Consider the following 71,897-nt stretch of genomic DNA (forward strand, 5'->3'; position numbering starts at 1 on the left):
GGACCCCTGGTACCCACACTACTACGTGGACCTGTGGTAAGTCACGTGACATATTGTTTAAGGACAAAAACTCACTAGAGCTCAGTGGTCACACTACAAGTTGCTAATGTTCCCAGTTCTTTATGAACATGCACACATTCCTTTTGACTTGTATATGCTTGAGTAACGATAAAGCTTCAGTCAACTTCAGTGTATGCATGATTTGATCGTTTCATAAGAGACCATATATCTATTATATGGTCTCTGGTTTCACACATGTATAGGGGCGGTCGGGTAGCCTAGTGGTTAAAGCGTTCGCTCGTCATGCCGAAGACCCGAGTTCGATTCCCGACATGGGTACAATGTGTGAAGCCGTGATATTGCTGGAATATTGCTAAAAGCGGCATAAAACCATACTCACTCACTCACTCACTCATACATGTATCTAAACAGTTTTTGCCAGGGCTACAGTTTAACTATTCCCAATTAGACATGGTGTTCGTAACTCTTTGAGACCTACAGTTGGTACCCGGGTTGGGTCGGGTAATAGGGGGTTGGGTACCCAGGTAGTAAATTTGGACTCGTCCCAACCCTAGTTAGTACCATCATGGCCGCCTACAGAACTGTATGTCAGTAAATGCTTATATAAATATGTATAGGACAACCTATCTGGTACACTGGATAGAGCGTCTGCCCTGTAAAGGGGAAGGTCAGTGTTTTATCTGGTCGGCTCGGAGTCGACACGCTGTTGCTGGGTGGGGTGTTCATGTTGACCTGCAGTATGGTATCTCAGTAGGCTGGCACTATAGAACCTGCATAACTCCCGACTAGTACAAGCAGACACATGGATGCACATCACTATATAAGTGCAATAATCTTGAATGTGACATTAAGCCCCATTTCACAATAAACTATGAATACTCCACTTGGTCAATGACTCATGTGTTTACAGACACAAGACTTGACAAAAGATTATCGATTATTGAAAAAGAAGAACATTTGTTCTCAAAAAAAGAGAAAGCCCCCAAACTTTTAACGTCCGTTATCTCCCTTGCCTCGGGAAGATGACATAGGCTTACGATAATCTTAGTGCTAAGATCGCTTTGTGCAAGTGGGCCCTGGTTTGAACTGTTCCATGCAACATATGCTCATCAGACTCGGTGACTTGTTTTTTTGTTGTTTTTATGTTTTTTTTAATTGTTTTTATTCATTCCAGAGGGCACATAGTCATTGTTTCATAAGATGCATCAAATTACATGGTAAATATCATGAGACAAATGTACAGGAAGTGATATGACAGTACGTTCACCTTTGATACATTGTTATAATTGTCAGAGATATCGATTAAGTAAGCTTATCCGTCTGTGTTATGGTTTTTCCCATTAAAATCCGGGGCGGTCGGGTAGCCTAGTGGTTAAAGCGTTCGCTCGTCACGCCGAAGACCCGGGTTCGATTCCCGACATGGGTACAATGTGTGAAGCCCATTTCTGGTGTCCCCCGCCGTGATATTGCTGGAATATTGCTAAAAGCGGCGTAAAATCAAACTCACTCACTCACTCACCATTAAAATCCATATTTTAGTGACAGAAATTATTGTTCCATTTCTTTTTGCAAGGAACAACTCGACATGGTAAATATCTTTCAGTATATGTCTATATGATTTAAAACAGTTTTATTCCTTTAATATGTGTTACGTAAACATGGTAAATGTGTCTTTTGCTAATATCAATAAGTGATTTAATAAGAAGCTGTTTGTACCTCCAAAATAGATATCTTGTTTTGTAATAACATGACCGAAAATAACATTTATGAAAGCATTAAATTCGTCCCAGAATTAACATAAGAACATTCTAAATATACATGAGCAACGTTTTCACTGTCTGAATTGCAAAATGAACATAGCTTGTTGCTGACTCAGTGACATGGTTGATTTCCTGTCATCTTACACAGACAGCGTAGATCGTTGCTCATGATATTAATCACTGGATTGTCCAGACTCCATGATTTACAGACCGCTATCATATAGCTGGAATATTGTTGATAGTAGTGTGAAACCAACTGGAACTGGCAGTCATTTGTTCTGAGGTACGGATCCAACATGAGATTGTGTCATGTTTCCTCTGTGTACAAAATGATGAAAGTTAATTACACATTTTTCAGTTTTTATTGAAGTTACTGTCTCAGATCACAGCATGACAAAGAAATTCAAGTGTTTCCGTGTATGAAGGATTGTCTTGGGTGTAGCATGTTATCATATTAAGTTATTTAACAGATTAGATTTCTCTCATGTTTTAGAATTTAACATGGGTTGCTTGTATTATTTTACTCATGTTTCTATCTGATTATCAAATCATGTTGACAAAATGAAATCTGTACAAAAATGTTTAAAAAATCTTAATCATATGGTGACACATTGCAAGCAAGTTGGTTCCCTAATTATATACCAGATATTATATACTGGCATTTCTTTCATTTTATGTGCACCTCCATTTTCCCAAAGATGGTATCCCGGCTTGGGTATGTAGCATGCCAAAACAATGGGAATGTTGTGGTAGAGCTCAGGTGACTGTGTTTCACAAAGGTGTGATGCAAGTACAGTGTGGGTAATCTGGAATAACAGTTTGTCAATAATTCATCAGCTTGGAATGTACAGAGACCACCTCCTTGTCAAAATTGCGACTTCGGAGCTGGTTGAACACTTCTATGTCCACAAGTACTGTAAATTTGGAAAGTATTGCGAGCAGGAAAGTATTGCAAAAACTGCGATTGGCACATACTTGCAGTAGTTTCATGACAATTATTTTTGCAGTCCAACAATCAACAAAAAATACATATTTATTGAATTCACTTCCACATGTTGTCAAACCACCCAGTACATGATTCAACACATAATCCCTCACATCCCGTGTTTCCCTAATTACACACTGTCACTCAGTGTCAACAGTCCAATTAGTCGAAGTTCACTAACCTGCCACATCTCGGCAACACATGTATCTCTAGTTTAAGAATCACGGACTGACACTGAGTTACCATTTCAACATGCCTCTTCCTACTTATCAACTTAAACCATGTTAACACCTGCAAAAGTAGCTTTGATATTTGGTAATCTCAACAGGGTGTCACAAAGCTTTCCAGATTCAGTTACGGCTATTGTTACACATTCGTAGCCATTTCACGACGCAAAATTTTCCATATTTGAAGTAACTGATGTATTTCAACATCAGAACCTAGTGATCTCAGTCCCAGTCAGGATCATAATCCATGTTTTCTTTGTAATATTTTGATATTGGTAAATACTCATATTGTATGCTTGCAATGTTTGAATGTAACAGCATAACACTCACAGATTGTGTTTACAAGTGGTTTACCAAACAATGCAGGAGTTGTCTCCCTTGGTACTGCAGTTGTCTCCCTTGATAGATTATTGTCATGTTTGCAAGGTCTCATCATCATGTGTTGACTGTGTAGAGGTATTACATTCCAGTGTCCATTCCGGAATATTTTCACAGTTGTATATATATGTTACTATGGTTATTTAAAGTGAGTTACATGTTTCACTGATGTCACCTGTGCAGGAATTCCAGGGTAGAATATGTCCTGTTTTCCTGACAACTGATTGATGGTTGCTCATGTTGTCAAACACTTGTTTGCTCTGAATCGTTTTGGGTGGCCCAGTCGTTTCTGGCACTGCAATTTTCTGTGTAGAATTGCATCCCTTGGGCACACCAGGAACTTATGATCGAAGGTTTGCTTGCCCAAATTATGTTTCTAGGTTTGTCAGCACCATACACGTTCATGTGGGCTTCACAAAAGTGGTAAATGTCAGAGATTTCGGGAATTCTTCCCACATCAAGTTGACACACCGTGATGTAATTGGAATACTGTTCAAAGTTAATTTAAATCCAACCCACTCACTCACTCTGATTTGATTATTTACAGCTTGGAATATTGGCTGCAGTCTCTCACTATGATTGCTAATAGTTGACCATGTTTCATGAGGCAGTAATGACCCGCCCACCAATGTGTGTAATACTTTGTGCCATCATACAAGATTTGATACACCAGGGTAATATGACTTTCTCATTTGTGAAGCTAAATTTTGATTGAATAAATTTGGTGTATTTCTTTTTGCTGGATCTCATAGTCTGGTGTAAACATACACCATCATAACATAAAATTTTCAAGTGTGACATTGTGTATCATTGGTTTCAACATTTCTTGTTGAACTGAAATTGTCAGATGTCCTACAGTAAACATGGTTAGGACTGAAAGGATTCAGCGATGCACTTGTTTTTAATTCAAGGATATGTTACACAGTAACATACAAATTACCTTATCTGCACATTGGAAGGTCTACAAAGTGGTTCCACAGCATTGGGACTCTGATCAGATGAAGTCCATTAATGAGTCTCATCTTGGATTTCAGCATCATCAACATTTGACATCAAGAAGTTTATTTAGAAAAACAAATCAGCTTTGAGTTCCTCTCTTTTATAAATAATGATTACATCTACTCATACAAAGTAGACACAATTAATCATCATGGATAACAACTTCTTTAATACTGTAAAGGCGACGTTTATCCTTAGAGTCTTGCTTGACAACAGTATAAGGATCTGTACCGAAACATTGCCTTTGCAGTATTAAGGTTGTTATCCATAAATTGTGTCTACTTTGTCATTCGTCAACTTCAAAGTAATGCCTATCAAACAATACATTTATTCATATATAGTGTATGGTGATGCTTATCTTGGACAAGGTTTCATTACATGTGTCAGCTCTACCAGCAGCAGCATCTGAGACTGATAACTGTATTGTGAAACAATAGACAAGTGTATCAGGACAGCTCTAAAGAAGCATGAAAACTGTCTGATTATCCAGGAGAAATCCAACCAGTTCAGTGTTTGAAATGGCTGTGTATAAATGGTTGTTATTATTATCACTCAAGGTCTTGCTATTTGACCAGTACTGACCATTTGGTGGGTCAAGGAACAGACTGTCGAATGTAGACCATACATGGAATATAGGTCAGTGGTCAAAGGGACTGCAATACTTTATGCAGAGTTGTTCCTTTTGTCAAGCAACAGCCGCGAATAGCTGCAAAATTGCTGCAAATATTCACTCACTCCTTTTGTCAAGTCCCAATATTTACTATATATTCCGTTAAATGTGGCATAAACTTGACTCACATAACTACAATAAATGGATACCCAATTACTGCTTTATCAAGCAACTGCTTTCTTCACAGATTTAATAATGATATTAGATGGTCAGGTCTTCTTGTCAAGACTTCGTCCAGAAAACTTGTTTGTCAATGTCATTGCATGGAATGAGTGCCCCTTTTTGAAATTGGTCCCTGTGGACACAGATCTCTTGCTTCATTCCTGTGGTCAGCGAGATCCTATTGGCCATTTTTCTGGCTCTTGTTAGTCATTTCCGTGCTGGTCTTGAAGTGGTATGGTTTGTTGGACCCGTAGAAAGGGTTTATTTATTATGTACATAATAAACTTTAGAATGGATAATGTTGGTTTGTTGTCTTTATTACAATACGACCTTAAGACTTTTCATGTCAGCTGACAGATCCTTTTACAGTTGTTATCCTTAAAGTGGAAGCATATTCAGAAACATGGTGGAGTCAGTATGATTATTTGAGCTTACTCCACAGAACTGTTTATGCTGTATTTTTTTCTGGCTGAGCTACGACTTGCTATCATTTTACTTGGATAATGTTCATAAAACACAACAAACAGACTGGTTATTTCAAGAATTTATTCACAGTGGATACACCTGACTAATAGGAAAACTGATCATTGAATACTCAGAACATTTCCAACTTCACTTTACAATGGTAAAAGAAAAGAAAATATTTGGAACAATGAAAAGAATAATTAGGTTTTTTTTGTAGGGCACCAAGCACGCTTTTCTTTGTCTCGATGACATTTTTTTCAAAAATATATTGCAAAAATATATTTATCATATTAATAAGTAATACAATATCATTGATAAATGGAATTGTAATGCAAATGCAATATAGATTTTCTCCCAGCAAAATTAACTATAATTTACACTAAAATATATGAATGGTAAACTTCTACAATATGAAAACAAGGTCAGTGTTTAGATCCCATGGCGACAATGCTGTGATAAAACATGGTACAGTGAAGTACATGACAATTGCCCATTTCTTGAACAGTAGCTCGGTATCTAGAATATGTTTATCCTTGTCCTGTAGCATGGCATGTTACTGTGGGAACAGACCGAGATGCATTACACACCTACGTTCTATTTCCATGATATGTGAGACAAAAGTAGATATGTTGAAGCAACAAAACTTTTTCGAAGTCCTTCAATTCTATACCTGCTTGTGAACTGAAAAGTAACATCAAAAAAGGAAACTGACAGATTTTTGAAAATATTCACAGAGTCCTATGCTTGCACTAGGATAATGCAAAAGTGTTTTGCATGAGTCCACTGCTTTCTGTGAGCCATGTGATTCACTGTACCACATTTTGTCTTGTTTCACGTGATTCACTGGACCACGTTTTATCTTGTTTCATGTGATTCACTGTACCACGTTTTGCCTTGTTTTATGATTCACTGTACCATGTTTTATCTTGTTTTATGTACCACGTGCCTTGTTTCTTGTTACTGTACCATATTTTGCCTTGTATCATGTGATTAACTGAACTGTGTATCCTACTAGGTGGTTAACTGTTAGAGGTCTGCGAGAGGTGAGACACTGATATAAGTAGACTGAAAAGAAACTGGAGGGATTGTACTATGATTTACCTGTCAAGGCCACAAATACAAGACAAAAAGGTCTAGAAAAATGCAGAAACTAAAGAAAGTAAAGAAAAATAGTAAGATGAAGAGTGTTCCAGCTGACCAATGGATGGAGTTCAGTCAAGGAGTTGACTGAGAAGGGCTTGCTTCCTCGCTCTAGAGTCTGTGGCAAGTCTAAAATTGGCACCCTGCATAAAAATTCATATATTGTCCCTGTCAAAGTGAGACAAGGCAAACATTTTCTTTCTTTTTTTTTAATCATAAACTCATCCAGGTGGGGCATTACAGTTGGAGGCGGGCTTTTTTTTAATTGGACACCAAAGCTGCAGTTAACTTTTAGACATTCTTATTTACTAGATATGAAATGCAGTATGGATACTAATTTCGTCCTTTTTTGTCGACCATTAATGAGATTGTCGCTCAGCAGAAAGTAACATTCTTTTTTTTCCACTTTTCAAAAGTTAGAGCAGGTTGAACCATGATTTAAACAATTAAATAAAGCTGGTCTAAGCAGTTTGTGACTGAAGTAGATTAGGCCTTTCAATTTTTATCAGTTGGTTTACAAATTTTTGGGCTTAAATTCAATGCAGGTGGTTGAAAAAAATATTTTTTATAATTTGAACTTTCAGATTAGTACTGCTACTAATGAATGAAAAACATGTAGGTCCTACCATCAAAGAAGAACAGTTGTGAAACGATACTGAAAGATAATTGACTGGGTATTTTTTTGTTAGAATAAAGATTTGTATACATATTATTCACTATTTCTTACAAACAGTGGTGATAAAATCTCACATTATTTTCATTTCACCTAATTGTAAACAGAACCCCCCTCCCCTACACCAAAAAAAAAAGAAAATAAAATTGGCAAAAGTCATTTTATTCTATTTCTTATTTCAGTGGAAAATGTCACTAAATTTTGTTAAGGCCTTATCAAGCTGGATTTTGCAGACTGTATTGTGTCAATTGTTGAAACAAGCCCATCTTTTTGCATGTAAAGGGTTGACTGGTCTAAAATAACATTAAAAAAATTGTTTTCCCTTTTAAGTGATTTTTTGTTTTTAAAGGTGTTTGTACAAACAAGATGTTATTAAAACTGTTACAGTCACCTATCACATCAAAATTAGAGCTTTTACTCTGATATGGTACCCCTCTGTGTGAAGATGAGAGGACACCTCCATAGAAGGAACCCTGAACTTGGACCACCCAATCTAAATGAGCGAGTGAGTATATGATTATGGTTTTACGCCGCTTTTAGCAATATTCCAGCAATATCATGCTGGGGGACACCAGGAAAGGGCTTCACACAGTGTACCCATGTCGGCAATCAAACCCGGGTCATTGGCGTGACAAGCAAACGTTTTAACCACAAGGCTCCCCCACCGCCCCTCCCATGTAAAGGAAGGATGCATGGGTTCTTGAGCCTATCAACTTTCTAAAATGATAAGGCTTCATTTCTTGACCACCTTGATTTAGAAATTTAGCCACAGAACACAAATATACTCTCGACGGTACACCCTATTGGGTGACAGTGCCAAGGCACTGAGAAGCAACGGATGAATAGATTATCCTAACAATTCATTATTGTGCAATTAGAACTCCACGATTATATTCCTTTTCGAGATACAGGGATCAGATAGCTTCACTGATTGTACAGATAATTTAGAAGCCTCGAAGCTGATTTCACCTTATGTGAAGTGAGTGAGTTTGCTTTTAGCAATATTCCAGCAATATCACGGTGGGGGACACAAGAAATGGGCTTCACACATTGTACCCATGTCGGGAATCGAACCCAGGTCTTCGGCGTGACAAGCGAACGCTTTAACCACTAGGCTACCCGACAGCCCCTCCTAAAGTGAAGAATGGCATTGGATCGCAGTAAAATATCTGAATTTAATGCAATTGTGAACTGTAGCTGTTATATGCAGTGATAATACATTCTTGTCAGTAACATAATATAGACAAAAATACTGTCAAAACAGCAGATGAACTAGTGGCCTAATATTTGTTTATGTAACTTAAATAAGACGGGGGGAAAGATGGCATTGGACCTAGTGGAACCTCGCAATGCCTAAGGGAAGTAAATGATAGACAACATGGAACACATGATAAAAGCACTCCAAAATAAACATACTGAATGCTAGATATGAACACAAAACATTCAACTAAGCACACTAAAAGATATGTTGAATTCATTGACAAAAGAAGCTCGAATTAAGTTCTGGTAAACAAAACTGTTAACCTCATACTTCACACCAACTATGCATGTCATCTCTGTTGATTAAGACTAAGGAATATGCCCTTATATATTTTCATAGGTGTTCTCCATTTTTAGCAGCATTTAGACAAGCAATATGTTATATGGTAAAATATGGAAATAAAATAATGATAAGCTGGTATCGAGAGCATTTGATTTGCAAAATTAAGTTTTTTTATTTTCAAAATAAACTATTTCAATTAGATATTAACAAAAACATTAAATTTAAGTGGCAAGGTGTGGGAAATTAGGGCCACCTATCACATTGCTAATACGCAGACATATGTTTTCAGGAACTGTCATGGCATGCTTTCACAAAAATATAATACCTCTCTGGAATCTCAATATAAAAGATGAACTTGAAAATTTTGATCCCAGTTTATCTGATGTGGAAAACAAGTTGTCTAGGATATGAAACCAAATGATCAATGTTGCTTTGGTAATCAGAAAATTGACATAAATCAAACTCAAATTAAAAGTTTTCACACAAATTCCTCAAAGGGAATGAATGAGTGCAGTCATCTTTCAACACCAATCATCTGTCAGGTCAGTTTGGTACTGGCTGATAGCTAATCTATGAAGACATACAGGAAACTGGCGCAAAGTTCACCGATGGATCCAGGACTTCCCAAAGGAGGGGCTAAAATTATGAATTCATAACTTCAATGGCGGTGTGCGTTCAAATTATGAAATCTTGAGAAAATCTGGGTCAAAATTTATAACATATTTAAATAATCAAAGGTATCATACATTTCATGTCCCTGGGGTCCATGTGATCTTTTTCAAAACACAATCCACAACTGGAACCCTATGCCCTCCTCCCACCCTGGATCCCCCACACAAACCAGCTTGCATTTAAAGTGCTAGACCAGCAGGTCCCAGTTTCACAAAGCCAATAGTTTAACATAGACAGTTGTAGAAACGATGATCACTCTGTGAAACAGGGCTGTGTGTCTATGGTACTTTAAGTCACTATCATAGATACACAAACTCGGAAGATATAAATCTACATAGCTTAACATAAAGACAAAGAAAGGCATTAAGTGATGACAGTCATGCCAGGATAGAAGTATTTGTATATCTAACTGAATCAATGATTATCCAGGGTATAATATCTCCATTCTCTCATAAATACTCTCGACCCATTCTATCATACCTTCTTTTTGAGTCCAATTCAAATAACACAACAGTAACGATACCAATCAAATTGAATTACACTCGTGCAAGGACAATTCTGTGGAAAGTTATTGAAAAGAGATATCAAGATGGTGAAATCACTTCCAATACAAAGCTAAGGTGGTGAACGAGTCAAGGGTATTTATCATAACAGAATGGACCATATTTCCCTTGACAATCAAGGATGGGTCTAACCTACCAGTCTCCCTGAACGTCCAGTTATAGCCTGGAGGTACAGTGTTGCATCTGATGTGATTCTTGTTTGATACCTCTTGGTAAACATTGGCTCCTTAATCTTCCTTTTCAACTTGAACAAATTCCAGTAGAGTGAGTGAGTATGGTTTTATGCCACTCTTGGCAATATTCCACCAATATCACTGCAGGGGACACACATTGTACCCATTTGGGGAATCGAACACAGGTCTTCGGCGTGACGAGCGAACGCTTCAACCCCTAGGCTACCCACCACCCCAATTCAAATAAAAGTTCAAGAAGCATCCTTATAACCAAAAATCGGGAGGTGTATTTATGAGCACATGCAGACTGTTAACACCACCATTGGAATTGCTGGTGCTAAACAGTGACTAAATTTTAAAGAAGCTCCAAAGATAAATACTGCAGGTTTTTGTTGTTAATTGGAAGGTGGACCAATTAAGTCACAAATGTGGTCGTAAATAGGGGTAAAAGGGCATTGACAAATCCTTTCTCTTTCAGTCTTGTTTTATCAATATGTCCTTCATGACACCCTAGCCATTGATCTCACAGTTTCTTCTTGACCAGTAAAGCAAATATTTTTCTTGAAAGGTCTTAGATAATTTTGAGCATTCTCATCTCTGAACCTTGCACAATCAATGAAAATATTCATCACAAAGGAAACGCCATTGTTTTTACCAAGTTTGTGTTTTTTCACAATTCAAACCTAACTTACTGCATATATTATCCCACCTGATTAAAATTTTGCATGATTTAGTTCATTTTTGCATTGCCGGTGGTTCTCCAATGTTATTAAATGACACTGCACAAAGTCTTGATAAATAAGCATCAACTTCACCACAAAGGTCTCCAGATGCAACACTGGCGACGTCTCCAAGGCTCCAGGGATGCCAGCAATGTTAGCATGTCAATGTCAATGTCAATGTCCTGTCTATCTAAGTGCAAAAATTTTGACCCATCAACCAAGAATTGTATAATATAAAAAGCAAGAATCAACTATTATTGAATATGTATATCTATTTTGAAAAATGTTTCTACTATCTACTATGCACTACGTGTCAAATTGAGAACTGAGAATATTTCAAACATACTGCCATATCTAACAGTGAATAACTATCCTAGCTATGCTTGCTGATGTTGCATCTTCTGAATGAAGTATTCAGTGAGCTCCAACCTCAGGTCGTATTTTGCTCATTTTTCGTTTACAAAAAGCTTTCCAACATTAAAATGTAAGCGTTGTCATCAGAATATATGCAGGAATAATTTGTGATGGGTCATAATCTTAAATAGGTATGAAGCTACTATGATTCAAATTCGAACACAAGTTGTGTCAATCTAATAGTAACCATGGATATACAATCACCACGGTAACCATATAAAATTAAATAATCAACCAACAGGTAAAAATGCATCTAACATTTCTTAAATAAATTTTCTCACAAAAAACAACAACTAACTCCCAAACATATTCACTCATCAACTGTAGATCACCCATATGTACACACCATTATCTGTACCTTGTAACAGGTAGAAACTTCAAAACAACAACTATTATTATACTGAAGCATTGTACACAACTGCTGGCACAAGACACACATGTGTGATTATGTGGTGGTCAAGCACACTTCACTCAAGCTGTGGAAACATGACCGTGTTCTAGATGCGACCTGATCACTACAAATAACGGCATCCAGGAATGGCCATCCAGATCTCACCTGCTCATAATACTGATAACAAAATGTTTACCAGGTTAGAAAAATGAATTTATTTTTTTTGGCCTCAAAAAGGATCTGCTACTGTTGCTACATAATGGTAACAGAGGTACTCCTCACAGAAATTTTCTTTCTTAATTTTACCAGTTTTAGACAATCATGTTATTTTTGAAGCCTGTTTCCTTTATGTCTTTGGTCCTAGGAGACTGAACTTGACATCACCTTAGTAAAATCTCCATTGAGGACAAGAATAGGAGGTTTCATGCACTGTACCCATGTTTGGATGCAACCACTTGGCTATATCTCTGAGAATGACGTCCCTAGGCCCCAATAATCATGGCATTAACTCCTGTTCGCATAAGTTATCCTTATATAAACATACCCTGCAACCAGCTTGTTGCCATGGTTAAAAGTTCAGATAATTCACATTAGGTGACATGTTTTAGAAAAACTGTCACAAATTGATTACCAATGCCGAGGATGCCAACAATGTCACTCACAGCAGCAGGAATATCAGTAACTTGAACTCTTCTTTGAAAAGAAGACACTTTACTGTCATAAATTCCTTGCTCATAACAGCAATAGTACGAGACCAAAAGTTTTCATGATGAAAACAACCCTCTTCCTTGACTTCTATTTCTATTGATAAGGGTGAGAGAGTATGGTTTTACACTGCTTTTGGCAATACTACAGCAGTAACACAGTTTGAAAAGAAAACATTTTACTGTTCAGGAAATCTTCCTTGCTCATAACTGCAATGGTACGAGACCAATAGTTTTCATTATGAAAAAAACCCTCTGCCCTGACTTCTATGTCTATTGATAAAAGTGAGTGAGTACGGTTTTACACTACTTTTGGCAATACTACAGCAGCAAGACAGTTGGGGACAGCAGAAAATGTACCCATGTGGGAATCAAACCCAGGCCTTTGGTACGGTGAACGTATGCTTTATAACCACTAGGCTACCCCACCACCCCATACTGACAACAACAAATCTGTATTCAATATGTGCATATGACTATGACAGTCCCCAGCTTCAAAGAGCTACCAAAACACGGCCATGCTTCCATTCTAACTCAATGTGTAATACCTCACCTCAGCACAAAAGTGACAGTTTGCTTGTAAATTCATTACACATCATTACCATGGCAAAGTAAAACACTATTGTGCTGATATTTAACGCTCACATGTTAGAAATACACCCATTATATTATTTCATGAAATGGTAATGTTACAAAAAGATTGCTATCATATTCTCATCCTAGCTGTTCCTTATGTACATGTTTCTCTGCGGACCGTGGCCCCTCCACATGCTTATGATATGGAAAAGTTGTCAAGCATTGCATGAAGATACTGACCACAATGCAGCCAAGCATACATACACACATGGAAATATACAGATACAAATGTCAGTAAACACTCACACTTGCAAACACACACCCTGTACACACCTGCAATTACCCACAAGCATACACTTATTTCACCTAACCGACTGATAAGTTTCTTCCATTAATCTCTTATCAAAGCAGAGGCACTTGGCAAAAAAATTAGTAAAACACTTTCAAAGTTTCTGATCAGGGATGCAACTTGACATAACACACTAACTAGCTCTAATAGTAATAATATATAAGGACACCCCTAAAAGCCTGAATCTCTACTTTTGGATCCCTTTAGCATCAGACAAAAAGACTTGGCTAGTAAACTTGTATCACTGCTTGTGCTAAGATTGGCCTCTAGTGATATACTTTTACCAGGACGCTGTTGCACAAAATCATTGTAAATATTGTAACTCCTATGCTTCAACACTGATTTAGAATATTGCAACAACCTTGCACAATCTGCCCTTGAAGTCATCTAAATTCTTTAAGAATATGGAATTTCTTATCTAGTCCAATTAACATTTAAGTCCACATGTCTGAACTTTAATCATATTTTGTTAGTACATTATAATGTTACGGTATCATATGGCTTTTTATTAGCTGATCTTAGAAGACAGAACAGAATTTTACTAGACTCGGCTTCGGACTATTGGCTCAAGTCGCAGACTGTAGCATATGTGTGCAATTGCAACAACTTGCTTAGATGTAATGTGCCTGTATCTATCAGCTTTGTGAGTCCCATACAGAATCTAAGATGTGTTTACTGGTTCAATTAGACTTGAAGTAGAATGAGCACTGTTGGTGCCATCAATGTATTACCGGTATATATCTCAAACAATTCAACTGAGTTGCATTGTGAGTTACAGTTAATAACTTGCTTTGAAAAGAGGGTATTATATACAGAGTTATATTTCATGAGAAGAATCACATTTTGAAAATAATAACCTGACATGCCTACAACAATTTGTATTAATGAAATTTCATCAACCATTACACGTCAGTTCAAGTCCTAAGTAAATTATTTCACTGCTATATGACATTCTCTGATCGATATGACTGTGATAGTAACGCAGTGGGAATGTCTTACAAAGTGACACAGTCTCTTCTCATGCAAACACTCACACTCTCTCTATGCTACAAGATTATTTGTACAAAAACATCACAGCAAACCACCCTAGGTGTCTTTCTTTTCCTCAGACCTGAAACACAAAGAGACACAGTTGAGGCAGGAACATACACAGACACCAGTCTTACAGATACTGTTTCAAATAGTTTCCTGGCTGTTGGGACATGATAAGGGTGTACTGATCGATCAAACTATCCATACATTGCAACTGACCGACAGAAGACCATTATTGTCAATTCATAACATCCACAGTTAACAGATTTGTATTTAACGCCGCACTCAGCAATATTCCAGCTATATGACGGCAGCCTGTAAGTAATCAAATCTGGACCAGACAATCCAGTGATTGATATTCTGAGCCAAGACAAACAATCAACAAAGCCATCCAATCAATAATGTCGCCTCTTATGACAAGCACAGGTTGTGGGGGACCTATATTCTTACCATGATTCCGAATTGAATAACTCATGGAATAACCCCTACTGTACATGAACTGTGTGTGAACCATAACTTTGCCTGACATTGAAGCAATGTGTAGAGCAGATACCAAAAGGCTAGGGCACATGTTGCGCATAATGTCTAACAAGAAACATAAAATAGTGCTATGGCTCTGTAGCTCACCTAATTTGTTTTTGAATAAATACTGAAGATAAAACTAATATCAAACAATAGTTATCATTGTGTACAATTTTCCATAATCAGAGTATTATGTGTATTTTATATACTTATCCTGCATTACATACTGCCAGTTACTCTAACTGGAAATGAATGACGATCTGTCAGTGTCTTCAGTAACTCTTTTGCCAAACATGCCCACGTCTTCTATGGACACATCCCGGAGGAAATGGCTCGCGATGATAGTGGTAGAGCTGAATAGCACCCCTGCATGATGGACTGGATCAAACAGTTTCTGTAGAGAGCCATGGTTGAGGACAGGGCCTGTAACTCCTTATGATACCCATCAACCCCGGTATTGTGGATAGCTTCTGGCCTTGGGTGACAGCGCAGACAGTATTGATGGTGGACAGGTACGTAGGCATAGTACCACCCTTAAGGTGTTTCTTCGTTCTTAGGTGAAGCAATTAAGTCCGGCTTTGGCTGCTCTCCTTGAGTAACCCTTGGAGGTTAGTGCCTTCTGCATATGACCCAGGCATGAAGTTGGAACTGCTCTGGGGACGGATGGAGTGGGTGTGTGAGGGTCCTGCAGTAGATTGGACAAATCTGGGAGTTTTAGTGCTGGATGCCCGGTGACATGTAATAAGTCCAGGAACCAGGTCCTTGCAATGCAGCGCCAAAAGGATCAAGGACAGGTTGGTTGTTGAGTTGATCTTTTGGATCACCCTGAGTAGGAGCGCTGGTGGGGGTAATGCGTAGGCTCTGAGACCTTCCCAGTCTAAGGCTATGGCATCGATGGTCCAAAACTGAGGGTTCTGCATTGGAGACATGGACGTTGGCAACTGCGTAGTATTTCTTGTGGCAAACAGGTCAACGTTTGGCTGCCCCAAATGTTGGCACAGTAGACAGAAGCGCTCCGGTTGCAGCTTCCACTATGATGGGGATGGGCGTTCCGGCCTTGTTAGTGCATCGGCAAGGACATTTCTACATCTGAGGATGTTTCTTGCTCTGGCCTCCAAAGGAATCCTGTCTATTAGATGGTAATAACAGAAAGTCTTGTTTAAAATGGAGCTCAAGAGAGCCGTTGTGTTATCCGTGGCAATCAGCAGCTTGGCATTGATGAGCCCAATACTGTACTGCCAGGATGATGGCTTCTAGATCCAAGTTGTTGATGTGTCAGTGCTTTTCTTCTGGAGACAACAGCCCTGAGGCTGTCTGGTCCAAGAAGTGGGCTCCCCATCCCTGGAGTGAGGTTTTGGCGAACAGGTGATGGGACGCTTAGAACAAGGACATGCCATTTAAGGTGTTCAATGGGATTAGCCACCAGTCAAGGTATTGGAGAAGGCAGTCTGGCAACGTGATCAAAGTCCCATCTTCCTGGCTCTGTAGATAAGGCGCCAGAAACATGTTATAGGGGCTTGATATTGAGCCTCCTGTTGGCCTCAAGGTTCTGTGCCACTGTGAGGAGGCTTAGTAGCCACTGATGAACAGATTGAGGGCCGGCTAGTGTCATCTGGACATATGTGACAATCTTGTCCCATCGATCTGGTGGGAGGTGCAAGAGGCCACTGGTGGTATCGATTGGTGTTACTTCCGACTTCTCGGAGTTGAGTAACCAACTCAGTTGGTGGAACAAGCGCATTGTGAAATACTGTTGAGAAATGAGTTTTTGTCTCTCTAGGTGGTTCATGAGGCAGTCATCTTTGTATAGCATGAAGCTGATCCCCTCAGGTGTAGGTAGGCAAGAATCGGCTTCATAACGCGAGTGAACAACCACGGGGCTGCCAATTAGATTTGTTTGTTTGTTGTTTAACACAGCATGCAGCAATATTCCAGCTATATCACAGCGGTCTGTAAATAATTGAATCTGGACCAGACAATCGAGTATTTGACTTCATGAACATCAATCTACACGATTGGGATACAATGACATGCATCAACCAAGTCAGTGAGTCTGACAACCGATCCCGTTAGTCAAGCATGGGTTGCTGAAGACCTATTCTCTACCTGGATCTTCACGGGGAACGAATCTCGGCTACTTCCTGTGCGCTTGGTGGATAGGTACATGGAGGTAGGTGTCTTGGATGTCTAGGGAGATGACATAGTCGCCTTGAGTGATGGACTGATGTAGAAGCGGAAGCGTGGTCATCCTGTATCACGTTGGAATCTCTAAAAAGCGCTGACTGAACACCCTCATGTTGTGAATCATGCATAGTTTCCCTGAATTTTTCTTGGGGACCAAAAACAGGGGTCAGCTTTTGTGGGTCCAGTTCCTCTATGGCCTCCTTTTCCAGAAGAATGTTAGCCGTGTCGAACCCCCCCCTCTCCAGATCCAGAATCCCACGTTGAGGCGATCCATTTGAATACTTCATGATGGATGGGCAATAACATGGTCTTGTGCTTCTGGGATAGGTAGTCTGCCCATATGTTTAACTTGCCAGGTATGTGACATGCTTCTATTCTGCAACTCATCGAATCTACCCAGGCAAATAAATGCGTAACCTCTTTAAACAAAAGTTCTGATCTCGTGCTCCGCTACCAAAGTGGTATTGTCTGTGGCTATCAGTACTGATGAGTGGTGCAATAGATGTTCCCATGCTTTGATTGCTTTGACAACAGCTCTCATTTCCAGACAATTTATATGCATCTTCTTCTCTTGGACATTCCTTGAACTGTGACATCGTCCATATGAGAACCTGAACCTTCACCTGATGCAGCTGACCATGAGTTTTCTGGTCGTGTTCATCCAAGCCATGAGTGGACATAGCTGTAGTCTCCCTCTGTAGTTTAGATCTTGAGGTATTCACGATGCACAGCGGATAACGGACAAACAGGTCACTACATAAGCTCACTTGACTTACGATCAGGAGAGCAAAAACTAGCAACTACACCATAAAGCGGCTGTATATATTCAGCAGTGAATATGAGACTTTTCAGTGTTAAGAGTATCAAAATAACTATCAAAAATAAGAAGTAAATTGCATACTATTACAGTATGATTGTAATAATTTTGTAGAATTTTCCTATTCGGAATATTCTATAAGTAATACGTTACCACTGTTATACCGAGGCTGTTGTCTCCCACAACTGCTGCTATAGCGAAATCTACCACAGAGATCTCAATTACCTCATGCAGCACGTGCGTAGCCACCTAGCTGCCATGTGACACCCTTCACTCTTGTCTCCTGCGAGAGCAAGTGCTCGGGGGACGGACGGGCGGGCAGCAGCCCAGTGGTAACGTATTACTTATAGAATATTCCGAATAGGAAAATTCTACAAATTACATTAAGTAATACGTTACCACTGTTATACCGAGGCTGACTACCACAGTAGGCGGTGGGGAGCACCTACAACCCGAATCCTGACTGCTAGCGTTCCTTCCGACCAGCGGAAGTAAACACCAAGGCGGAAGCACTCGATGCGCATGCACCTAGCTAGGCGTTACCCTATAGGAATACCAAAGCACTGTCAAGCGCATACCGTAAGGCTCAATCGTCATTGCCAAAACGATTGGTGACTCCAAACGGCCCCACTGGATAGGTATTTCATCGCCGCAGCGGATGAGAACACTGTATCCGCGTGAGCTTAATCTTAGATCAGGTTAAACAGTCGAAAAGAGGGAAATTAATTTCATTCAGACCGTATATCCCAGAGCAAGCCTACTTAAAGTATGCATTAGGCGCGTGACCTAATTCCAGTATTTGTAAGCATGCATCACAAGGTTGGGATACACGACAGACAATTAAAGACATAATTGTCAAAATACAAATAAGGACAAAGCACACAAAAAGCCGCCCTCACCTGTGGTGTGAGTGCGCTGGTTTGCGGGACCCCAACTCCTGTACCCACGGCAGTGGGAACATTGGAGTAGACCCAGATTGACCACCGTGCAAGGTCAGACGCCTGAGGAGTTCGGAATTGCGCTGGGCACACCCCTTAGGTGCCCGCTTGCGCCGCGATCCGCGGGCCAAGACGGTGCACACTCTCCACGACGGCATCAGCGACCTGTTTGAGGTAATGATTGGCAAAAACCGAGTCAGAACGCCAGTAACAACCTCGTAATATTCTGCGAACAGAGATATTCGAGTGTAGGGCAAATGTTGCCGCTAGCGCCCTGATCTCGTGCGGGTTTGACCCCGCTACCGGTAACCCCCGAGACCGGTACGCCAGATTGATGACAGAACGAAGCCACAACGCAATCGAGTTGCGAGGTATGTCAACCGTGCGATTAGGGTTACACGATATGAACAGACGGTCACGCCCTTGTCTACGTTCATTCGAAGCCTTAAGATAATACTTAAGGGCCCTAACCGGACACAGCGCTCTGTCCTCAGTATCAGCAGGATGTAAGATTTCTTTGAGTGATCTTACAGTGAATTCTCTCTCAGTTTGCCCGACTCTCTGATTCTTGGCGACGAAGCCCATGAGCAGGCCCAGGCGGACCGCTCCTTCGTCACCCCTATCGAATCGTACCTTGGCGACATCGAGTGCATGAATTTCGGATACACGTGCCGCCGTGGCAAAGGAGAGGAGAAATGCTGTTTTCCAAGTCACATGCCGGAACGAAGCACTATGCAAGGGTTCATACGGAGCTTCCGTAAGTGATTGCAACACTAGGGAAAGATCCCAGGCCGGTGCCCGAAGGCGGCCCTTCTTAAGATCGTGCTGTTTGAAACCCTTGATAATACCCCGTATCACCGGCTCTTTGGAGAGACTGGTACCCATAGCAACGTCCCGTACCGTAGCAACGGACGAGACATAGTTGGCAATGGAACCCCCGGAGAGTTTCCGGGTCTCTCGCAAGTGAGACATGAAACGAGCAATATCCTGCACAGATACCTTATCTGGCGAATGAATGTGATGTTTACAACACCACTTCGTGAAAATAACCCAACGTGCATTATACACCTTCTGGGTAGAATCACGATGCATACTAACGTATGCCCGAGACGCCCGGCGAGAAAAAACTTTACTCCTCAGACGCTCGGTGACAACATCCACGCGTGCAGATTGAACTGCCCTGCGTTTGGATGAAGCTGACGGGTGTGAGGGTGGATCAAGAGATCCGGTCTCACAGGCAGTGGAAGTGGCGACTGCGTGACCTGGGTCAGCAAGTCGGGGTACCACGATCTGTTCGGCCACATGGGCGCGATCAGTAACATTCGACAGCGAACTCCTCGGAGCCGGCTTAGAATGTGTGGTATCAACGCTGTCAGCGGGTAAGCATAAGCGACCAAGCCCGTCCAGTCTAACGCGAGAGCATCGTGATCGATGGCCCTCGGGACCGGGACTGGTGATACAAACAACGGGAGTTGATTGTTGAACCGCGTTGCGAACAGGTCGACCATCGGACGACCCAAACGTTCGCACAGCCACTGAAACACTACTGGGTTCAGCATCCACTCTGTGGGGCTCGGATCCTGAGGCCTCGATAGAGCATCGGCCAGTACGTTCCGCACACCTGGGATGTGACGGGCGCGTATCTGGCACGGGACACTGTCCACCAGAGCGTAAAACTCGAACGTGAGATCGAGTAGCGAGTGACTGTGGGTTCCCCCCAGTTTGTTCACATAGGACACTACCGTCGTGTTGTCGGTCGCCAGCATGAGCCGGGCGTCGACGAGACGATGCTTCCAGTGATTGACTGCGTTGATCACTGCCTTGAACTCGAGACAAGTGATGTGAAGACCTAGTTCGTCTAAGCACCACAGCCCCGAGCTCACCTCCCCCTTTAGATGGGCGCCCCAGCCCACTAGAGAGGCGTCTGTATACAGGGTCAACGTGGCCCGGTAGGGCCGCATAGAGACTCCTGATAAGACAATGTAAGGGACCGTCCACCACTCCAGATGCGGTCGGAGCCGATCCGGGAGGGCGACGGTCGCACTGTTCACCTCCGTTGCTAACAACTGGATTAAAAACCGTTGCAGCGGGCGGAGTTGGAGACGACCCCGTGCGGTGCAGTCCTGGGCTGATACAAGTAGCCCTAACAGCTGTTCCCAAAAGGGAACAGTCTGTTGCACCGCTAAGACTTTGGCAATCATCGCCTGAATTTTGTGCCACCGGTCTGGGGGGACAAAGAGGCGATGGGACACCGTGTTGAACCGACCTCCGATGAACAGCAAGTTCTGAGAAGGGGTTAACTCGCTCTTGGGGAGATTGATAATCCACCCAAATTGCTCCAAGAGCCGACGTGCGAAATCGAGATGGCGTGACAGGGTGTCCGTCATTCGATTTGCTACTAGCGAGTCGTCCAGGTACGCGAAGTACCGGACACCCCTCCTGTGGAGGAACCCCACTATGGGGGTGGTTAACCGGGTGAACAGCCAGGGAGCGGACGTGTGAATCATTCTGAGTTCGGCACTGTCCTACTTGGGAACGAGAAATATCCTGGAGTAAAACCCCGGTGTTATTTCTGGTAGAGCTAACTCCCGTACTGCCCCTTCTCCACCAACCTGCCGATGGCATCGGCGAGGATGGGAAGATCGGTTTCCGAATCGAAACCTGCCAACGGGGCAACGGTGAGCGGCGGATTCGCTTTGAGATCAAGCCGATAGCCGTACCGAATCGTGTTGACCACCCACGGGTCGTCGAACACTTGTTCCCAATTCTCCCAGTAAGTCTGGAGTCTGGCTCCCACTGGGGAAGGAGAGGGGGCCCTGACAGGTTGCGACAGGCGCAACTGTCCAGGGCCAAGTGACTCGGGTTCGCCTAAGGGCCAACCGAAGTTGGCGCTGTCGGCATACGAACCCCTCCAATGAGAGTCACCTGGAGGGGCCCTTGCCGTCCGTCGACGACTTGGGCTTCCCCCAGTTCCCCGTTTTCCTGCGAAAGGGCAGCTGATTGCCCATACCGGAGCCCTCAGGGCGGGGCTACTTCCCAGAGGAAGAAGAACCCGACCCCTTAGACCTACCGGCCGCAGCAGCCTGGGGCGCGCTCCGGTTAGGAGCGGCACCCAGGCGCCTATGCAGGGACCCAACAAGAGCAAGTGTGTGCCGAGAGTCCTCGGCAACGTACTCCAGGCAAGCATTTAAACTGAGCAGGCAGTTGTAAATGCGCTGGTCACGGTCCGTGGGAGAACCTTCGACCAGACGGGCCGCTGCAGCCAAGTAAGTGTCTCCGTGAGACATGGAGTGCCGAGCGAGGGCGTCCAGCTGGTGCAAGGTAGCTTGCGTTACCGTAGCAGCCGGTGGGTCACGGACACCCAACCGCTCAACATGGGCCTCCGCGGTAGGACCAGCCTCGGGAAAGGCAAGGTCATGTACCGGGAATAAACCCTTTCTCCACGACGTCGGAGGCAACGGGAGACCCCGACCGGAGGCCGCCGCGAAGGCGTTCTCCAAGGAAGGCTTGAAACCGCGCAGCAAGGTTGATGCGGGGAAAGCCGAGTCGGAAGACTCATCGTATACCTCGGAGGAACCCACAGTCGTGGATTCCCCGCGGTACCGGCCGGGGCATGTCCTCAAAGAGGTCATAAACCATGGCCACGCGGTCCTAAACCGATAGCGGGAGCAACGGTTCGGGGGAAGGACCGGTGACCACGGGAGCCGCCGCCGTACCGGTGGACCCCGCGTCCGACCCCGCGGCCACCGAAGTGGCCGGGGACGGAACAGCCAGCGGCCTATCCTGAGATAAGGCCGCCAGCTTGGAGTCCACAAGTTATGCAAGTAATGCAGCGACGGAATCCCCGGACAGCACACGGGCCGCCAAGAGATCCGCCGCTTTACCGGTGGACCCCGCGTCCGACCCCGCGGCCACCGAAGAGGCCGGGGACGGAACAGCCAGCGGCCTATCTTGCGATAAGGCCGCCAGCATGGAATCCACAAGTTTCGACAACAATGCGGCGACGGAATCCCCAGACAGCCCGAGGGCCGCAAGGGGATCCGCCGCAGCCGAGGAGGTGGTACCCGCACGGGGACCCCGACCGGACGAACCGGCCACCACAGGGGTGGAGACGGACTGTACGTACAGCCGGTACCGCTCAAAATCCGCAGGCCCCAGACCTTCGCACAGGATGCACCGGGTGTCCCCGCGAGGAACCCTGCACCGCGGGCAACGAACGTGGGGATCCCGGGACGACAAAAACTTTCTGCACACCCCATAACTCCGAGGAGCAGGGGTAGAGGGGGTGGATACTGGGGACATATCCATGTCAGACATTGATTGTTTGCTATAAACAAAGAACAAAACATGGTTACAACGCACGCACCACAATGATTCACAAACGAACATTTTCACAAGAAAATAAACGAGCAATGTGAACATATAACATACCATATAACTTTTATTAAAGAAATAAGTTATGTTAACCCCCAAAACATACAAGAACAGGGGAAACGTAAAACACAACGTGCATACGCGAACCCCGCAAGTATATAGAAAAAAGGGCGGGAAAAATTTTCCGTTTGGCGGGAAAATTATAACCAAGCGTAGCTACCGCAACGCCCCATAAAAGCACAGTTTATTAGATAATAAACTATAATAAATATCACCAAATCTTCAAGGAACGCTTCAGCAGGAGAAAACACGTCTTGCTAAGCAGACGAAGGAGACAAGAGTGAAGGGTGTCACATGGCAGCTAGGTGGCTACGCACGTGCTGCATGAGGTAATTGAGATCTCTGTGGTAGATTTCGCTATAGCAGCAGTTGTGGGAGACAACAGCCTCGGTATAACAGTGGTAACGTATTACTTAATGTAATTAAGTACACATGTGAATTATATGCACCACCTATTTTGGTCAGGTAAAATTTAGTTTTAGGTAAAAATGCTTTCTTATTTTCAGTGCACAGTAAAACAGGTCCTAGTTTTGCATCAGGTTAGGTCTTGGCTGGAGAGAGCAGGAGAGATCCCTTGCAGGCAGAATTTAGGTAGCCCAATACATCTTCATGTTTTCTCCTATATTGTTTGCATTGTAAAATGGCTCAACGTCAATGTATTTCAGAAACCTAACAACAGTGGCAGACATTACTTGGAGTGAAAAACAAGTATAGTATTCTGATGACAGAGAGATTCTTTTTGCCCACAACATTTCACTTCATATATCACTGATATATGGTTACACAATAATCTTTACAACATAACATGTAGAAATGACTAAAAGATTTAACATGAACACTTTCAGTCTCAGTACTGCCATTTGTCAGATGTAAGTAAGGTTATGCTAAGAACAAACTCCTAATCCCAGTACTTACATGTGAGTATTTTGGATTCCATTAACAGCTCGTTTCCGTGGCAATACAAATTTCTTGAGCAAAATGTAGACAACAGGCCATCCAAGGAAGACAACATGACCAATGTAGTATATTGATGCATAGACCTGCCAAAGACATTTGAATGGTTAGGACAAACTATTTAAAATGGTAAATTAAATTTGAATAATAAGAAACATCCTAAAATAGGTAATCACCCCATAAAGATATTGAAACAAATCCGGCTTACCAAAATTTGTGCAATGTTATTGCCCCATATTTTCAGGACATCCCTAATCTAAATAGCGAGTTCAATCTAGTGCAGCAGCTTGCCAGCTAACTATGGGAGAAAACCCAAACATGATGCAGACTTTTACTGTTTTGTTGAAATTCACAAGCACATTGGAACATCATCAGGAAATCTGGGAACAGTCAGTCAATGGATCCAGCCTTGAATAAGAGTTCCTAAGAGACATAACTCAACACTGGAAATCACACTACCTTTGACCCACGCCACTACCCCCTCGGGTTCATAATGTTAATTTCTATCAATAATGATTCCATCCTACAAATCATACACAATAAAACACATAACACATAACACAAAAAAACAAAATCACTTTCAGGGCTGGACATTCTGCTTTGAGCTCAAATGTGTAAGACCCAGGTACCCACAGGACTACCCGGACCCGTGGTCAGTCACGTGATATATTGTTTAACGACAATAACAAAGAAACTCCATGGTTACACTACAAGTTCCTAATGTTCACATTTCTTTCTGACTATCCACACATTCCTTCTGACTTTAATATTTAAAGTGAGTAAGTGAGTGAGTTGGTTTTCACGCTGCTTTTAACAGTATTTCAGTTATATCAAGGCGTGTCAGCTTAATGTGGGAGGAAAGCCCGAAGTGATGCAGGTTTTAGACGTTTACCACTTCGGTGAAACCAACGAGCACGGGTATGGTGCTGACAAACCTAGAAACAAAATTTGGGCGAACCGGGATTCGAACCCACAATCATAGGTTTCTGGCGTGCCCAAGGGACGCAACTCTTCACAGTGAATTGTGGTGCCTTAGACGACTGGGCCACCAGTGCCCCCTTAACATGTAAAGATAAAGCCATACAGTTTTTTTCCAAGGCCCTGGAAAAAACAATGCCCAATCTGACATTTTGTACCGAACTCTTGAGATCTACAGTGGATACCGATGTAGTGTTTGGTAATCGGGGATCGGTACCTGGGTAGTAAATATATATACTTATCCCAGCCCTAAAATCTATGGATTCCAAGAAAGCAAAGTCTAAACAGAATGAGTGAGTGAATAAATATATCATTGGCAATATCTCATAGGGACAAATATAAAAATAAAATGACAAATACTTGCCTTAGTCCATTTGGGTACAGTGAGAAGGCCAAAGCCAACAAGGGCGTAGGAGAGAGAGAAAGTGGTGATGATTTTGCTGACGCCCCACAAGACAATCTTGATGCTTGGTTGTTGCACCAAGCTCTTCAACTGGGGGCTCGCATCTACCAGACTCCCAAGCTACAACAGAAACACACACTTAAACTAATCTGTACTTGATATGCAGTTAAAACAAAAAACATTTCAAGAAGAAGGTATAGGGAATCAGAGTATTCCCCTTATTTATATACTTATCCTGACAAAACAGAATGCAATATTTCTTCTTGCTTCAATCATAGAACAGTGTCGAACAATATAGAACTTTCACCCGAACACACCATCCAACCACTTGATTCCCAGCATGCTCCTGTGCTACTCATCATCTTTTCATACAATCGTCCATAGACGGGTAACAAGTCCAATTCTACGAGGGGATGAAGGGGGGGGCAGTCATGGCCTGTTGTGTCAGGATAAGTTATAAGTAAGGGGAATAGTCTTGACTCCCAAAAGTATGCAAGTATCCCACAGTTGGATGGTGGGCTGGATCACTTGCATATTCCCTTTAGCAATTGTGTCCTGGCCATAGCATGGACTAGGCTCAGACTGTCACTTCGTCTTTAACCCATGGGTGTGTTTGACTTCAGTAGTCCCGTAACATGTCACCACCTAACTATGTTAGGCTGGGTCAGTAAATATGTTGCAACTGGAGGTACTCGGAATATTGGGAACTGTTGTTGCCCTCAAGATACTAAGTACCCTTGGTACTGAGTAAAGACAATCATTTGCATATTGCATGGCATAAGGTTGTTAAAAAAAGGTCATTCGAAATATTGATCTAAATTTGCTAATTCCTGTTGGCACCACAGCCATTACCAAGACAAGATGATAATGCCACCATTACCTGATTCTGTGTGTTGGTCATGAAGAACTCCAGCATGAAGCACATGTAGTAGCCAGTGTGAAGACCATGCCAGACAGCCAGGTACAGCAGAGTCACGCCCTGAGACACAAACTTGTTGCCCAGAAACCTTAACCGCTTGAATATGTATCTGAAGAGAAAGTACTTTTTGTAATTATCGTATTCATTGCTAATGTCTGCTGTAGCCATATGACAACTTATTAGAATGGAACTATCTACTGTCAATTATTTTGAGCAGCTACTTGTGAGAGTAAATTTGGAGATAAACAAGTTGCTTTTTCAGATTTGCAGATGTTACTGAGTATTTGATGTCCAGCTATCTTATTTGAGTGTTAGACAGAGGTTCAAAATTTCTGGTATTGAATACTCAACATCAACAAATCTAAAAACACAAATGGTGTATCAACACTGTTAATACAAAAGATTCCACTAATTTTCTGTAGAAACTCCCTCTATGTGACTTCTCACTGTTATGAGACACATTTTGGAAATGAGGAAGAAAAATTCTTATCAAGAAAAGTAGGTAGGTATCTGGAATGGGACTTACTTGGACATCCACATGTTAGTGTTGATATTGAAGGACTGTATCATCTGGTGGAATGTGACAGCACTCTCCAGCTTAGTGAGATTAACATTGGTACATCCGTCCCACTGGGCCTTCCCGTTCTCATCTTTCCCATTGTAGCTCAGACCAGATATTATAATGCTGCCTTCCTGAAAACATCAACACATCTTGAAATACCACATCACATAAAACAATTCCGAGACATATTGTCCCCAACAGCTATCAAACAATATTTATCATTATGTATAATTCTAGGAACACTACTTCTATTACATCCTAGCCAGGAAAGAAGTGACATTTTCCAGCCTCGCAGATGAATAATGTATTGTTTGATTGAGAGTTAAAACAGGAATTAATAGCTATGATGTAATAGAGGTGAGGTATTTAAAGGAATTATTGCTTTTAAGAAATTCATACATAAGAAAGAACCAGACACCTAAATAACCTACAGTGTACTTGTCAAGTCCTCGTCTCCAATAATTGAACCTAAAATCACTGATATCTTATCGATGCCATATTTTATAATGCTGTCAAATTTAAGGTCAAGTAAACTACACAACATAGGACTTGAAAATACAAAAGTACTGAAATGTGAAAAACAAAAACAAAAAACAAATGGATTTTCTTTTTTATTCTGCTGGCCACAAATGTCAAGGGTTAAAAAATCCAAATGGTTTACAATCACTATCAATGCAAATAATTTAAAATAGTGAGTGACCCACTAGGCTACAGAGGCGCTGATAATCCACATTAAAGTGAAGAATATTTTTTTCAAGAACATGTACTTCAGCAAGATATATTTTTTGTCTGCTCAAGAAAGTGTGTTGGAAACATACAATTGTTGATAAATGTTGTGTCAGACTTTTGTTTCGACACATAGGACAGATAAAACACTGTCCATCGGATTTGGTTTAAAATGTAAACATTCGGGGACGGTGATGAAAGGGTTATAGTTTGTCTGCATGTTGCACATGGTCTTACTGTAGCACACTTTTGTTGAATTCCGCTCCGCTATTGTTTCACTATAAGGTATCCTGATGTCTTTGGGGTTGTTTTTTCTGGTATTTCTTGAATTTAGAAAATCCCTCCCTTGCGAATTTACATCCTCAACCAAGCCCTGGGAATCGTGTTTTATCATTAACATACAGACCTGAATTTTCGGACAAAAAAAGCCTGGTCTGAATACCAGATAAATATCAAACCATTGTATGAGTATATACATCAGTACATGTTCAGCTTATTGCACTTCTTTATGGTGAGACAAAGGAAATATTACTTACTGCTAATAACCATGAACCGACATACTTCATGATAACAAGCTTCCCCCATATCAAAACATAGGCACATCTGGCGAGAAAATTAACATTCTGAAACAGAGAGCCAGGAAAGATTATATATCAGTCAAATGTTTGCACAATAGTAAATGCATTCAATACCAAACAATACCAAGTAATGTTGGGAGTAATGCCTTTTTATAGGTAACAGAGCAGAAGAGTTATCCCAATTTTGAAGATTGCAGATTCGTTGTGAAACATTCAAGCTGCATCACGTCAGTTTGCAAATAATCAAGTCTGTGGCAGACAAACCTGTGGTTAATACTTAGAAGTGTCCCACAGAGCCATTGTATGATGATACGCAATCTACCAAGGCACCAAGCCTGGTGCTGAAATTTGGATTAGAATAGGTCCTCTGCTGCTTGTCATGAGAGGCAACAAACCAGCTAGCCAACCATAACAAGCAGCTCCTCTCATGACAAGCTGCAGTGGACCTATTCTAATCGAAATCTCTACTGGGCAATCTATTATAAAATGACACTAAAAAATATCAGGAAATAACCTAAAATCACGTTATCGATCTTTCAAGTGCCCACCTTGAATAACTGGAAAACTGCTGATGCAGCGTAAAGCAACACCATTCATTCATTCATTCATTCATTCATTCATTCCAAGTGCGTACAGATTTGCTTAATCTTATTAGTTTGACAATGTCTGATCTTTATTTGGTGATGAGAAAAAGAAGTCATGTAAAGAACAAAAACTTACCTCAAAGTCTAGAGATAATAAATAATCATCTGGTACTAGCAGATTGCCAGTCTGAAAAATAACTATATACACCAGTCCTAGTAGCAGTCTCTGTACTCCAGGGTACACACTGAAACAGAAACAAATATAAGCGGGTGAGTGACATTTTAGTTTTAAGTATTCGCAGAAAGGTAAATCGCGGTGCACTTTGAAGTTTCTTCTTGTTTTACTTGTGTTTATTACAAGGATTATGAAAGGGGTGCTCAACTGACATGATAACTGAACTTCATTCACCTTGCCTAAATATGTGCTTACCGTGTCCAACACTAGAACCGTGATTACTGAACAAATCCCAGCATCACCATGGTCACCGCCCAAACAAATAGGTCATGCACTGTAATCCCATGCATCACGTAAATCCCCCTGCCACACCATTCTCTTTCATCAGAGCGCATATAACGAGTGAGATAGGATAGGTACATAAATATACAATTTAGAGTATAATTTTCAAATTCTTAAACTTTTACTATCTCACACTATGCATTAATCCCCTAGTTGGATGGTGGGGCACAGATACCCCAGCCAGTATAGACTATAACTGTAAGACGTACACAAGGAAGCAGATGCTAAACAGTGAAACAAATAAAATATCTAAAACACTGCCTAGTGTCGTAAAGACATGAACTTTTGAGTGGGAAAACACACCTAACTGATGATATGATACCGAAACGTTAGTCGGACTGAACAGCAAGAAATCAGGTAGAACATGCGGAACATGTTTTCAGGGTTTACATAGTTACATGCACGAACATGTAGCTGTAAAGAACAAACGATACAGCGAATGATTTTTAATCGATCCGGAAGGGGTCTCCAGTCAACAATTTTTCAAGACAGGACACAACACTATCTACCATAGTAGAAGGTTGATCAGAAGCAGTGGCATCTGTGTTCGCCACTGTCAACAGAGGAGCGCAGTTATCTTTGTCACCAAAAACAACACGCAAAGGAGCGTGTGACACAAAGCGGCTGGTAGTCTAGGATAGACTAGGTAACAAATGGTCTAGGAGTGGTAGAAGGGTCAACCAATGGTGTAGTTTCGGAAGGATTGACAGACAGAACCTTGCGAAACTCCATAGAAGTCGGCAGTGGACCCTGATTCTTCAGCAACGGACTGTTGATGAGGTAAAGTAGCAACGCCGTCTGTCAAGAAGCTGTCGGAAACACCATCAGACAGGGAAGATTCCGGAGGCGCTGCCACTGTAACAGAGTAGGGGACAGGTAGTTTGCTGGGCTTCTTCGACTTCTTGGTAGACGACTTGTGTTTGTCGGTGTCCTTCAATTTCTTGCTGGAGTCCTTGGATCCACTTCTTGTTGACACTTGTGAATTTATACATGAAATTATTTGTCAGAAATATGATCACATAAAAAGCTCCTCCTGTCAGAACTACACCGGTCTCAGCAATCGCAGCATAAATCATGAGGGTCTGATGTAGAAAAAGTATGCCTGCACTCCAGTCAGGCCGGGTGAAGAGGATCCCGCTCAGATGTACTACATTATCTCTACAATGTAGTAGGGAAATCCGTAATCCAGGATTACTGTGCATGACCCATTTGTTTGAGGCGGTGACCATGGTGATGTTGGGATGTGTTGCGGTGAATTGTATTTTAGAGGTTACGTTTCCATTATAGGATCAAAGAAGAAAGAAGAAATGTTATAGTGTGAGACAGGAAAAGTTTATTGCTACATTTGTATTGCAGATGCAAGATACGTTAAGGTCACCAAAGTTCAAGGCTACTACATCCCTGGCATCGATGCCAGCCCTGTACGATGAAGAAGTGTCATCTCTTGTTGCAGCAATGTCAACATTCCACTGCACGAAAGACATCCTGTACCGTTCTAGATCAGCCTATCGAAAGGACCTTGTCATACCTGACTCTCTCCAGGAAATAGACTCTGGAGAGTCCTAGTGCACCTAACGCACATCAGCGTAGTATATATACATCGTAACATATCATGTATGGATTTAATAAAACAAGGTGAATGAAATATATTTTCTGCTGTTGTCTACTTTTGACCCTACCCAAGCACAAGGCTTATCTTGCGAAAAAAAAATGTGTCGCTCATTGTTAAAGTCATTTGGACAGGGGAGAAATTCGCAGGAAGGCGACTTGTACAAGTGTACTATGTTGTTATATCTGTGAATGAACCAGGAGGTGATGATCATCTTAAAAAATTCAGTGTGTTCTAATATTGACAGAGAACACAACCAGCTGACAAAACAATTGTTCCATAGTCTTAAAATCCACATGAATTATTGGCACAATATTTCTGTTGGTTAATTTCTTTGCTTCATCACCTACCAAAAATTATTTGTCTTGTGACCAAAATTGTTCAAGAAGTGTAATGCTTAAAATCTACAATAGTCCATGCATAGTCAACATAATGCCAGTGTGAAAGCATGGCAACTGCTGAAAACAGAGTAAATGAACATTTGCCTACCTATCGGGAGGCTCCTCTTTCGTTTTTTGAAAAGCACCGTCTATAAAGTTGAGGTATCTCCGCATAGAAAACTGAAACAAATTCAAGATGGATAACCTTTAGTGACCACATTGTGTTAGCTGCTTAAATCGGAAAACAAAAATACATGTGATATTTTGATATTTTTAGAGCAGCCAAGATGTTTTTTTTCGAGGGAATGGCCAGTTCAAATATACATATAGTTGTTGAGGGCTTCAAAACACCAGTACCTTTTTTCAAGATGACAGCCAGACCAATTTACACTTACCTGTTGGCCAATTCATAAGCTGGTTAATATTTAGTTCTCAAATCTTCTTAAATAAGATCATATTGATATCATTTGGAACTTGTGATTGGAAAACTGAGATCAAGTTACCAATTCTTTGGTTTACAAAAAATGGAATATGTGTTACAAGGCAATATGTGTAATCCAGGACTGGCTATCCTCTCAGAAATACATGTTGGTATTTCAAAGGCTGTCAAAGAAGTGCAAATATTTCCAGATTGGCCATGGAACAGATGAGGATAAACAATGAGCTATGAGGAATTTCAGATTTCTCTGTCCCAAGTGAATGAATGATGGTAATCCCAAGCCTTTGGTGAGGGACTTAAAGCATTCATTCACAAGAGACAGATAATCCGTAATTCTGAGTTTGGAGTAGGTTATTCTATATATTACAAATGAAGAGAAAATGAAGACAAAACATATCTAATGTGAACCCTATAGAGTATTACTAAAGGCACCTTATTTTTTTAGATGACATAATGTAATCAGTTTGGAAGGTCCTGAATACTGGATGACGTCATATCATATTTTTCTCAACAATGAAGCACTGTGATGTCATATTGCTTCATTTGACCAATCACCATAAAGAATTGCCAAAAGGCACATGTACAAGTTTTGGAATGTAACTACACATGACTATTTTACCCTTATGGATAATATTACATCATTCAAGACTTACTTGTGGTCCTATGAGGAATCCTCCAAAATAGTAACAATGACCAAACATTTCTAACAATGATGGTGTTTTTTCTAACGCTGTCTGTGATTGGTCAGGTGTCAACTCCGCCTGAAACATCAACATGATTTATTTGTCAATAACAATACACATAAAGCTCGGTGTTCATCAAGCAGGTCAGTGTGAGGCAAAGTAAAGTGATAGATATCATGAATGTGAGTATTCAGCTAACTGCTAACATACCGTATTTGACGTAATAAGCGCCCCGTTCTAAAAAGTGCCCACAGCGATATTTGCTAATTTATTGGCTAGTGAACAATCCAAATTAGCTCCTCTCACAAGACTTATTTATTTGTGTATAATACGCACTCGTGTGTTATATGCACCCCATATCATGGGCAATTAAATTCTGGGAAAATATATCTGTCGTGTCTAATACGCACAGACTTTTCTTTTGTATCATATCAGGCTGTCAGCATAAAGGTTCAAAGGTAACTCCTCAGGGATTTGATAGAGTTACAACAAATTACTGCTATAACAAACTCAAAGACACCACTGATTTTAGTTCGATATAACCGTAGTTTGTTATAAGCATACATACAGCATATACATATACAGAAAATGGCCAGGATAAAAAAATATGTTTGTATATACCATGAGCATGTCGGTTCGATATAAACGTGCTCAATATAAACATAGTTTACTGTAGTTTGGTTTAATGCCGCTTTCAACAGTATTTCAATCATATCATGATATGTCAGCTTGATGTGAGAGGAAGCCCCAAATGATGCAGGCCTTAAGATGCTGACTACTTCGGTGAAGCCCATGAGCACTGGTATGGTGCTGACAAACCTAGAAACATCATGAGGGCGAATCTTGGATTCAAACCAATGACAGTAAGTTTCTAGCATGTCAAAGGGATGTAACTCTGCACAATGAAATGTGGGACCTAAGATGACCCATGACTAAGTTTTTTAGGAAAGTGGAAGTAAAATAAAACAAGAAATGTGTTTTCATTATATGCAAAAAAACAGAAGCAGTTCTCCCCGATCTCTTCCTGAATGACCGAGAAACTTTCCGATAAGAAATAAAGTCAGGTGACATTTGACCTTACCAGTGAATTACAACTTTGAAACAGACAAGCACATGCCTCTAGCTACCTTTAAAACAAAGTGAAAACACACTTCAGGTTTAATAATATCACTTCCTGCTCCGGGCAAAAATATGCCCAATGCAGAACAACTCTAAAATAAAAAATCCTATGACTCTAGCTACCTTCATTACAAAGTTATATGTATTTCCCGTTTAATGACCTTGACCCTCAATCTCAGCCATGAACTACCTAGAGATCATCTAAATAAAGTTTCATCAAATTAAATGATGTGTACACAAGAATTTTGAGATGTCTACTTTACATCACTACTTGACCTGCAAAGTCATACAATCACATGCAAGAACATTACTTGTTGCAATCTTAGGTGGTTTTACAAATATGAAGTCTCCATACCATGATAACAAATCTTCCTGTATGAAACTATTTATAAGTCATTTTATGAGTAAATGGCCTTCAAAACAACCTTAAAATCTGACACAACCATGACAAATAACAGCTATTGAGTTATTTATTGTAAGTCTATCTTAAATGATTGGAAAATGCACTTTTTTTTTATGAATTAATCCAAAATTCCATGAAATCTGAACAATACTTCTTGTGACCTATACCTAACACAGAAGTCAACCAAACGTTGATGCTATAGAGACCCCATTGTAGAGTGAGTGAGTTGGGTTTAACACCGCTTTTGACAGTATTCCAGTTATATCATGGCGTGTCAGCTTAATGTAGGAGGAAAGCCCGAAGTGATGCAGGTCTCAGACGTTTACCACTTCGGTGAAACCCATGAGCACGGCTATGGTGCTGACAAACCTAGAAACATAATCGGGATTAAGGGAAAGGGACTCAACTCTGCGCCAGCAAATCGTGGCGCCTTAGACGACCGGGCCACCCTGATCTTCCCAGATCACCAAATAATAATAAAACCACACTCTGTGCAAACTGACATCTGATTCCTTCTTTTGTTTAGTCATGTCCAATGACCCTGTTTGCAGGGGAGCTATTTTACACAATAGGAATGGGGGCAGCCTCACCTTCCTCTGTTTCCTGTGTCCATCATAGACATCAAATATAACACTTGTAAGGCGGAGTGTCAGCACACAGTGGGGCATGGTCCACATGATCTGGTAGTCATCCGTTTCCACCTTGTAATACCCAGCCATCAGGTAAAACTGTAACCATAGCAACAAGCATCCCAATTAAACGTTTATCTCAACACTTTACATCATGAAAAATAGTAAAAGGTCTTTCCAGACTTTGAAGTTGCTCCATGTCATTGTGTTCATTTCTTGTGTATACTGTATCTAAACGTTGTAATTTCTGATGTGGAGTGAAATGGGGTTAAACATTGCATTCAAGATTATTGCACTTACATGAACATGTGTGTTTGGCTGCCCATACTAGCCCAGACTTAAACCGGTTTGAAAGTGCCAGACCACTGAGACACCGTTCCACAGTTTTACCTGGACACCCCCTCAGACACAGTATACTGACTGACCAGTCCTTGTTTTATCCCCTCAATTCCGAATGCCAGTCAGGGTACCAACAAGAACCATCTTTTTACGTCTTTTGGTATGATGCAGGCTGCCAACCTTTCACTCTCCAGGCAGACACCCTATTTTATTCAGTGCAATGTGTAGAACTAAGATATTTTACCTTGGAAACAGGAAACAATTACCAGCCTAACAGCGCCTCCTGCAGTAATATTTGCAGTGAACCTTGCAGGCTCAATTTCATTACCCCATATATTGCATTGGCCCAAGATATGGTCTGATGATTTCTGCTTGTCTCAAACTACATATAACTCTATAAGGGTTTTCCTGAGGACTTCGATTTATGAGTTTATTTCACACTGCACTGAGCAATATTCAAGCTACATGCCAGCAACCTGTATGCAATTGAGTCACGATCAAACAAACCAGTGATCGATGTTATGAGCAATGTCCAACACCATCAACCACATCACTGAACCTGACCCCCCAATGTGTTCGCCTGTTATGACAAGAATATGTTGCCGAGAACCTATTCTAACCCAGAATCCCCAGTGGGGTCGAGTTTAGAGGATTTTACTATCTGAATATTGATAAATCCAATGGTAACATAACTTCTCAACTATGACCATGACACACTGTAGAATAACATTGGTAAAAAAACTTTTTAACAAGTTTACATATTTAATTTCAAACTCTGGGTATTCTTCTAATGTAAATCAATACCCCATAATCACTGAATTGACATCTACTCACTGTGTTGAAAACGAAAGCCAAGGCCACAGACAGCGCTGTTCCCGGGATGAGGCAGAGGATGACATAGTCGACCAGGATATTGACAAGCGAGTGTGAGACAGCATCACCTGCAACAAACAGAACAATATGTTTGTCAAAACTCATACACAGATATTATGGACATTTCCATTAGTGGTAGGATAATACACTAATGCATCGGTGGATTGCAATTTTTTACTTTTCAAGTTACACACTAAGTAAAAGGTATCGATTCTTACCTTAAATGTATTCTTTAATAAATGTTAAACCAAACACTATTTACTAGTGAAAATGACTAGTGAGAACGTAAATAATTTCATCCATTGCACCATACTTGTCACTGCTAACTGTAAATTGTTAGTATGCCAGGTATTTGGCCATCCTGTCTATGAAAAAGATGGCTTAAACACCACAGATAAGAGCACATGCAAGTATTGTGGTACATTTCGGAATGTGAGCAAGTGTAACTTTGTGATCAGCACTTTTTTTAATGTCAATTATTTTTTCCAACATAAACAGGAGATGCTCAATTGATTTTTTTTATATATATACACTAAAAGTAATAAACTGTTCTTTCGAGGGTTTATTATAGTCTGCAAGAAATGAAACCATTCATATTTTCTCCTACATCAAGTTTGATGAATAATTACAACTCTAGCATCTCCAATACTCACCGAAATTGAAGTAACAGAGAACAAGGCCACAGACAGTGAAGAAGATGTGTTTGACCGGAGCAGGCTGAAGGATGATCCAGTGCCGATACAGGAAGGCCAGGGGGTAGCCTGCAAATAACAATGACACTTTGTACCCAGAGTACCAGCACTGTAGCATGTCCACTTGAAGTGAGCAATGGTTTACTCCAGCCATATCAAAGAGTGGTACCACTGAAGGAGTTCTCATATAGAGAACTGAACCCAGACCTTTATGTCTCTACCACACCACACCCAAAATTGAAGAGAGGTAGAATTTCGAAGCTAAGAGAGCATCCTTTCAAATTTCAGGGGGATGCTGGGATTTTGATTTGAGTGAGTGAGTGAGTATTGTTTTATGCCGCTTTTAGCAATATTCCAGCAATATCACGGCGGGGGACACCAGAAATGGGCTTCACACATTGTACCCATGTCCGGAATCGAACCAGGGTCTTCGGCGTGACGAGCGAACGCTTTAACCACTAGGCTACCCGACCTCCCCGATTTTGATATGAGATCAGCATACTTTTTTTCAATAATTAGGAGTTTTTATTTTTTCCCAACTTAAACAGGTGCTCATTCTTTTTTTCAACACAATTGGGATACTTTAACACAGTCTGCAAGTCTGCAAGTCTGCAAGAAAAGGTTACAATATTATTTTTCCAACAATGCAAGGCATATGTTAAAGAAATTAATAAAAACAGGGGGGTTGATCATTTTTTTTAGAAAAAACCTTGTGCAATTTCCCACTGATTAGACAGCACTGGTGCAGGTTAAAATCATATTGTGCATTTAAGTTTATAAATAAGCAGACTGCATGAAGAGCAGTCAGTAAAACATTCCACAAACAGGAAAATAAATATGACTTCTTTCAATGATACATTATGTAAAAAAGATCTAAACTAATTGAAATAAAATTACTTTCATTTCACGCGTTGTACATGTTTACTTCCTGTTTGTGTACAGCACAGACCACCAATCTTCAGAACATGTTCATACACATTAGCCAAAACAATGTTTTCTTTGTAACACGGTAATCCTTATGAGGTGATTATAATAATTTATTTCAATAATATTGAAGTGTTAATGTACCTGTCCCAGACACAGTCCCTCTTTAGTGTAATAGTACAAAATATGCAGGATGATGTGTTAACTGATGTTGTCCGAGATCATATCTTTTTGTTTTAAATTTTCAAGTGAAGGATGTCGTGCTGTCAGCAATGGTTGGTTGGATTGTTGTTTAACGCCGCACTCAGCAATATTCCAGCTATATGATGGCGGTCTGTAAATAATCGAGTCTGGACCAGACAATCCAGTGATTAGTATCATGAGCATCGATCCACACAATTGGGATATGATGACATGCATAAACCAAGTTAGCAAGCCTGACCATCCGATCCGGTTAGTCGCTTCTAACGACAAGCATAGTCACATTTTACGACAAGCATGGGTTGCTGAAGACCTATTCTACCCCAGATTTTAACAGGTCCAACAATGGTAGGATAATCTGTTGTGCAGTTAGCATGGTCAGCATGGAGAAGAAGAACGAAATCACACCCTGATAACTTATTATCAAACATTATTTCAGGCTGTTTTGAATTTTGAGGTGTGTGAAATCTACATTGCAATTGAATGTATTAGCATTATTTTCAAGTGGATGATTAAGAGGTCTTATTCCAACGATGACATATGTCACAGATACATGTGTATGATGCATACCTCTACCTGATTGTTAATGTATATGAGACATGTGAACAGACAAGTGGGCTACACTAATTTGAGTTATGAGTGAAATATTAAAGACCTCTGATAGCCCAGTTACATTTCCCTGTGGACTACCAACTGTGGGAGGAAAGCTGGAAGTGATACAGGTCTCAGACGTTTACCACTTTGGTGAAACCCACCAGCACGGGTATGTTGACAAACCCAGAACCATAATTGGGGCAAACCGAATTGGTGCCCACGATTAAAGGACCTAACCAACTCTTTACAGTGATTTGTGGGCACAGTTTATGTTTAGGGCCAAATTATTTAACATTGTGTTAGTGTCCCCAGACAAGGCAACTTCTCCACACATCATTCAGTTTCACCGAGTTAGCACGACCTGTCTAGATGCCTCAGTATACAGTAGCACACTAGAAACACCTAATGCATAAGATATAACCAGTCATGCAGTCATAAAAGCTTGGCATTTTATATCTGTCCTGACAAAAGGTTTTATGGCAGTTATTATGTGAACATGGTGAAGTGGCTACCGTATACTTGCTGAATTTAGCACCTTGAGTACTCAAGATGTGGAACTGCAAGATGACTAAAACTAGAGATTAACATGATGGTCAAGGATGGTCAACAAACAACTTTTTCAGACAGTTCTACAAGACTGAAGCCAGATTACCATGATTACAGTACAATAATTTTCATTCTAGTGAACACTTTTAAAAATAATTCCATACATAAACAGTAAGACCCAATGAAAATGATGTGGGCTATTTGGGTTATTTTTCATTTATTTATTTCAAACACTGCTAGTGGCTGAGCAGTGTATATTATATATTCATATATATATCAAGTGTATGAAGAATACACATGGTATAATACAAATATATATAACAGTAGGTTGTCATTGACTTAAATCCCTTTTTTTAGGTTAATGTTTTTATTGGATTAAGCTACATGTAAATAATTGGTAAGTAAAAAATCCATTACCATGACAACAGTGTTTGAAATTAAGGATGAAAGTTAACATTATTAAGGAGTCATTGACATTATTCAATTTTTAGAGGATGTAAGCAGTCCCCCGATTAAATAACTGAAAGCACCACAGAACCAGAAGTCCTAATTCTGTATTATCACATGAAATTCCATGAGCAGGCATTTATAAGCAGTGGGCGCTAAATACATAAGATACAGTAACACATGTTGACAATGTGGAAAAAATCATTTAGGCGTCTAAAAGTAGGTCAGCATGAATGGATCTTGTCAGTTGTATCCTCGCACAGCTGAGTGCAAAGTTTAATAGTTGCACTATTATCAACAAGAGCTTACTGCTGATACATACTGATACTGTCATTATATTTTTACAAACAGGGTATCATCTAAGACCTTAAAAATGGCAACAACTGAAATAGCCTCCTTAAAAGTACACCTTAAGCTAGGAAAGCATGTCATGATGGACAGCAGAGTACAATTTGAGCTTCCACGACAAAAATGGACACAGCATCTATAAAAGGCTATAACGAGTTAATGGGTCAACAAAGATCTGATCAATAGACTCTTGGTAAGCTAATTCCATAAGATATAAAGGGGGAGGGGAGGGGAAGGGAAGGAAAAACCTAGGGTGGAGAATCCAGAATTGAGAGGAGAGTGGGACGGGGGAGAAATGGGGAGAGGGGGTTTGTGAAAGCAGGATGGGGAAGGGAAGCTGGAGGGAGTGTGGGGTAGGGGTAGAGGAAGAATGAGTGGTGGAGAAGTGGGATGAGGATGCAATATCCCAGTCAGAATTCCTTATCAATGATTTCTTTCTCAGTCACCAACAGGGTCCACAAGATGACTGTGAGACTGATTTCTACTGAAGGTAATCTGCAGGTAATGCTTTGCTACTTTGATCACACAGCTTGACAGGTGCTTGTGCTTTACAAATTAACAATGTCTAGATTTGCCCATCTTGCTTCCAATAAGTAGTTCCTACACCACCATAAGCTTCTCAGAGAATTAGCTGACCAAACCAATCACCACTGTAGCCATTCTTGAGGGCTCTAATTTAAGATTATGACATGTGGTTTACACACAGTTTACTTGGCACTTCATCATATCTGATTGATGTGTCTGGACATAAGGACACTCTGATGTCTATGAGATGAGTTCATTTTAAAGGGGCAAAAGGCATGGGCAAACTGGCAGTCCAAGGAAACCGGATTCAAACAGTCTAAAAACCCACTCTGATTGCCTGCTCAAATTTTATGACATATTCAAATTTAATAGTTAATGCTTTCCCCAATTACAAAAAGACAATATTTCAGTTTCACACAAGACATTCAATAAGCATAATAAGAACTCTAGACCAAGGCTTGAAATGAACACAAGACTTTAAATTGGACACACTTTAATAAATAACAATGAACCAAGGACATTGTTGTAATCTTCATGTTCATGCATTTTGTCTAGCCAATGTAAATCCTTCTTTGTGGCTTTGTAAATTTTTACTCTGATTTGATGCCTCTCTGTTTCAAGATATGACAAACCCTCCAGTGGAGATCATGTCTTTATGAGAATGAGTGACTGAGTTGGGTTTAACGTCACTTTGAAAAGTATTCCAGTTATATCACAGCATGTCAGCTTAATGTGGGAGAAAAGCCCGAAGCGATTCATGTGTCAACGTTTTCCACTTTGGTGAAACCCGTGAACACAGGTACGATGATGCTGATGAACCTAAAAACATAATCAGAGCGAACCAGGATTCGAACCCACGATAAGCCATAACATAATACATGCATTAAGAAATGTTAAGCTGGTACAGGTATCTCTGTTTTCTGTTGAGAAATGACACAAGAGTAACAACCGGGCATAAATAGCAAGCTCAGGTGAGTTCCAAAGGCATTTGGACTTTGTAAAGAATGTCATCTATACCTGTAACTCCAGTCATATAAATGGTGCTGGGCACATTGAGAGAAAAGGCATGACAGTTAATAATATTGTGATTATTCCCAGGGATTTATCAAGGATCTTAAACAAGTACCCTTGGCAGGCAAAAATGGGAAAAAAATATTTTTTTGGTTCCTAATTGGGATATTTTTAATTGTAGTGTTTTTTTTAAATCAAAGGTATTTGAACATGTTGAACAAGTACTTTCATATTTAATTCAAAGCCATAATGTAAATCTAAGCATTAAAGTTTCTTCCTCTACATAGGTCCTGTTATCAGTGAAATACATTGGTTGTACTGTCTGAGCATAAACTAGGTAATGATTAATTCCAATTTGGGGAATTTACGGACATTTGCAACAGGCTTACTAAATTGGGGCCGAATATCGTCTCTGAGCATGCTGAGTAGGTCTAGTAAATCCTTGAATTCCATCCGGATGAGGAAGTGATCAGCAAAGGGATATGTACATTATCCAAATCTGTCAAATGAGGTCTGTCTGCAACCTTGACAATAAGGCCAATGTTGCACCCAGTAAGAGGTTCAGCAAACTCTTCTAAACAAGCTAAATGTCATTCCCACCTCATATGAACACAACCTATAAACATATCATGAGAGTTTTCACTAACAAACAGCACATTGGTCATATGCTTCCCATGACCTTGAAAATATGGTCAAGGTCCATGTTATCGACCGAGGTTTGCAAACACCCCAACACCTTGGCACCAAATTTGAAACAAATCCTGTTCTCCAAGTTCCAGAGATTACTTGATGACAAATACAGGGCGGAAATACGAGGTCTAATACTAAGATTTAAACAAATTCTGTTCTCATAATTATGACCATAACACCATGACATGGACTATTTCAATGTCTGTATGTACCATATTTGACGTAATAAGCGCCCTGGGCGCTCTCAAAATTAGAAATAGGGGGCTCTTATTAGAATACTATTTTGGAGAAAGATAAATTTCGTGGTTTATGCTGACAGCCTGAAATGTTTATATACAACAGATATATTTTTCCAGAATCTAATTGCCCATAATTAAGGGTGCATATTACACACGAGTGCGTATTATACAGAAATAAATAGGTCTTGTGTACATTGATCAATCGGAAGGGGTGCTAATTGGGATTGTTCACTAGCCAATATATTAGCAAATACCACCGTGGGCGCTTATTAAAGCGGGGCGCTTATTACGTCGAATACGGTTTACACGTTTTAAATGCAAAGAACTTTTCCAGAAAACAATCATGACTATTACTATGTCTTGGGTCAATGAAGCTTTCATTTTGATTTCTAATGCAGCCAAACAACCAAAACGTTCTCAAAACAAAACAGGCAACAAAACACTCACTGTGCCAAAATAAAACCGGTGATTTCTTAACAGTTACCAAAGGATCATTATCACATTTTATCATCCCAAGAAACGCATATAGCATAATAAAGATCCAAAAATGTAAACCTCATCAATGAAATGATAAGAATCCTTCCTCTGGCAGCTATGCTAGTTCGTTACCCTTGACAACAAGTATTTAGGTTTCATCCCTGAAGGAGCCTAGTATCAGTTTAGATGTCAGGAATAGACCTATATCATGTTACATTCTGATAAAGGTGATAGGAGAGATTACAATGTCACTGGACACTATCTCCAGTACAATGCTCAATACTTGCTCTCTTGATGGCTAACATCAACATGCCTTTCTCTACCAGTGTCCCTTCTCTTCTTAATCATGTTGATGATAATGTCAGTGGTAGAACTTCTAAACATCAGGCCAAAAAGAAGTTGACTGTTTACTGCAAATTGGCCAAGTCTAAATAATGTTAAAAAATTGGAATGACATGTTTAGAATTACACTGCAGGGATAATCCATTAAACAGTACTCTAACAAGGGGATTCTTGTGGTATTTGAATCAAGAAATCTACTAAATCTTTTAACATTAGGGTTACACCAAGGACACCTAGACTTTCCAGCTGAATTTTGAATACTGCTAAATATGTAAAATGGTGGAATATTACACTCAACTGCCATCACTTAATGTCAATTATTCCATAGTGATAGGGGGCGGTTGGGTAGCTTAGTGGTTAAAGCGTTAGCACGTTGCGCCGAAGACATGGGTTCGATTCCCGACATGGGTAAAATGTGTGAAGCATTTTTGTTTGAACAGATAGAAGTACATATTTCTGATAGGTAAACAACATCTAGCAGACTTTCATCAAGATAACCATCTCTACATATCTACTGCAATCTGACATGTCCTACATCTCACTGCCAACTGACAGAGTTCACAAAGTCCGTGAAATAGAATCTGGACAAGCATTATTCATCAACATCAGCATCAGCATAACAATCATGATGAACAGATTGAGAACATATTGATATGCATCATAACATATACAGCATGTACAAGCTGTGCCTTACATTACAGCTTACTTGGGAACTTGGGACAGATGCATATCTAATGTAACTCAGTAAAATACTGAAGGCAACAAATGAAATGACAGATCATATTAACATGGTTAAGACTAGACAGAGGGGTGGGGGTATTTTATCTACTAACATAGTACTACAATAGTTCTACATGCAACCAATGCTGACTTGGTTGATGCATGTCATGGTATCCCAATTGCATGGATTGATGCTCATCATGTCACATCACTGGATACTCTGTTCCGGACTTGATTATTTACAGACCGTCTTTGTATAGGTGGAATATTCCTGAGTGCGGTGTTAAACAATAAACAAACAAACATAAAACTATTGGGATACTATTGCAGTTCAGGTGAGCTAAACATGTGGCCTTTAAAAGCGGGATATAATTGTTAATTTCAATCATGTCTACTACCGAGGAGTTATCTACATGTGAGGTATCAAGTCACCTATCACGTTCTGTAAGCTATTACATGAACATGAGACTGTGTCTAGTACTTCTACACACCAATATGTTAATGAAACAAATAAGTTCAGTGTGACAGATTAGATTCTCACAGTTCGTTACCATCACAACCAGGTGCCTCCTTGCATCATAGCAAAGTAAAATGATCTATGCATACCATGTGGTATGTACAACTATATTTACCATACAAAACTTATGTATAATTACAGTAACAACACATGTCAAATAAATCCATTTAAAAGTATTATAAAAGCACTATTGCCACTGGTGCTTCAAGCATTTTTGTATGAATGCCACTGGAAAAACTCAAATCAATATAATTGATGCCTTCAATCATGCAAAAGCATTACTGGACTTTCTACATACAAGTTTTGAAAAATGACATGTTCTTATAATTCAGTACAGCAGCATCAAAAACATTTTCACATTTTCAAAATCTGATCTTTGATAGTTGTCGTTTCGCATTCTTTTGACCTTGACCTTTCATAAGAAAGTCAACTGGAGACTTTGTCTAACAGGCCGCATATGTCTTGTCTGCCAATTATCCTTTACAAAAAACTCAAGACGATTATGAAAAAAACAGTGACCTTGACCTTGAAGTCAGCTTATCATTTGCCAGAATGATCTCCCTTATAGGGAGGTTTTTTTTCAAAAACATGTTTTAGTATGCAAAATCTTACTTGTACAATGGACATATGGCAGACAAAGAGTGATATCCTAGTCCAGACTTACGCTGGTTTCAAAGTGCAAGCCTACTGAGATGCATGTACCATGCTGCAGAATACCCTGGATACTTATGGACCCTAGATTTTCCCTATTCATGTCAACACATTAATATAGATATAACAAATATTATGGCTTTGAAGATGTGACTTGTATTTCACTGATAACAGGACCAATAAAAAGGATTATTGGTATTGGGCAGAGACCATATAATAGAGGGACGGCCCTCACCAACAGTTTATCACTAACCATCAGCGCTACGGCCTGGCATGTAACTGATACACCCCGACACCCTGCTGTTAACCTCCCTGTACCGCTGCAGATGCGCAATAGATGCGCAGACATTCACGACTGGCCATTCTGGTAACCACGTAAACAATATTACATAATATCCGGGGTAAGAGTTAATTCCCTTAGCGGAGATTTCTCCGACTACGACCAGCGACAATCCAATAAAAGGACGTCTCTTAGCGGATTACAAAGATTTTTGTATGATATCTCTCATTAGCACATGTCAGTTGGCTGCAAATTATTTGCTGAACATGTGTGTCTTCCGGGACATTTATTTCAATTTACATATCTCATATTATGCTGCAATTGTTAAATATTATAAATAAACAAATATACCAAATCTACTACGAACGCCACAGAAAACTACGATCCGGTAAATTGCACAGGAACTCAGGAAGTGTAAATAAAACTCATTCAGAAGCAGGGAAGACACTTGTAACATATCACCATATTCCCGATGTTCACAAAATATATCTCCAGATTAACTTCATATCTTATAATAAGTCCAGACTAGATTTACTTGCAAAAATGCATGATCACCGACTGGTGTAAATGCTTTACTATTAGCCAGAAAAAAAATGACGCCATATTAATGTTTTTATTTCATGTAAATTCGCTACTATTTTATAATGCTAATAGTTCCAATGAATTAAAAATACACACATTAAACTACGAGCGTTGTTAAATGAATTTTCGATGTGTCTGACAATGGGCTTCGAAAGAATCAAATGTTATTGGTTAATGCCAGTTTGGGGCTAGCAGTGATAATAGGGTTTGCCGGAGCGAGATAAGTTTGACACCTTCGACCTTGTTGTCTGGAACTTCTCTCCCGACGACTGCCGATATAATCCTTCTTTTTTCTTGGCATTTACAAAGCAAATGATAATTTTATAATACAAATATTTCATGTAACGGATTTTTATTTTTGTATGATGTTTTCATTGTTGTGTAAATACACAAAGTAAGTAGTACCAGTAGTACCTAGTATCAATATTTACACGGCATAAAATAAATAATTGATTAAATGTAGTCATGATTAATACAGACAAAATCTTCAGAAGATAACAAATATGTAGTATTGTAGTATGTAGTATATGCGCGATATGTGATAGCAGCCTATAACTGAAACAAAGTTAAACTTACGAAAAAATGGCGAAAGCAATGGTAAAAAAAATACGCGTCTTACAAAAACAATTCTAATATCATACAATATAAGTCACTTTGTATAATGTTTCAAAAGATATATGCGGATGATAATCACAGACAAAATGCATGTTATTTCGTCTGCTATATGGTAATTTAATTTAAAATATGTGACGTAAAATATGGCCTTGCGCCAAAAATCATACAAAAAAAACTACCGATCGTACCTAAATAACTTTGGTACCAAGCCAAAGGGGAAATCGTGATGAATGTAAAACTATTTCATTCAGGACCGATGATAGGAACACATTCGTCTGAAAGCATGCGGAAATTAAGAGTTGTGGTGTAATTATTTCGGGAAAAGTCAGATTTAGTCCCATTTCTGGAGTCAAAATCTGAAATATCGCATCCGCCCTAAATTTGTAAATGGCACTAAGCCAATTTTTAACATATATCCTTTTTATACACCTTGGTAACCAAGGACTTTCATTGCGAATTAGAGGCCGTTATTGAAAATCAAAATCTGCACTTTTGCCGATTTAACATGTGCGCCATTTTGTTCTCTCGGACAAAGACAAAGCGTGATCACAGTCATCAAATACAGTGACAACGACATGCTTTAGGGCACCAACAAATCTCAGTTGTAATGTTAACAATGTTAAGAAATACATGAGTGTAATTTTGTTTTGTAAAATATATCTTTTGCATGGGAAAAAAAGGCGACAGCGATGACTGCAGTTAACGCGTTTCTGTTCGCTTCCGGACAGGCTGCGCAGTACAAGCCGTAGCACTGATGGTTTCGCGCATAGGCTAGAGGGCCGTCCCTCTATTATATGGTCTCTGTATTGGGTTAAAGAAAAAATGGACATAAAAATATTTCCAATTATGAACAAAATAATGATTCCACAGTCTCACAGTATATTGACTACGAGCTGACAAGTCCTTGTTTTATTAATGCAAAGCATCAGGAAGGATAACAACAAGTACCATTTTTTAATGTGTTTTGGTATGACATGACCTGGGATTAAACCACTGCTGCTGCCCACAGAGGCCATTAGAGCTGGTAGCAAACGCTGCTGTTCCCTGACACCTGCTGTCCTGTAAGCCACTTCACCATCATAAAGTTCACACTTGACAGCACTTTGGTCACAGCTGTTTAAACTATCATTAACAGTATATCTAAAAACACCATTAATCAATTTTATACTCAACCATCAGTATACTAAATATAGTATTTTAGATATAATCTACACAACATATGGTTTATGACAAAAATGTTTCAAATTTCAGTTGTCATACTGAACATAGCCGGGTACATAAAATTGTTGGATAACCAAGATGTTTTTATCTGAAGCAGTCATAATCACATGTGGTCCAATTCATGAAGCTATACCATGTATACAGCTGTTTACCTGTCAATCATTTGATGGTAAGGACACTGAAATCACTTTCACATTTAACAACAATTCTGTCTGACATATTATATGAAGTGATGATCCATGACAAAACAAGAAGAAAAGGGTACATGACATGACATTGTCTGTAAAAGTAAGGTGGAAAATAAAGTTCGTGTTTTGCTGTCCATTTGCTGGCTTGTCATTCTAAGCTTTAACTTCCATTCACAAATTGTCAGACATAGGGAATACATCAGCTATGAGGGACTTAACTGGGTACATCTTAGGGCTGGCCAAAAAGATTGATAATCGGAATTATGGTTGATGGGAAGAAATATTAACAATATTCACTATGAAAATTGTGTCATCAATAATATCTTACATAAACTATTGTGATGGAATAAAGTTTTAAGTAACCGAAACAGACTTCTTTTTGTCTGCTGCCAAAGACAGAAAGCAACTAATTTTGTTATACCTTAAATGTCCACAAAGTAATCCCTGCATAAATGTGTCACCATTCGCGAGTGACGTGAAATATGATGTTTTGTCTCGGAGCTCTTTGTGTATTTACTGAAAGTTACTTCTCCAATATTTATAGAAATTTGATCGGCATTTAGTTGGCGACTATCGATCTCTTAGATCGATATCAATAGCCAGCGCTAGTTTATCAACATTCTAGTCCAAGGGACTCTCAGGAACACAAATTGGGGAAAATGGGTGTCTGGTGTCATGTTTTGTTTGTTAACGCTGCACTCAGCAATATTCCAGCTATATGACGGCGGTCTGTAAATAATAGAGTCTGGACCAGACAATCCAGTGATTGATATCACGAGCATCGATCCACGCAATTGGGATCGATTGCATGCATCAACCAAGTCAGCAAGCCTGACCACCCGATCCCGTCAGTCACCACTCACGACAAGCATAGTCACCTTTTACAGCAAGCATGGGTTGCTGAAGACCTATTCTACAGCGGATGTTCACAGGTCTCTGGTGTCATGTGGCATGCTTCATTTGATTTCATGGAATTTTACTGATGTCATATTTCTGCACTAGCTCATAAGCATTTAGCATATTATACATAGGGTTTGCAGTGTTTGATTTAAGAAAAACAACCACTGACACCCTGTCCTTTGACTGTGTTTCCAAACAGAAGAGAAATGTCAATATATAATTGCAATCTAAAATTTTGTTAAATTTAACGATTCAAACAACCATACTATACAGGACTCCCAATGTAAATTATTTGGGTCCATTCAATATTTGCATGTGTCTAGGAGGCTCTATATATGGAAAACAATATGAACCATGACCAAGAAAATTACAAATTCTGGACATGCTGAAAAGAACCTGCATTAAAGCTGCTGATAATCCACAACAAAAAATATGCTGCAGTAATCTGGTAATATACAGCGCCATCACAAAATAGGCTTATCATATAATCCCCGAGAGAACTCAAGTGAAATAGAATGTTAATGTGCCTAATATAGTCTGTGCCAAAAACCTTGATTCTAGGCATTTAGTATCATTGTTAGTACATTTCTGTGTTAGCATATGGTATTGTACTGGTGTCAGGCTTTGGGCTAGAGGGTAAAGTTGCAGACTGCTGATCAATGATTGAAAATGTAAACAGTATTCCATACTCAGCATATTCAGTTTTCACTTCAATATTATAATAAATCTTTGTTTCAATTTCACAATTCATCCATTGTATTTTATCTCCATTCCAGTCCAGGTGCTTTTAGGGTAACACGATGTGATGTTTGTTTGTTTAATGTTTAACGTTGCACTCAGCAATATGACGGCGGTCTGTAAATAATCGAGTCTGGACCAGACAATCCAGTGATTGACATTATAAGCATCGATCCACGCAATTGGGATACGATGACATGCATCAACCAAGTCAGCGTGCCTGACAACCCGATCGCGTTACTCGCCTCTTACAACAAGAATCATCACCTTTTATGGCAAGCATGGCTTGCTGAAGACCTATTCTACCCCAGATCTTCACGGGTCTAACACGATGTGAATGACATGAACCTAGAAATAGTCATCCAATCAAGTTACATTGTTCTTTTATGATAAAACAAGATCATCAACATCGCTGAGTTGCAAGCTGTCTTAGGCTTAATTTAATACAACTGGGATCACAGACTGCACTCCCGTCTTCATCTTCATAAATTCCCCACCTAAAAGAAAATTCATAAATAATCTCAAGTTTTGACTAGTTTTGAATGTAGGTCTATACTGAACTCACAATAAGAAGAGGTATTCTGATTTGTTGTAGACTTCAAGCAAACTAACAAGAGAAGTTCTGCTTTGGTGACGAGTCCCAGGGTATATATCATAATAGAATGGAGATGCATATAATGTTCATTTTATCAGTCTTTTGCAGTCTGTACCAATGATTTCCGTGTCCACATGCCAAAATTGTATCATGAAAGCATTTACAGTCGATTGTATCTTGTTAATATATGGACCAAATAATTATCACCCGAGCTTACAAGACCAAATAAAGGTTTACCAGACTTGGGCTTTGGACAAGCGGACGACATATCAAGACTGCTTTTGCTACTTATCTGATGCTGGAGTTAAGCAAAAGTTCATAAAGTCATCATAAAGTCGATACCAGCATATATATAAAGAGTAGAAATTATTGACAAAAATAAGGCAAGACTCAAAGGTTTTTGGCAGAGGATGAAGTATTCCTGACATATTCAGGGACAATTTTTTGCATACCGTTTTATGCATCATAATCAATATACCCGCGATACTCTTGTTACTAGACACCCTGCATAACCAGCTGTTCTCATACAATTAAACATAACTGACAATGTATCTAAGGCTACATTAGGCTTTACCATCTGTGCCAGAGTCTACTAACTTGAACTTTTCTCTTGGCATCATTTCAGTAGATTTTAGAGTTAACATATGCATGAAATGTGCTTTTATTAACTGAGCTAACCAAACAGAACAACATATTACTTGACTTGGGCTTCTTACAAGTGGCCCAGGTCCATGATAACATGCCGAAGTCCTTGGGACTTTCTGTAGTAATGTTTTGGGGGTGCTATTCCAATGCATTAGAATAGGATCCCAGGTGACCACTATAACAACAAGCTGTGAACTATGAATTGTATTTACTTGATGAAACCAAGGCTTGGTTGCATGTAGAAAGAAAAGAAAACAAACATGGACAGTCTGAATCTCTGAAAACTTCAAACCAAGTATTTCTGAAGTGCAGTAGAACACGGATAGAATGAACAAAGATATAGCGAACAAAGGGATACAACGAACTGTTAAAAAATCCCCAATTTATCCCCTATATAATATCATATAAAATTTACGTATATAACGAACTCTCTACAGCGAACTAACGGATACAGCGAACTGATATCTGATCACCAACAAGCCCATCTATCACTAATTAGTGACATGTATAGCGAACTGAGAAATCTCACTAAGTGGCTGGCTGTACACAATTAGCGGCGAATCAACACAATGGCGGCGAATCAATACAATCAGCGGTGACGGATCAACCTTGTTAAATTTGGATTGTGTTAATCTTACCTGTACATGTAATCTTGTCAGTAAAACAAACATTAAACATATAAATTTTACAAGATTGTGTCCAAGTGTTAGTTCACTTGCATATGCTATCATGGCGGGCAATAGTAAGAGGAAAGCTATCAGTTTAGAGACGAAATTGAGAATTATTAATGCTGTTGATGCTGGCATAAAAACCAAGTAAGACATTGCAATGGAATTTGACATTCCAAAATCAACATTAAGTACACACAAAAATTAACAGACATGACATCATTTGACAGTTTGGCTGATCTGAATGATGCCGTTTCACGAATGCGGTCAGCGAAACGAGGCCAAAGCAAAATCACCGACTACACATCCTGTATGTAAATCGTAAAATGATAAATATGTTTACATTTTGTACATGTATTTGATAACAATCTTTGGAATTTTTTTTATGAATTTAATGTTATTAAATCAATGTTATAAAATCAATGTTATAAATTGTTATCAATTGAAAGGTCACTGCTAATACAAATCAATGCTGCAATTACGTGTATTGTGTTTTGTCTTATCCAAGATGGTGGACGTTTCCGAGCGAAAACGTGTATAATGAAAAACGGATATAACGAACTGATTTCTCTGGTCCCTTGTAGTTCTTTATATCCGTGTTCTACTGTATTGTGATCTAAATCATCTAATGACCTTCACCTTGGATAGATGTCTGCCATATTCTAGTCGAACATAGAATTCGCACTAGTGATCATGTCAGGAAAAGACATTTTTTATCAAACATAAATACAACAAAAGCAGATAATAATATATGAATATATAAAAATAAATAAATCTAGTTGCAAACAGATTGCAGTACAAATATGAAGACTCCATACCATTCACATGAACACATCAATACTTTCAGAATGAAAATGTTAACATGTGAGTGAGTGAGTGAGTATGGTTTTACGCCGCTTTTAGCAATATTCCAGCAATATCACGGCGGGGGACACCAGAAATGGGCTTCACACATTGTACCCATGTCGGGAATCGAACCCGGGTCTTCGGCGTGACGAGCGAACGCTTTAACCACTAGGCTACCCGACCACCCCTAAAGTTAACAAGCAACTCAATACTAACAAGAACCTTGACAGTGACCTTCTCATTTCCCCAAACCAGGCATTTGACAGATTTTGATAAAATTATAAATTTGTACCTTTGAATAACAGAAATATGACAGTTAGGCTATTTTTACAGGGAACATTGATTGGCCATATAGAGTGGTCTCCAAACCCATCACATCGTATTTCATCAATCTCCTGCATCTCTGGCCACTGCAAAACTCTCAAAAAAGAAAGAAAGAAGAAGCTATCTCAGATGTAAAAACAAGCTGTGATGTTCCTGTGACCCTGCAACTTTAGCAAGTAGTCTGTAGCCGGAGTCTATTTCTTCTGTTTGTTTTGTTTGTTTGTTGTTTAACGCCGCACTCAGCAATATTCCAGCTATATCTGTAAAATAATCGAGTCTGGACCAGACAATCCAGTGATTGACATCATGAGCATCGATCCACACAATTTGGATCGATGACATGTATCAACCAAGTCAGTGAGACTGACCACCCGATCCCGTAAGTCGCCTTTTACGACAAGCATAGTCGCCTTTTACGGCAAGTATGGGTTGCTGAAGACCTATTCTACCCCGAAATCTTCACGGGGCCTATGGTTAAGTAAGATCACATTATACCAGTCCATAGGCTAAGACTATTATACACCGAAACATGCCAAAATACATTTTTGAGCTAGAAGACTCAAAAGTGTTTTGCACAGACTGATATGAAAATACTAAATATCCTACAACTGAACAGTCCTGTCTAATAAAATTCTGTCCCATCCAGTATTGTCAGCTCAGCTAATATTAGTCCATATAATAACACTTAAATCTACTAAAAATGAAGAGCCTAAACAACTTCAGTTAATCATGCCAACAGAGCAAAAAATAAATTTAAACCCCAAAAGTTACTTTTTCATTTTATAAAACTAAAAACATGTAACAATATACATGATATGGTGAAACGTACAGAGATGTGCATGTCGTAATAGTTCATGAATCTAGTCAGACAAACTCGGCAAACAGTGACAGTTAATCTATCCCCACCAGCTGAACAGGATAAGATTGTGATCATGTCATCATTTCCTTTCCCCTGTTAAATAATAACAATAATGTGGAATCATCTGTTATGAACATAAAATTATACTGCTGCAAGGCAATATACTCTGTGTTGGAGGCCTTGTATAGATAATAAAGACTTGAACTTGAAAATACATACATTTTACACTGCAATATGGTAAACATAGCACTTGGACCAGACCAATATTACATCTTGTTTTATGGATTTTTTTAATCAATATCATGAATATGCCATGATTAGGATGATGCAGGATTCAAATTATATAAAGTTCCTGAGAGATTATTCAAATGCAGGTCCCCATGAGGTAATGATCTAATTGATGATATATACTCTTGGTGAGATAAGGTGAAATGGGGCTTAACTTCATGTTCCAAGATTATTGCTCTCGTATGGGGTGTATACATCCACGCATGTGTCACTGCTTGTTCTAGTCCGGACTTATGCGAGTTTCATAGTTCTAGCTCACTTCTAGCTTCTATGTTGCTGTTTAACATGAATACCCCAATCAAAGACAATATATTGACACCAAGCCGACAAGTCATTGTTTTATCCCCATAATGCAGAGTTCCAGGTAGGGTAACAACAAGTACCATATAAAAATGTATTATGGTATGATGCAGCCATGGGATCGAACTACTGACCTTCCGCTCCCCTGACAGATGCTCCATCCACTACACAGTGGGGGCCATATAATATTAGTCCTTTTTAAGCTGCAGGTAGGTCTCTCATAAGCAGAAATCTAATTTGTCATTTTGATATTGCTTCTATCATGTTTCTAACAATTAATATCTATGTAACCAACTCAAGACAATTATCATAATACTTCCTTTGCTTTCTGGAATGCAAAATAATTAGTTACAATACAAAAGACTATTACCATATTTGGCAGACAGTGATAAACATGACTTATTATGTAGTCAGAAGGTTATTTCAATTCATTTATGATAAAACTGATACATCTGATTCATTGGCAGAGAAAAATAAACATAATTTGTCCAAAAATGAAATGAATTGCACAAATGATACAATCTAAATCAGTCAATGTGATGTCCAAGTCCTATTTTCACTTTCCAATACTTGAATTACCTCCCTTCCCATATGCCATCAAGCACAGTTCTATCTCTGGGCAGGATAGGAAATAACTCAATTTTGTAATTTGCCAGACCAAACAGACGGACTGGTAGTTCTCCTGTAGCAATATGGCAAATATCATTATTGCTCAGAAATGGAGGGTTATTAATATTTTTCTGTTCACAAATTTGATAATCAATTAAGTTAGGTTAAATTAGTAAGAAGTATGATACAACTACTGTACAAGACACATGAGACACAAACTTGCCAATCTTGGCACATATTAAAAGCCATAAGATAATGAGCAAACACACATGCATTCAAATGCTGTGTCTGCACACCCATTTTTGACTTATCCACCAAGGTATCTCACAGCTCATAAATTAGGGTGGATTTTACAGTGTAAAAGGAATGGGAGTGAGCTGCAATAAGAATTAGTTGAAAAATAGATAATCTCACCCGAGTGTGTTTTGATATCAAACATATCAACACAAGTTGATTACAGTGGAAAAACTCTGAGGCTTGCCAAGGAGTTTTTTCCACTACTATCAACGAGTGTTGATATATTTGATGTCAAAAGACACGAGGGTGAGATTTTATCTATCATCGAACATCATTCTTCCAACTTTTTCAGTTTGTAGACAGTGCTGAGCAGTGTCTAAGTGTAAAAAGTACTGCAAACAGCTTCAGTAGCAGAGCCATTAGTGATGTCATTGATTGTGATGTCATGGTTACCAATGATGTCACAATGGTCTGCAAAGCATTGTGATGCAATTTCATTGAAGCGATATCTACAATGTAGACATCGCTTAATTTCACCCAAGCATATCTCCTGTGGGAGCAAGTTTGGGATGATAAACATAGTTAAATGAGATGGGAGCCCATAAATCTTTCAGATTTATGAATACTAATATGGATACTTTCACCAGAAGTCTCTTTTTTTCTTCTCAATGCCAAATTTGAAAAACAATGGTGAAATGGATACAACATTTACAAAATATTGATATTTCTTTTCCACAAGTGGATATTACGAGTTATGTCCTCCTATGTCCCTCCTACTGACCAATCAGATGACACCTTTCATATCACTTGCATTTGCTTCAAATAAAATGGCGTCGCCCAGTGAAGGTGATCTGATCGATAATCAAGATCGATATTGTAATAAAACAGGTGTAACTTCGCAAAGTGCATCAAATCTAAGTAATACATTACTACATGTGGTGTGATAATGTATTGGTTTAATTACACTGAATAATAGCACTGTTGCTTTGAATCATTAAGGAATGTTGGAAGTATAACATGTTATATGTCGACCCAAAATTAATTTCAAAAAGAGTGAGCAGCTGGCAGTAAATAGAAGAGGATTATCTTAACATGCACAATATCATAATCTGCAGTGACTTTTTAAGAAATCTTTGCAGTGTTTCAGGTGGGTTTTATATCAGACAGTTACAGGGACTGGGAGCACAGGAAATTGGACATAACTTAATTTAGCCAGTCCGTTTCATTCCGACCTTTCACAACAATTAGCGATTCTCAATGTCATATGACTTTGGCAGGTTGCCATACTCTTGAATGATGTCATAAGTGACTTTGACTGATAATGTCAGTATATTAGGGTCACATTTATTTAGGTCAATGAGAAATTAGACAACAAGGTCAAACTGTCCCAATGAAACTGACCAGTGTCGATATTTCATCTGTCTGTTGTTTATTCTTAGAATGAAAACCCAGTATCATACAACTTAAATTATATATAAGCTATTTTTTGCGAATAATTAATGACAATACAGGTAACAGAAGAACAGCCCTTGTATTCAGCAGTCCAAGCCATGTATTTACAGGTCAATATATTGGTTGGTTTGTTGTTTTATGCCGCACTCAGCAATAATCCAGCTATATGACGGCGGTCTGTAAATAATCAAGTCTGGATCAGACAATCCAGTGATTGATATCATGAGCATCTGTCCACACAATTGGGATCGATGACATGCATCAACCAAGTCAGCGATCCTGTCCACCCGATCCCATTAGTCGCCTCTTACGTCAAGCATAGTCGCCTTTTACGGCAAGTATGGGTTGCTGAAGACCTATTCTACAGCGGATCTTCACAGGTCTCTGGTGTCATGTGGCATGCTTTAATATATTTACTCAATATCCAGTATATATATATATAAAGACATAAACACTGGGTAAATGTACGAAAGGCTTAAAAGAGGCTTGAAAGACAAATGTTATTATTTCAGAAGATTTCTGATACAAATCAATCTATTCTAACAATAACAAAATGTCAACTGATACCAACACATTGACCAAACCAAGGTGGTTTTATACTATTATGAAGAGTGAGTTAACATCAAACTTATTGACAACTCATGCAAAACATACAAGCCCTAACAAAATGTTAAGGCTGTATTTCTGTGTTTTCTTTTAAAAAAAGACACAATATTGTTGCAATTTGGTTAGCATATTACAGCAAGGTGAAATATTATCATTTTTCAATATGTTCTAGGCTTTAGTACATGTCAAATCTTTAAAATGATGTCTAGAAATCGTGGAAACTGTGGATGCACGACAATTTCTAAAGTATAAAGAATGGATTAGGGTAATACACTACAAAGTCTCCTCAAGCATTGTCAAATATTCTGTACATGTACCAAAAACAGATGATGATGAAGAGAAGGAGTGACAAACTAAGGGCAGTCTGTGACTTTAGCCACCAGTCTTAAGCCTGAGTCTAGTTACATTTAATTCAGTCTAGTAAGTCCAGCAATATAGCCATATTTTCAGACTAAATTCTACTGAAGGGTCTGAAAGACATGTGTGGTATAGTAGATAACACGTTGAATCTGTAATCATACCAACAAATGAGTCCCACTTAATGAACAAGCTGAAACAGATGATCAGGTCTTAGTGGTATAATTGGCATTTACTTGCTTATGCTATTACATCATTACTATTATTATTGTTACAAACAGATAATAAGGATCCAATTAGTCCTTCCATCACCTCTGCCTTCATTAACAAGATGAAAGGATGGGTGATCATGGTGATGTGGCATTTATTTAGTTTGTATGGGGCCATGAACTCCTGAAGATGGTAAACATGGATAAATATATCATTTCAAATACGGCGAAAAGGGAGAATTGTCTTATATACATCCAGTAAAAAGCGAGAATTGTCTAATATACATCTCAAACATATATTAAAATGATAATCAGACACAGGTCTTGTAAATCCAGTACACACTTCCAACGTGTCTTTCCCTGCAATTTTGCTAACAGAAACAGCTCAGATTTACCACAATTGTAACACGTTTAACACAATTCTGTTCCAGTTACACAACATAGAACCGCAACTATAGGTACTTGTAAAGCAGGTTATTATTGAAGAACAATACGTATTAAAGTATAATAGCTTGTTTCATTTCATCCTGGCTGAATTTCACCTTCAATAACCTGGTCTCCTGTTGTGATATTCTGCATCCAAACTGAGCCCACGCAACTGCATGGGTTGATGATGTAGTTGTGAAACACATTTAAAGATTCTGTTGACATTGGGCCATGAATTATGCACCAAACACACCCTTAGACAATGCAACATGACTCATCTGTAATGAATAATATCAGTATAAATACATAAGTGTTTGTGAATGAGATGCTAAATCATTTTATAAGTCCATGTGTACCAATACATGTATAAGGAAAACCAAATCAGTGTTGACAATTATGATACATCACTGACAAAGTACAAATATCCGACAATTGTTGGTAAGCAAACCCACCTGTTTCCTAATAATAAACAAACAAATACAGAAAATCGTGTTAGTATCAGCGTTCTTCACACAAATGCTCTTTACCTGCAAACAAGGACAGCAGAAGTCTTATCGCATTGTCCGACGCACCAATCCAAGTGGCGATAAAACTTACAACTGCCGCCACAACCATTCTACCCTCATTACCGTTTGTTTATGACGTGTTATGTATCAAAGCCAAACAACATGTGGATTCTAAAATTTACGTTGCAACGAACTGCCTGATGTGACCGCGCATGACCTCAAGGGAGCGATAATTGCAGAGAGCGACCTCGGGCTAAGGGAGCATCCATTGTACGTGCAAGGCGATTGTGAGGTTCTACTGCGGGTTTGAGATCGTGTGTTTTTCATGGTATGAGACATCTTGTTACATATTAACTTAAAAAATATCAATACTTGAGGTTTTCTCTTTGTATCTAAGAAGTTAGATTAATAGATCATATTTTATTCAATTAGAAAACTAAAAAATATATCGTCATTGTTATCCAAAATACATTTTGACACCTAACCAATTGATCAAATCTGGCATTTAGATATGTTTATTTTTTTCTTTCTTCAGTACGATTTATGAAGCTTTTTTATAGGCTTCAAATAACATAGTTGTAAAACAAAAACTAATTGCTGTTAGCTTTTAAATCAATTGGCATGCGAAACCTAGACATGTATACGAGTATGTGACAATGCATATCATTTTCCGCCTGTGACGCTGCATATTGTCTTCATGAAGAAAATTATACAAATGAAAAATCGCCTGGTATCGGTGGACGATTAATAATTCGTATCCAAACATGTCCTCTCTGTGAGACCTGTGGGGGCCGTGTGTCACCCTGACGTTTACTGCAGCAATCGGACATTGTGATGCAATGAATATAAATTAGCACAAGGCAACGGGTTATTGTTGTTGTTTGGTTTACGGATTTCACAAATGTAGAATAAGAACAACATTTAAATAATACTTGCATTTTATATTTCTCTGAATCTGTTAAAAAATCTCTGTTATAGAAATATAACCTGATTATTTGTTTCTTGTCAGCACCTCACCCCTGCTTATTTGGCGATCTCATCAAATTTGTTATGACTTCACTAAGATCTGCCTCAAATTAGGCTCTTTATGCATTTACTAGACAAGTAGGGATACAGTTGAAATGTAACGCTGTTGTTCAGTAAGGAGTAAAACACAACTCACTCCCCCACTCACAAAAGCCACGAAGAAGTTTATGTTGTGTCGCAGAAAATAGAAAAGTAAACTAGAGTAAGTCTAGATATATCCACGTCCGAACCAAAATAATCTCGTTATATCGCGCGAGCAAGAGGGTGACACGTGAGCTAGACTTGCGAAAAAGCTCTTTTTGATTTAATTCCAGTAAAATATAACAGGGCCGTGAACTACAGAGAAAAAGATGAATAGTTGATTTCCGTGTCTGAATAGGTGATGAACTTGGCATGAACTCCGAGCTTGACATGATGTCAAATCCACATATGTGTAATCCATCAAACATAGATATTCAAGTCGGTGACACTAAAACGTCATTTGTACAACCTGTACACTTCCAACTCCATTTTATCGCTTATTTTATGTCGATTTGTTTTTGACGCGAATTGTCTTTGAGAATTCAACGCGTTGTAAGATCACTGGGAATTTTGCATCCACGATATATCATTACTTTAAAAGTGTAGGAGTTATATAGCCTCCATATGGTTCGAAAAAACAGGTATGGACCGTAGGGAAGGCTTAACCCCTCCTCTTTTTAAATTTTACTGATAACTCTCTCACATAATTATATAAATCACCCAAAATAGTATATATATCGGAAAAATGTTACCCCTCTCCCCCTTTCATACCGACTCCTTAATCGTATATTATGTAATTTCTCCCACTGAATATCGTCACGTTCTTAGTTTGGCTTTTTCGTGGCAACCGTGAAGGCGTCATACGGTCGCCCATGTGTTACATGTTTCTGGTACACATGTGTTCGCCCCGAGGTGATTACAGTGGAGTTCTTTTGTTTATATATGTTAATAAACGGACTTTGCCTTGCACTGAAGGAAATGCTTGAATGGACAATGTCCATACGGCTCGTGAGTTTATTTAGGTCATTGCTATGCGATAGAATGTATATTCACCATGTACGAGGTAAATACATGTTTATTTATAGACCAGGGACAAACTTCGCCCGAAAGGTGTGGCTATGCTGACTTGACTGGAGAGCGTCTTGTGTAAGCGACAATACGGCAAAAAGGATCGACTTCTCGCGAGAAGGACGCATTATGCAAGACTGTGTGTGTGATTGATTGTGGGAGATAATAGAATTATACATACAACTCTTCGTAGATATTTGAAAGGATTGAGACTTCATAAAAAAAATGGAAATTAAATGTATTTTGTTTATGCAGAGACTGTTTGATAGATGGTATTATATGGTCTCTGGTTTATGAGGGTCGGTTTGAATAGTCGTCGAGTGGTGGTGTCAGATTGACTTAAGGAAATGTGGAGGAATTATCCTAGGAAAAGATGAACTGGATGGTGAATTCATTAAGATGGTGAAAGAAGGAGTGGTGAATGTGTGCAGTTGCTGAAATATGGAGTGGGGAATACATTAAGTTGCTAAGATATGGAGTGGTGAACACATTAAGATGGCGAAAGAAGGAGTGATGAATGCATTAAGATGGTGAAAGAAGGAGTGGTGAATGTGTGAAGTTGCTGAAATATGGAGTGGGGAATACATTAAGTTGCCAAGATATGGAGTGGTGAACACATTAAGATGGCGAAAGAAGGAGTGATGAATGCATTAAGATGGTGAAATATGGAGTGGTGAATGTGTGAAGTTGCTGAAATATGCACTGGTGATTGCTTTACGTTAGTGAAATATGGAGTGGTGAATACATTAAGTTGCCGAGATATGGAGTGGTGAATAAATTTAGATGGTGAAATATGGAGTGGTGAATACATTAAGATTGTGAAATAAGGAGTGATGAATACATTAAGTTGCCGAGATATGGAGTGGTGAACACATTAAGATGGTGAAAGAAGGAGTGGTGAATGCATTAAGATGGTGAAATATGGAGTGGTGAATAAATTAAGTTGGTAAAATATGGAGTGGTGAATGTGTGAAGTTGCTGAAATATACACTGGTGATTGCTTTACGTTGGTGAAATATGGAGTGGTGAATACATTAAGTTGCCGAGATATGGAGTGGTGAACACATTAAGATGGTGAAATATGGAGTGGTGAATACATTAAGATTGTGAAATAAGGAGTGATGAATACATTAAGTTGCCGAGATATGGAGTGGTGAACACATTAAGATGGTGAAATATGGAGTGGTGAATACATTAAGATGGCGAAAGAAGGAGTGGTGAACACATTAAGATGGTGGAATATGGAGTGGTGAATAAATTAAGTTGGTGAAAGATGCACTGGTGATTGATTTACCTTAGTGAAATATGGAGTGGTGAATACATTACGATGGTGAAAGATGCACTGGTGATTGCTTTACCTTAGTGAAATATGGAGTGGTTGATACATTAAGATGGTGAAAGATGGAGTGGTAAATACATTAAGATGGTGAAAGAAGGACCGGTAAATGTGTTAAGTTGGTGAAATATGGAGTGGTGAATACATTAAGATGGTGAAATATGGAGTGGTGAATACATTAAGATGGTGAAATATGGAGTGGTGAATACATTAAGATGGTGAAAGATGGAGTGGTGAATGTGTGAAGTTGATGAAATATGGAGTGGGGAATACATTTAGTTGCCGAGATAGGGAGTGATGAACACATTAAGATGGTGAAAGAAGGAAAAGATGGTGAAATATGGAGTGGTGAATACATTAAGATGTTGAAAGATGCACTGGTGATTGATTTACCTTAGTGAAATATGGAGTGGTTAATACATTAAGATGGTGAAAGGTGGAGTGGTGAATACATTAAGATGGTGAAAGAAGTAGCGGTAAATGTGTTAAGTTGGTGAAATATGGAGTGGTGAATACATTAAGATCGTGAAATATGGAGTGGTGAATACATTAAGATGGTGAAATATGGAGTGATGAATACATTAAGATGGTGAAATATGGAGTGGTGAATACATTAAGATCGTGAAATATGGAGTGGTGAATACATTAAGATGGTGAAAGAAGGAGTGGTGAATACATTAAGATGGTGTAGGAAGGAGCGGCGAATGTGTTAAGTTGGTGAAATATGGAGTGGTAAATACATTAAGATGGTGAAAGAAGGAGTGGTGATTGCTTTACGCTAGTGAAATATGGAGTGTTGAATACATTAAGATGGCGAAAGAAGGAGGGGTGAATACATTAAGATGGTGAAAGAAGGAGTGGTGAATGTGTTAAGTTGGTGAAATATGGAGTGGGGAATACATTTAGTTGCCGAGATAGGGAGTGATGAACACATTAAGATGGTGAAAGAAGGAAAAGATGGTGAAATATGGAGTGGTGAATACATTCAGATGTTGAAAGATGCACTGGTGATTGCTTTACCTTAGTGAAATATGGAGTGGTTAATACATTAAGATGGTGAAAGGTGGAGTGGTGAATACATTAAGATGGTGAAAGAAGGAGCGGTAAATGTGTTAAGTTGGTGAAATATGGAGTGGTGAATACATTAAGATCGTGAAATATGGAGTGGTGAATACATTAAGATGGTGAAATATGGAGTGGTGAATACATTAAGATCGTGAAATATGGAGTGGTGAATACATTAAGATGGTGAAATATGGAGTGGTGAATACATTAAGATCGTGAAATATGGAGTGGTGAATACATTAAGATGGTGAAATATGGAGTGGTGAATACATTAAGATCGTGAAATATGGAGTGGTGAAAACATTAAGATGGTGAAATATGGAGTGGTGAATACATTAAGATGGTGAAAGAAGGAGTGGTGAATACATTAAGATGGTGTAGGAAGGAGCGGCGAATGTGTTAAGTTGGTGAAATATGGAGTGGTAAATACATTAAGATGGTGAAAGAAGGAGTGGTGATTGCTTTACGCTAGTGAAATATGGAGTGTTGAATACATTAAGATGGCGAAAGAAGGAGGGGTGAATACATTAAGATGGTGAAAGAAGGAGTGGTGAATGTGTTAAGTTGGTGAAATATGGAGTGGTAAATACATTAAGATGGTGAAAGAAGGAGTGGTGATTGCTTTACGCTAGTGAAATATGGAGTGTTGAATACATTAAGATGGCGAAAGAAGGAGGGGTGAATACATTAAGATGGTGAAAGAAGGAGTGGTGAATGCTTTACGCTAGTGAAATACGGAGTGGTGAATACATTAAGATGGCGAAAGAAGGAGGGGTGAATACATTAAGATGGTGAAATATGGAGTGGTGAATACATTAAGATGGTGAAAGAAGGAGGGATGAATACATTAAGTAGGTGAAAGAAGGAGGGGTGATTGTGTGAAGTTGGTGAAATATGGAGTGGTGAATACATTAATATGGTGAAAGAAGGAGCGGTGAATGTGTTAAGTTGGAGTGGTGAATACATTAAATGGTGAAATATGGAGTGGTGAATACATTAGGATAGTGAAATATGGAGGGGTGAATACATTAAGTTGGTGAAAGAAGGAGGGGTGAATGTGTTAAGTTGGTGAAATATGGAGTGGTGAATACATTAAGCTGGTGAAAGAATGAGTGGTGATTGTTTTACGCTAGTGAGATATGGAGTGGTGAATACATTAAGATGGCGAAAAAAGGACGGGTGAATACATTAAGATGTTGAAAGAAGGAGCGGTGAATACATTAAGGTGGTGAAAAGTGGAGTGGTGAATACATTAAGATGGTGAAAAAAGGAGGGGTGATTCTTTTACGCTAGTGAAATATGGAGTGGTGAATACATTAAGATTTTGAAAGAAGGAGTGGTGAATACATTAGGATGGTGAAAAAAGGAGGGGTGAATACATTAAGTTGGTGAAAGGTGGAGTGATGAATGGACTTCACACACTGTACCCATGTACAATAGGGGACACCAAGAATAGACTTCACACAATGTACCCATGTACACTAGGGGACACCAAGAATGGACTTCACACACTGTACCCATGAACACTAGGGGACACCAAGAATGGACTTCACACCCTGTACCCATGTACACTAGGATACACCAAGAATGGACTTCACACACTGTACCCATGTACACTTGGGGACACCAAGAATGGACTTCACACCCTGTACCCATGTACACTAGGGGACGTCAAGAAGGGACTTCACACACTCTACCAATATACAGTAGGGGGCACCAAGAATAGACTTCACATACTGTACCCATGTACAGTAGGGGACACCAAGAAGGGACTTCACACACTGTACCAATATACACTAGGGGACACCAAGAATGGACTTCACACACTCTACCCATGTACACGAGGGACGTCAAGAATGGACTTCACACACTGTCCCCATGTACACTAGGGGACACCAAGAATGGACTTCACACACTGTACCCATGTACACTAGGGGACGTCATGAATGGACTTCACACACTGTACCCATATACACTAGTGGACACCAAGAATGGACTTCACACACTGTACCCATATACACTAGTGGACACCAATAATGGACTTAACACACTGTACCCACGTACACTAGGGGACACCAAGAATGGACTTCACATACTGTACCTATGTACACTAGGGGACACCATGAATGGACTTCACACACTCTACCCATGTACCCTAATGGACACCATGAATGGACTTCACATACTGTACCCACGTACACTAGGGGACACCAAGAATGGACTTCACATACTGTACCCATGTACACTAGGGGACACCAAGAATGGACTTCACACCCTGTACCCATGTACACGAGGGGACGTCAAGAAGGGACTTCACACACTGTACCCATGTACAGTAGGGGACACCAAGAATGGACTTCACACACTGTACCCATGTACACTAGGGGACGTCAAGAAGGGACTTCACACACTGTACCCATGTACACGAGGGGACACCAAGAAGGGACTTCACACAATGTACCCATATGCACTAGGGGACACGAAGAATGGACTACACACACTGTACCCATATACACTTGGGGACACCAAGAATGGACTTCATACACTGTCCCCATGTACACTAGGGGACACCAAGAATGGACTTCACACACTGTACCCATGTACACTAGGGGACGTCAAGAAGGGACTTCACACACTCTACCCATAAACACTAGGGGACACCAAGAATGGACTTCACACACTCTACCCATATACACTAGGGGACACCAAGAAGGGACTTCACACACTGTACCTATGTACACTAGGGGACACCAAGAATGGACTTCTCACACTGTACCCATATACACTAGGGGACACCAAGAATGGACTTCACACAATGTACCAATATGCACTAGGGGACACGAAGAATGGACTTCACACACTGTACCAATATACACTAGGGGACACCAAAAATGGACTTCACACACTGTACGCATATAAACTAGGGAACACCAATAATGGACTTCTCACACTGTACCCATATACACGAGGGGACACCAAGAATGGACTTCACACACTGTACCCATCTGCTCTAGGGGACACCAAGACTGGACTTCACACACTGTACCCATGTTCACTGATGGACACCAAGAATGGACTTCACACACTGTACCCATGTACAATAGGGGACACCAAGAATGGACTTCACACACTGTACCCATTTACACTAGGGGACACCAAGAATGGACTTCACACACTCTACCCATATACACTAGGGGACACCAAGAAGGGACTTCTCACACTGTACCCATGTACACTAGGGGACACCAAGAATGGACTTCACACCCTGTACCCATGTACACGAGGGGACGTCAAGAAGGGACTTCACACACTGTACCCATGTACAGTAGGGGACACCAAGAATGGACTTCACACACTGTACCCATGTACAGTAGGGGACACCAAGAATGGACTTCACACACTGTACCAATATACACTAGGGGACACCAAAAATGGACTTCACACACTGTACGCATATAAACTAGGGAACACCAATAATGGACTTCTCACACTGTACCCATATACACGAGGGGACACCAAGAATGGACTTCACACACTGTACCCATCTGCTCTAGGGGACACCAAGAATGGACTTCACACACTGTACCCATGTTCACTAATGGACACCAAGAATGGACTTCACACACTGTACCCATGTACAGTAGGGGACACCAAGAAGGGACTTCACACACTGTACCAATATACACTAGGGGACACCAAGAATGGACTTCACACACTCTACCCATGTACACGCGGGGACGTCAAGAAGGGACTTCACACACTGGCCCCATATACACTAGGGGACACCAAGAATGGACTTCACACACTGTACCTATGTACACTAGGGGACACCAAGAATGGACTTCTCACACTGTACCCATGTACACTAGGGGACACCAAGAATGGACTTCACACCCTGTACCCATGTACACGAGGGGACGTCAAGAAGGGACTTCACACACTGTACCCATGTACAGTAGGGGACACCAAGAATGGACTTCACACACTGTACCCATGTACACGAGGGGACACCAAGAAGGGACTTCACACAATGTACCCATATGCACTAGGGGACACCAAGAATGGACTTCACACACTGTACCCATATACACTGGGGGACACGAAGAATGGACTACACACACTGTACCCATATACACTTGGGGACACCAAGAATGGACTTCATACACTGTTCCCATGTACACTAGGGGACACCAAGAATGGACTTCACACACTGTACCAATATACACTAGGGGACACCAAAAATGGACTTCACACACTGTACGCATATAAACTAGGGAACACCAATAATGGACTTCTCACACTGTACCCATATACACGAGGGGACACCAAGAATGGACTTCACACACTGTACCCATCTGCTCTAGGGGACACCAAGAATGGACTTCACACACTGTACCCATGTTCACTAATGGACACCAAGAATGGACTTCACACACTGTACCCATGTACAGTAGGGGACACCAAGAAGGGACTTCACACACTGTACCAATATACACTAGGGGACACCAAGAATGGACTTCACACACTGTACCCATATACACTTGGGGACACCAAGAATGGACTTCATACACTGTCCCCATGTACACTAGGGGACACCAAGAATGGACTTCACACACTGTACCCATGTACACTAGGGGACGTCAAGAAGGGACTTCACACACTGTACCCATAAACACTAGGGGACACCAAGAATTGACTTCACACACTCTACCCATATACACTATGGGACACCAAGAAGGGACTTGACACACTGTACCTATGTACACTAGGGGACACCAAGAATGGACTTCTCACACTGTACCCATGTACACTAGGGGACACCAAGAATGGACTTCTCACACTGTACCCATATACATTAGAGAACACCAAGAATGTACTTCACACACTGTACCCATATACACTAGAGGACACCAAGAATGGACTTCACACAATGTACCAATATGCACTAGGGGACACCAAGAATGGACTTCACACACTGTACCAATATACACTAGGGGACACCAAAAATGGACTTCACACACTGTACGCATATAAACTAGGGAACACCAATAATGGACTTCTCACACTGTACCCATATACACGAGGGGACACCAAGAATGGACTTCACACACTGTACCCATCTGCTCTAGGGGACACCAAGAATGGACTTCACACACTGTACCCATGTTCACTAATGGACACCAAGAATGGACTTCACACACTGTACCCATGTACAGTAGGGGACACCAAGAAGGGACTACACAGACTGTACCCATTTACACTAGGGGACACCAAGAATGGACTTCACACACTCTACCCATATACACTAGGGGACACCAAGAAGGGACTTGACACACTGTATCCATGTACACTAGGGGACACCAAGAATGGACTTCTCACACTGTACCCATGTACACTAGGGGACACCAAGAATGGACTTCACACACTGTACCCATATACATTAGAGAACACCAAGAATGTACTTTACACACTGTACCCATATACACTAGGGGACACCAAGAATGGACTTCACACAATGTACCCATATGCACAAGGGGACACGAAGAATGGACTTCACACACTGTACCAATATACACTAGGGGACACCAAAAATGGACTTCACACACTGTACGCATATAAACTAGGGAACACCAATAATGGACTTCTCACACTGTACCCATATACACGAGGGGACACCAAGAATGGACTTCACACACTGTACCCATCTGCTCTAGGGGACACCAAGAATGGACTTCACACACTGTACCCATGTTCACTAATGGACACCAAGAAGGGACTTCACACACTGTACCAATATACACTAGGGGACACCAAGAATGGACTTCACACACTCTACCCATGTACACGCGGGGACGTCAAGAAGGGACTTCACACACTGGCCCCATATACACTAGGGGACACCAAGAATGGACTTCACACACTGTACCCATCTACTCTAGGGGACACCAAGAATGGACTACACACACTCTACCCATGTACCCTAATGGACACCATGAATGGACTTCACATACTGTACCCACGTACACTAGGGGACACCAAGAATGGACTTCACATACTGTACCTATGTACACTAGGGGACACCAAGAATGGACTTCTCACACTGTACCCATGTACACCAGGGGACACCAAGAATGGACTTCACACCCTGTACCCATGTACACGAGGGGACGTCAAGAAGGGACTTCACACACTGTACCCATGTACAGTAGGGGACACCAAGAATGGACTTCACACACTGTACCCATTTACACTAGGGGACACCAAGAATGGACTTCACACACTGTACCCATGTACACGAGGGGACACCAAGAAGGGTCTTGACACACTGTACCTATGTACACTAGGGGACACCAAGAATGGACTTCTCACACTGTACCCATGTACACTAGGGGACACCAAGAATGGACTTCACACACTGTACCCATTTACACTAGGGGACACCAAGAATGGACTTCACACACTGTACCCATATACACTAGGGGACACCAAGAATGGACTTCACACAATGTACCCATATGCACTAGGTGACACCAAGAAAGGACTTTACACACTGTACCCATATGCACTAGGGGACATCATGAATGGACTTCACACACTGTACCCATGAACACTAGGTGACACCAAGAATGGACTTCACACACTGTACCCATATACACTAGGGGACACCAAGAATGGACTTCACACACTGTACCCATATACACTGGGGGACACGAAGAATGGACTACACACACTGTACCCATGTACACTTGGGGACACCAAGAATGGACTTCATACACTGTACCCATATACACTAGGGGACACCAAGAATGGACTTAACATACTGTACCCATGTACAGTAGGGGACACCAAGAATTGACTTCTCACACTGTACCCATGTACACAAGAGGACGCCAAGAATGGTTTAAAACACCCCATTTTTGCTGTGAAAGGTGGAACAAAATAATTTGTCCTTTGTGCATGTTCTGTATAGTTTGGCTCCCTTCACCATCTTCTCGAGGCAAAGGCGTTCCAGAGACAGACTTCCGCCAGTTTCCACCCTTGCCGAACCGTGCTGGAATTTTAAGGCTCGATTGTAGCGCCACCAGTGACTATTACGAGTTATTTCCCTTCGATGTCCCCCCTACTGACCAACCAGACTCCACCCTCCTATCTCTTGCACTTTCAAACAAAATTATGGCGCCCGGTCAGATGATTCCATCGATACTAAAGTTTTACCTCGCGAAGTGCATCAAATCACTTGAGCACCTTTATTAAAAACATGAAAAGATTTGGATACTATTTGTCGACGGTACACATGCTCTGCAAATCCAGCAATCGAACGAATTCGACACGGCGTTTGCTATGTTGTTTATTAACCGGATGTCGATTTCGTTACGGGATTTTGATGAGACTGTGCATAGACTCGTCAGTCCAGCCAAAATATAACTCCATAATTCCAGCCTTGTTCGGCAAGGGTGGAAACTAGACGATTAAAATCAGTTTACTCCCTTGCCTCGGGAAGATGGTGAAATGGAGCCAAACAATAAAGAAAATGCACGTGAGCCCAGCGATTCAAACCTGACAAATTATTTTGTTCCACTTTTTCTTGAACAAACTATATTCTTTCCAAAAAAATATACCAGGACACCCCACCCTACAAGGATATCAAATGGTCGGTCCATAGGCTGGCCTGCTTCAGACCAAATCACACACTAAACCCTCCCCGTAGCAATTCCAAGTTAGAACATATGTCCCTAGCAACCCATCAAAAGAGGCGACAAAATGGATCAGGTACGTTAACTTGGTTGATTGCATGTCATCCTATCCAGTTGCGTGGATCAATGGTGTGATGTCATCATTGGCGTGTCTTGTCCAGGCTTGATTATTACAGATCGCTGTCATGATATAGCTGAAATATTGCCAACTGCCACCCTAAACAACAAACAACGAAACACATAATGGGATTTAATGAAATCACTGATCGAGATTGTATAAGTGCTATTAACAGTAATTCAGTTATAACACAGGGTATCAGCTTAATGTGAGGAGAGAGGATATGGACATTTACCACTTTGGTGAAACTCACATGTACAGACGGATATCAGTCAGGCTAATCTGGGATTGAATCCTAAACCAGTTATCCTTGCACGACAAAGGGAGACAATTTTGCAAAGTGAGTGGGTGAGTGATTTGGGTTTAACGCCGCTGTGAACCATATTTCCAGCTTTATTACCCATCCAGACATATCGGGGTTCATAAAAATCATATGTGCCCTAGGGTCATATCACGACACGAGACAACAGTGTTTTGTTTCCGTCATCTGAACAGCATTGTTGACGTCATTCGAATCTTATTGTGACGTGTGGTCACACAATAAACGACGTCATAGCTGAAGAATGTTGACGTCATTCGACAAATTGTGGTTCCGTTGCTGTTGCGACTTGCTGTCACAAAAGGAAAACACTAAACTTCGTCTCTGTATGTTTATACACTCATATAATATCCTCGACGTGTCAGCTTAATATGGGAGGAAAGCCTGAAGTGATGCTCAGGCGATGGTTATGGTGGTTATTGTTAGCACGGGTATGGTGCTGACAGACCTACAAACATCATCGGGGCGAACCGGGATTCGAGCTCGCAGTCATAGTTTCTGGCGTATCCAAGGGACGTAACTCTGCACAGCGAATCCACCCGTGTCCCCCTCTGCAGAGTTGAGCTGAAGTGAGATGTGGCTTGTGGCTGACAAACCTCCAACCCTATACGGTCTCCAGCTCAAAGTGTCAGGCGATAATAAATCAGTTGGTGATTCGTCCTCTCG

At 40.1% G+C, this 71,897-nt stretch overlaps 1 protein-coding gene across 1 annotated transcript; it reads right to left on the reverse strand.

The window, feature by feature from the left end:
• Positions 1–5,325: 5,325 nt before the first annotated feature.
• Positions 5,326–58,807, reverse strand: LOC124152485 (lysophospholipid acyltransferase 5-like). Its single transcript, XM_046525428.2, has 13 exons — positions 58,606–58,807; positions 36,863–36,970; positions 36,171–36,277; positions 34,959–35,096; positions 32,817–32,924; positions 31,834–31,904; positions 29,355–29,463; positions 28,593–28,679; positions 27,295–27,461; positions 26,730–26,877; positions 25,811–25,969; positions 24,430–24,554; positions 5,326–14,698 (listed from the first exon to the last, which is right to left on the reverse strand). The coding sequence occupies exons 1-13, from the start codon at positions 58,691–58,693 to the stop codon at positions 14,674–14,676; spliced, it is 1,440 nt and encodes a 479-aa protein (XP_046381384.2). The 5' UTR covers positions 58,694–58,807; the 3' UTR covers positions 5,326–14,673.
• Positions 58,808–71,897: the final 13,090 nt, after the last annotated feature.

The sequence above is a fragment of the Haliotis rufescens genome, unplaced genomic scaffold (genome assembly GCF_023055435.1).
Source record: "Haliotis rufescens isolate VD_foot unplaced genomic scaffold, xgHalRufe1.0.p SCAF_13, whole genome shotgun sequence".
NCBI lineage: Eukaryota > Metazoa > Mollusca > Gastropoda > Lepetellida > Haliotidae > Haliotis > Haliotis rufescens.

Coding starts and splice junctions, on each gene's coding strand:
- LOC124152485 (XM_046525428.2), bottom strand. CDS start 58,693: ATGGTTGTGGCGGCAGTTGTAAGTTTTATCGCCACTTGGATTGGTGCG. Junction 36,971..58,605: donor TCTGCTGTCCTTGTTTGCAG/GTAAAGAGCATT, acceptor TGTTATTTGCAG/GCTACCCCCTGGCCTTCCTG. Junction 27,462..28,592: donor TCGGTTCATGGTTATTAGCA/GTAAGTAATATT, acceptor TGATGTTTTCAG/GAAGGCAGCATTATAATATC.